Source organism: Saimiri boliviensis, chromosome 11, assembly GCF_048565385.1.
Source record: "Saimiri boliviensis isolate mSaiBol1 chromosome 11, mSaiBol1.pri, whole genome shotgun sequence".
NCBI classification, from domain to species: domain Eukaryota; kingdom Metazoa; phylum Chordata; class Mammalia; order Primates; family Cebidae; genus Saimiri; species Saimiri boliviensis.
The window spans coordinates 20,611,884-20,683,699 of record NC_133459.1 but is presented as its reverse complement, the minus strand read 5'-3'; the positions used below and the strand labels follow the sequence as shown (position 1 = coordinate 20,683,699).

The following is a 71,816-nucleotide window of genomic DNA, read 5'->3' as shown; positions in this document are numbered from 1 at the left end:
GCTTGGAGGCAGGAATCTGCCAGTTGATTAATGATCAGTAAAGAATCCAGTTGGCTAAGGATGTCAGAGCTGGACCAGTGCTGAGACCATAGGACCCAAGCCCTTCAGTGTCAAGAGGATTAGGCCAAAGGCCTCACAGCAACTTGTGGAAGAACCAGGGTCATATCTCAAGTATCTGATCTCCCACCTGCTTTTCCTGATGCTCCCTCCACCCCAGCTTTGCTCACACAGTGCCCAGGTATGTTTGAATTTCCATTCATGGGATTTCCTCAAGGAGGGACCCACAAGTGTCAGAATCCTATCTGCCTCACCTTGTGTTGCTTCATCCTGCATTATCCTCTCAAAAGTGAGTGGGTTAAAACAATAACTACTGGATGATCTCTTGCGAGTCTTCAGTAGACTGGGCTCAGCTGGTGGCTCTTCTGTTCCACATGGCACTCTCTGGGGCTGCAGTCATCTGTGAGGAGCTCACCTGGGCTGGAATATCCAAGACAGGATGCTCACATGGCCAGTGATTAATGCTGGCAGAAGGCTGAGGACTGAGCTGAAGTTGCCAGAGTGCCTCCTGTGGCCTGCCCATGTGGTGTGGGCTTCTCACAGCATGGCAGTTCAAGGCAGGGCATCCCAAGAATGAATATTCTAAGAGATTCAGGGGAAAGCTGCAAGGCCTCTTCTGACCTAGCCCCAGGTTTTACATAGCATCACCTCTACAGCATTCTGCTGGTCAAAAAGAGGTCATAAGCCAATCCAGATTCAAGAGAAGACTATACTAGGTGTGGACACTGGGAAGGATAGTCCACCTTTGGAGACAAGTTACTGCATTATCCTCCCAGACATCATATTCACTCTCCATCCTAGTTTCTCCCTTCCCTCCCTTCTCTTTCCCTCCCCTCCCCTCCCCTCTCCTTTTCTCCCCTCCCCTCCCCTCCCCTCCCCTTCCCTTTCCTTTCTCCTGGTTTCTTTACTTGACAGGGTCATATCCAGGCTGTAGCACAGTGGTGCAATCATAGCTCACTACAGCCTCAAATTCCTGAGCTCAAGAGATTCTCCCACATCAGTCTCCCTAGTAGCTGGGACTGCAGGTTAGCACCACCACACTGGGCCAATTTTTAAAATTCTTGTAGAGATAGGGTGTTGCTATGTTTCCCAGGCTCGTCTCAACCTGCTGGCCTTAAACAATCTTCCTCCCTTATCCACCTGAATTGCTGGGATTACAGGCACGAACCACCATACCCCACCTCCATCCTAGTTTCAAGAACTCTACTCTCTTCAGTTTACTCTCTGTTGGCCAGTGATTTGGTCCAGCTCATCCAGGTGTTTTTCAGGGCACTAGTCTAGTACAGTGCCTGACATATAGTGAGTAGATAATAAATAATTGCTGAAGGGAGGAAGGAAGAAAAGGAAGGAAGGAAGGAAGGGAGGGAGAGAGGGAGGGAGGGAAGAAAAGTTTCCTACTAAGGTTGGGGTCATAATCTAGCCTTTTCCCTGAATCAGCAACATATCTAACCCCTGCCCCCTTTAGGCCTTTGCTTTGCTGTTTCCTTTGCCTGGGGTCATCTTCCCCCTAAGTTTTCCTGGGCAAAGGTCCTTCTTGTAATCCAGGTGTATTAGTCTGTTATCATGTCGCTATAAGGACATACCTGAGACTGGGTAATTTATAAAGGGAAGAGGTTTAGTCGACTTACAGGGAGGCCTCAGGAAACATACAATCATGGCAGAAGGGAAGCAAACACGTCCTTCTTCACATGGGAAGCAAGGAGAAGAATGAGTGAAGGTGGGGAAAAGCCCCTATAAAACCATCAGATCTCCTGAGAACTCACTCATTATCACAAGAACAGCATGGAGGTAACCGCCCCCATAATTCAATTACTTCCCACTGGGTCGCTCCCATGACATGCGGGGATTAAGGGAACTGCAATTCAAGATGCAATTTGGGCAGGGACATAGCCAAACCATAATACCAGGTCTTAGCTCAAGAGTCCCCTCCTCAGAGAGGCCCTCTTACCACCATCATTAGCTACTCTCCTATGAGCTGAGTTATTTGCTTGAGAGCACTCACTACCACCTCATCACACATCACCTTATGCATTTATTTATGTAATTGTTCATTACCTCTCTGTGTCCCTCTCAGAGCAGCTTTCTCATCCTCAGCACTATTGACATTCTGGGCTGGATAATTCTTCGTTGTGGGCAAGTGAAGCGCATTCCGTGATTGTGGAATGATTAGCAACATCTCTTGTCTCTCCTGACAGGATGCCAGTAGCATCCTCCTGTGTTATGATAACCAAACCTATCTCTTGGGATTGCCGCATGTGCAGGGCTGAAGTGTGCATGCTCATGCCCCTGCAAAATTTGGCCCGGTTAAAATTTGGCCTGGTTTAGAACTACCATTTTAGACCATTGGTTCTAATACTCTGTCGGGGGACAGAGTCTTGCTCTGTTGCCCAGGCTGGAGTGCAGTGGCACGATCTCGGCTCACTGCAACACCCACCTCCCTGGTTCAAGCAATTCCCGTGCATCTGCCTTCCGACTTGGTGATATTAGAGGCATACACCATCCCACCTGACGAATTTTTGTATTTTTAGTAGAAACAGCGTTTCACCACGTTGGCCAGACTGGCCTCAAACTCCTGACCTCATGAGATCCACCCTTCTCGACCTCCCAAAATGCTGGGATTACAGGCATGGGCCACCATGCCATAATTTTTGTATTTTTAGTAGAGACAGGGATTTCGTCATGTTGGCCAGGCTGGTCTTGAACTCCTGGCCTCAAGTGATCCACTCACCTTGGCACCCCAACGTGCGGGGATCACAGGTGTAAGCCACCATGTCCAGCCCGGTTCTCATACTTTAGCATGCATCAGAGTCACCTGGAAGACTTGTTAAAGCCCAGACTGCTGGGCTCCACCCTAGAGTTTCTGATTCAGCGAGTCTGAGGTGGGACCAAGAATTTGCATTTCTACTGAGTCCCAGGTGATGATGCTGCCGGTCCAGGTACCACACTTTGAGAACTCCTGGTCTGAAAGCTCCAAGGAGGAGAGAGATTATGTATCTTGTACCGTAATACCTAGAACAGTGACTGTACATAGTTGGCACTCATCAATACTTGTCAAGTAAACCATCTTAAAATCCCAGCAGTCAGGAAGTTGCTCCTGAGCTTCAGTGCAAGGAGGAATTTTGACATGTTGCGGAGGAGCTGTGAGAAAGAATACTTAAATTCCTAGCAGCCCTGCTGTCTTAGAAGGCCGACCCTCACTGCCTGGAGTAGGGGCCGGGAAGCCTAGCAGGATTTCGGAAGACGTTTCTGCAAGTTTACATTGCAGTTGGCCTTGACCTGGGTGGGCTTTTTGGTTTGGCCATGCATCTTGGATTTCTCCTGTGATTCTAATTTATTTCTCCTTGTCATCGAGGGGTTATTTGCTGTGAGAAGAGCTGACAGCAGGTTCACCACGAGGAGCACCCTTCCCTCTGCGGCCCTGCGCATTGCAGAACCGACCTCTGTTCTTTGTTGCTTCAGAGCTGGGGGATTCGGCAGAGGGTGCTGTCACGGCCAGCATGTCTTCAGTGTGGAGTCTCCTGGGAAGGCAATGGGTCTGCTGGGGCTGAGACAGCCTCATGTAGCTGTAATCGTTTTTGTTTTTTTCAGACACAAGGTCTCGCTCTGCCACGACAGCTGGAGTGCAGTGGTGCAATCATAGCTTACTGCAGCCTTGACCTCCTGGGCTCAAGTGATCCTCCCACCTTGGCCTCCCAGAGTGCTGGGATTACAGGCATGACCCATTGCAGCTGGCCTTGATTCTTGTTTTTGTATTGTGTGTGTGTGTGTTTTGTGGTGTTTTTTGTTTTGGTTTGTTTTTTTTTTTGAGACAGGGTCTTTCTCTGTCATCCAGGCTAGAGTGCAATGGTAAGATCATAGCCCACTGCAGCCTCAAACTCCTAGGCTCAAACAATCCTCCTGCCTTGGCCTCCTGAGTACCTAGGGCTACACTTGCACATCACCATAGCTGGCCAATTTCTTTATTTTTTGTAGGGATAGGATCTTGCTATGTTGTCCAGGCTGGTCTTAAACTCCTGATCCTCCTGCTTTGGCCTCCCAAAGTGCTAGGATTACAGGCGTGAGCTTGTAATAAGCGCCCAGTTTGTAATATTGATAATGACAACCAGAGCTGCCATTTCTGGAGCGTACCTGGGCTAGGCAGAGTGGAGGCACGGCGCAAATGACTTCATTTGCACCTCACCAGGCCTCTAGGAAGGGGGTTCATGTTGTCATCCCTGTTTCACAGATAAGGAAACTGAGACTCTGAGAGGCGTCGTCACTTGCCTAAATTTGCATGGGCAAGAAGAAGAGGCAGAGCTGGGAAAACCCAGGGCTTTTTGACTAAGGAGGCCCAGACCATTTTGGTAGATGCTTCAAACCTGTCCTATGGGAGGGAGATGGGCTTGGTAGCCATGCTTGGCCTCCCGCTGCTCCTAAGTCCCATCATCACACTCGGGCCTCGGGGCCTTTGAACTTGTGGTCCCCTCTGCCTGGAATGCACTCCTCCCAAGCGGGTGTCTGCAGACTGGGCTTCCCAACCTCCTGAAGGTCTTGGATCAGACATCATCTTCTCCGTTAGGATGTTGTCACCTGCAGACAACTAGCTGCAAAGCACCCGGCTCTAGTGTCCTCCGTCCCCCTTGCCTGCCTCGTTCTCCTCCACAACACTGCCCTCATCTGACACACTCTATGCCAAGCGTGTCCAAGCCACAGCACAGCAGCCGCATGTGGCCCAGGACAGCTTAGAACGCGGCCCAACACAAATGCCTAAACTTTCTTAAAACATTATGAGATTTTTTTTTTTTTTGCAATTTTTTTTTGAGATGGAGTTCTGCTCTTGTTGCCCAGACTGGAGTGCCAACTACTCGATCTCAGCTTACTGCAGCCTCCGCCTCGCGGGCTCAAGTGATTCTTCTGTCTCAGCCTCCTGAGTAACTGGGATTACAGGTGCCCGCCACCACACCAGGCTAATTTTTAGTATTTTTAGTAGAGACAGGGTTTCACCATGTTGGCCAGGCTGGTCTTGAACTCTTGGCCTCAGGTGATCTGGCCGTCTTGGCCTCCCAAAGTGCTGGGATTACAGGTGTGAGGCTTTTGTAATTTTTTTAAGCTTATGAGCTAGTTAGTATATTTTATGTATGACCTAAGACAATTGTTCTCCTTCCGATGTGGCCCAGGAAAGCCAAAACATCAGACACCCCCGCATGCTTTACTTACTATGCTTGTGGCCTATTTCTCCCCACTGGAATGTCAGTCTCACGGGGGCAGGCAGCTTTGGATTACTTTGTTCAAGACTACATCCTTAACACCGGGGACAGCTCCTGCTGGATATTAGGAACTCACGGAGCACTTGTTGGGGAAAGAAGGAAGGAAGGAAGGATGAAAGAAGGAAGGAAGGAATGAGGAAGGAAGGAAGGGAGGGAGGGAAGAAGGAAGGAAGAAAGGAAGGAAGGAAATGGAAATTCTAAGAAGTCCCTTAATTTTTCTTACAGCAAAACTTCTCAGAGCCTTCATTATGCTCACATTATATGCCGTAAATTTTAAGAAAGAGACAGCTTTGATCATTCCTCACACTTAGTGGATGGCAGAGTGCCTCTTGGTAGAGCTCTGTTAACCCGACTGCCCCCAGGCATGCTCTACACCCCCCTGTGCTCTCAGGCTCTCCCTCCTCGCCCCTGCCCTGCCTCCTGCATGAAGCGCACAGGTAGACACTGAGGCGCACAGACACTTACCTGCACAGCGGCTGGTGGCTGTGCTGGAGATCTGCCTGTGTGACAGTGTCAGCCTGCTTGCGGAGATGCATGCCGCCTTTGAATGGACCGATTGTCAATGGCAGAGAAAGGCCAGCTCACCTTTGAAAGAGGCCACTCACCAGGCAAAAACAGGGTGGCCTGAACTTGGAACAAACAAATCAAGGCAGACAATGAATCCATTGGAAGCAGCTGGGAGCCGCAGGCGCTGCGAGAACTTGGCTTTGCGACACTAGAAGGACAACAGCGAACCAGGTCACACTGGGACAGAAGTTTCCATGTCTTTTTTATCTGCAATCGAGCCAACAGCCCCGGGGGCTGAGGGACTCCAGAAGTCAAGGATGGTCTTTTTCATCAGAACTTTGAACTCCCAAGGACCAAGCTGGACCAACCCGGGAGGCTTTGTGCTTTCCCTTTACCTGCAAAGACCCCACCATTTAAAGACAAATGGTGTCAAGAGGCTATAGTTTGGTATCACAGAGCTTGGTTCAAATCCTGATTCAGGTGTTGGCTACTGAGTGACCTCAGGCAGGTCGCTTCGCCACTCAGAGCCTTGGTCTCCTATAAAATGGAGCAGTCACACCTGACTCACTTTCTCCCTCCTGTTCTTCCTGCAGTCAGTCAGATTCACTCATTCATCTGTTCACTGGTGTGTTCATTCATGCACTCACTTCTACACTTACTGTTCTGTACTCCTTTTTCTTTGAGAGTTGAGGTCTTTTATGTTGCGTAGCCTGGTCTCAAACTCCCAGCTTCATGAAATCCTCCCACCTCTGGGCTCTTCTTTTTGTTGCTGTTGTTTTGTTTGTTTGTTTGTTTGTTTGTTTTGAGACAGGGCCTCACTCTGTTGCCCAGGCTGGAGTGCAGTGGTGCGATCTCGGCTCACTGCAACCTCCGTCTCCGGAGTTCAAGTGATTCTCCCACCTCAACCTCCCCAGTAGTTGGGATTACAGGCATGTGCCACCACGGCCAGCTAATTTCTTTGTAGTTTCAGTAGAGACGGGTTTCACCATATTGGCCAGGCTGGTCTTGAACTCCTGACCTCAAATGATCCACCCACCTAGGCCTCCCAAAGTGCTGGGATTACAGGCCTGAGCCACCACACCCGGCCAACCTCTGGGCCCTTCTGATCCGCAGTGATCATCCTTGGACTCCGACTCACTCAGCATCCACCCTCCCACACGTGGCCTGGAGGAAGGAGCCCTGGACGAGGCTGTGGGGACTGGCTCCCGTGCGGCCAGTATCCTGCCGTATCCCACACAATGGTCTTGCTGTAGTTTCCTTTCTAAATAATCTTTGTTTTTCCTGATTTCCAAAGAAAAAGGAAAACAAAATCCTCTAGAGGTGCACTTCTAATCCTTTGCATATCTCCTACCAGTTTACATGTGTGTCTGTATACACATTACACATATATATGTACCAATGCATTACAGCTTTTACCAATAGGCTGCGCTTTGCACTAAGCAAATTAAATGCATAATATCCTTTAATCCTTCCCATGGCTTTGTTATGTGTGTTCTATGATCATGCTCCTTTTCCAGATGGGACAACTGAGGTTCATAGTGGTTAAGAGCTTGCCTGGGGTCCCCACAGGTGGCGGGGGGCATGTGGGGCACTGTTACCTGGCTGGGCAGAGAAGGCAGGAAAAGCTGCAAAGAGGAGCAACTTTTAAAGCACGCAGAGAGGTAGCTGGGTGCGCACTGTCTTAAATAAACAATGTACACGTACTATACAAATTGAAGAAGAGCAGATCAACAGAAGAGGCTAAAAATGATCTCCGAAGCCACCGCCATCCAAAAATAATCAGCTAGATTGCTGGTAAATTTTTCACTCCAGTTCCATTTCATTCGAATGCCTCTCATCCCCACACGACAGTGCCTCTTCTGGAAATGCTCTAACACATTCTTTTCGCTTAATAAGATGCCATAGCCACTTCTGCATGCAATTAAGTATTCTTTAGGGGGAGAGTAATTGTAAAAAAAAATTGCATATTCTGACTGTGGGGATCACTGATCCCCAATAGATAGATTTATTCTGAGTTTTGTATATTTAAATTGGATTTATATTTTAACTATTGTCAGTGACACTGGGATGAATATTCTTGTAAATAAATCTGTTCTCCTATCCTCAGCTATTTCCAAAAAATTCTTTAGAGAGGAATTGTGTTGTCAAAGAGTGTGCAAAATACTAAGCACTTGATGCCTATTGCCAGGATAGGGTAGGAGGGCAGCTTTGTGTTCAGGTTTGGTTGACCCAAACCTCTCAACTCGGCCCACTTCAGTGGGCGCAACAGCCTGGCATTTGGAGTTAGAACTACTCAAGTAACTCTCCTGAGGTCTTTTCCTCCACAACCCCAGCAGAATGTGGATATTGTGTCTATAGTATTGAATTCATTAAGGGGAGTTGTGATATTAATAGGTGTAAAGATCTCAGAATGGTAACATTCAATCGCTCCCTGAACAGTGGAGTGAATGAGATCAGTCCTGCCCAGGCCAGGAGACCCAGATTCTAATTCTAATCTGCCATGGACTCTCTGAGGGACCTTATAAAAGTCACTTCACCTGTTTCCTACTTCTCAAAATGAGGGCCGGGCGTGGCGGCTCACGCCTGTAATCTCGCACTTCGGGAGGCCAAGTCAGCCGTATCACTTGAGGTCAGGAGTTCGAGACCAGCCTGGCCAACATGGTGAAACCCATCTTTACTAAAAATACAAAAATTAGCTAGGCGTGGTGCCGTGCACCTGTGATCCCAGCTACTCGGGAGACTGAGGCAGGAGAATCGCTTGAACCCAGGAGGCAGAGGTTGCAGTGAGCCAAGATCATGCCACTGCACTCCAGCCTGGGTGACAGAGCAAGACTCTGTCTCAAAAAACAAAACAAAACAAACAAACAAACAAAAAACGAGGGTTTGAATAAGACCACAGAGGAACCTTCCAGATCTAAAATGCAAAGGTTCATCCAGCCCCTTGAGTTTCAGGTGTTTACTCACGAAGTTAATTGGAAGTGACTATATCTAAACATTTGGGAACTGGAGGCCCATCGGGGAAAGTGTCTTGCTTGAGGTGATGCTGCAGATGAGCAGTAGCATCAGGGTCGGGTCGGAGCCCAGGTGTCTGGTTTCCCAGGCCTTGCAGTTTCCTTTCTGCAACACGAATGGCTACAGGAGTGTGCACACATCTCTCTGGAGGCCTGTGATGGTGCATGTGCAGCCACATGTCTGTGTGTGTACACCTGTCTGTGGGTGCCCGTTTCCGTGAGTGCTCACATATCTGCTGCACACAGTTCTCTGCATACTCTACGTCTTTGTGCACATGTATGTGTTTGTGTATGTCTGTGCACACACATTTTCTGCATGTATGTACACATCTATGTGTGCACATTTTCTGTGTGTACATGTCTGTTGTGTACACGTGACAGTGTGTACATACATGCCTGAGTATGTACATGGCCTTTAGGCGTCTATTTGTGTGTATGCACATCACCATGTTTATGCCCGTGCTGTGTGTGCTTCTGTCAGTGAGGATGTGTACACGTCTCTGTGTATATGTACTTTTGTGAAAGTCTTGTGCAGGGTGAGATGTTGACTCCAAGGCAAACTCTGGGCTTGGTTTTCCCCTCTGCAGGTGGAGCCTCCTGGCTGCTTGGGGTGCCAGTAAATACTACCTTTGAACACGTGGGGTGTCAGGTCATCCTTCAGTGGCAGCCAAATCAGACATTTTCATCTGGACAAGGCGTCTCCTGCTCTGGGAATGCTGCTTGGACAACCCTCAGCAAAGAACGAATGGGGACTCCTGCTTGGAGCTGGGCTTAGAACCACCTGTTCCCTCTTCCTTCAGCCGGGCAGTCACTCTGTGAGTCACTTCGAAAACACACACGGGGTGCTTGCCGCAGGCCACCCTTCATGCTGCGGCTCTGGAGAGACTGAGATGCGTATATTAGTCCATTCTTATGCTGCTATAAGGACCATAGCCGAGACTGGGTAATTTATTTTATTTTAATTTATTCCGAGACAGAGTCTCACTCTGTCACCCAGGCTGGAGTGCAGTGGCACGACCTCGGCTCACTGCAACCTCCACCACCTCCTGGGTTCAAGTGATTGTCATGCCTCAGCCTCCCGAGTAACTGGGACTACAGGCGCCCACCACCACATCCAGCTGATTTTTTTTTTGTATTTTTAGTAGAGACAAGGTTTCACCATGTTGACCAGGCTGGTCTCAAATGCCTGAACTCAAGTGATCCGCTCACCTCGGCCTCCCAAAGTGCTAGGATTACAGGTGTGTGCCACTGCACCTGGCTGAGACTGGGTAATTTATAAAGGAAAGAGGTTTAATAGAATCACAGTTTCACAGGGCTGGGGGGGGGGTCTCAGGAAACTTATAATCATGGCAGAAATAGAATAGAAGCAAACACATCCTTCACGTGGTCCAGCAAGGAGATGGGCAGAGGGAAGCAGGGGGAAGGTCCCTTAGAAAGCCATCATATCTCATGAGAATGTACCACCACGAGAACAGCATGGAGGAGGTGGTAACCACCCCCATGATTCAATTACCTCCCACGGGGTACCCCCCATGACATGTGGGAATGATGGGAATTACAGCTCAAGATGAGATTTGGGTGGGGACACAGCCAAACCATATCAGACGGGTAAGGCAGGCATGGGGAAGGGGGCTCTTTGAGAGAAACCGTAGTCCAATGCCATGGAAAGAGGCCACCAGCAGTGAGTGTCCTGAAGCATCACGGGGCTCTGATGGATGTGAGAACCCAGGTCTGCAGGAGGCACAGGTGGGTGAGGCACATGCGACAGAGCTACCTGGGTGGGCAGTGAGGGCGGGAAAAGTTGCATAAACTTGGGCCCGGTGTCTGTGTAGAGCAGGTGGTGGCGGTTGGTAAGGACTGTCTCCTCTTAGTGATGCCTGCTCACTGTGCGAGATGAGGAAAAGCAGACGAACAGAAAGAGGAGACTAAAACTGAACTCCGACCCCACCGCTGTTCAGAAATAGAGTTGAGAGGGTGACGTTTTTCTGCGTGTGTGGGCGTGCATTTTTGCTCATCAACTTGGGGTCACACAGCTATATTATTTGGCAACTTGCTTAGATGTTCACGCAATACAGTGTGCCATGAACACTTTCTGTGTCATAACCATAGCTTGGCGGCTTCGAGCAAAACAGTGAAGAAAATTGGTCCCACCACTTGGAGCAGGCAGCCACCATCCTCTCTGAGCCTCACCTTCTGCATCTGTATGAGGAGAGAAAAGTGGGGCCTCCATCAGAGGACAGGCCAGAGCCCCCCCGCAGGAAGCCCCCTGCTTCTCTCTCCAGCTCAGCCTTGCCTCTCCCCACCTCCACCGTTTTCCTAAGTGCCTGGCTGATTCTAGCTACTCCCTTAGCCTGAAATGCCCCTACCCACCTAGTTGGGGAGCACTCACTCTTCTTTCAATAATCAGAGCAACCTTGAGGATTAAACGAAATGGGATGATGTATACAGACATGGTATCTAGCACGATGCCCGGCACATATCAGTAGCTTACTTTTCCACAGTATCTTTGTTGATGGCTACATATTATTCCAATGCATGAATTTCCCTCATTTGCTCAATAAATCCCTATTGCTGGGCATTTAAGAAGTTCTCAGCTTTTTGCTTCTGTGAAACACAACTGCTTGCTTCAACCACTGAAAGAAGAGCAAATGCCCCCCAAGTAGGTGAGGCAAGGGCATTCTAGGCTAAGCGGGCAGTGAGGAGCAGCCAGGCACTTAGGGAAACGGCCGCTGGTGGGGGTAGGGGGTGAGTCAAGGCTGAGCTGGAGAGGAACTCACGAGGAAAGCAACCTCAAAGACAATGCTTCCCGCTGACCCCGTGCTTTCTGCCTCTGATGCCTCTTAACAGCCGGTCGCCTTTCACAGAAGAGGACAGCACAGACAGCAAACTCCGTGTGCCCCTGACTCCGTCCCTGAGTTAGCAACCATTCCCTGGGCTGCCTGGGCTGCAGACACGAGGGCCTGACCCCCTATCCAGCCCCACCTAGGCACCACTGGGTGTGGGGAGCTGAGATAGTGGGAGAAATGTTTTGAGAGCTCAGCTGATAGGGCCTTGGGGCAAGGTCAGCCCTGGGAGGCCCCGTGGAAGACGTTGAGTACTCCAGAGGCATTGTCAAAAGTGTAGCGGGTTCACTGCTGATGCTGGAAGCTGGGAGGAGGCCGGTGCCAGGGTCGATGATATAAATGTCCTGAACAGTAGGGAAACACTGGCCTGGATGTGGGAGGCAGGAGGGGCCTGTGATCTTAGGACAGATGGCATCATGTCTGCAGCAACAATAGCATTGGTGACAGTGACAACCTGCTGAGTGCCTGCATTGGACATGGAGTGTACATGGTTCTCATTCCGTTTTCCCCTCTTTCCTATGGGCAGATGTTCTTATCTGCATTTTTTGGATGAGAAAACAGGCTCAGAGAAGTGAAGTGATTTGCCCAAGGTTACACAGCTTGTATGTGGCAGAACCGGTTTCGGGTCTACTCCACCCCAAGCAAAGGTCTCATTGCAGGACTGCTTCAGGATCCAGGAAAATGTACACATTTCCAGCGGTTTCCAAATCTGCCAGCCTGAAGAGTCATCCTTCCAATACAGATTCCCAGGCCTACTCCAGAACTACTGAATCAGCCTATTCCAGGATGAGGGTGGGGCCCTGATATTGTTCACCTGAGCAGAGTCAGGATAGAAACCTTTGGACAGGAAAAACATCTGGATCCCTTCGAGCTGTGAGATTCCTTCACTACGAACAAGACCACGTTGGAAGTCAGCGCCTCGTCACAGGCAGCATGCTGAAAGCAGGTGCGGCTCCTCCGAGCGGGGTGAGGCAGGACAAGCCGACACTGAATGATGGTCACTGGCACACAGGAAAGCACATAGGCTTTGGACTGAGCAATCCTGGTATTTTTGTTTTTTGAGGCAAGGTTTCACTCTGCTGCCCAGGCTGGAGTGCTGTAGCGCAATCTCAGCTCACTTCAACCTCCTCCTCCTGGGCTTAAGGGATTCTCATACCTCAGCCTCCCAAAGAGCTGGGACTACAGGTGTGAGCCACCATGCCTATTTTTTTTTTTTTTTCCGGTGGAGACAGGGTTTCACCATGTTACCCAGGCTGGAATCCTGAGTTTTCATCTCACCCTCCCTGCTTCCTTCTCAGCAAACACAGGGAAAAGGTATCTGTATTGTAACATGAGGTTCTAGAGAGCATAGCTGGGAAGCCCAGATCACACTGGGGACCCAGTGATATCTCTCTGTTTTCTGAATTCCAGAGTCAAAGGCTAGGGCTTTATTTTCCTTCTCTTGGAATCTTTTATGACAGCATCTGGCATAAGTCTTAAACTATTGATTGGTGCTCAATACACAGTTATTGAATAAGTTTCCGAGTTTGTATTTAAATACAAACCCATCTTTTGTTATTTCTTAACACTTTAGTGTGAATTAGTATATAGAAATACTAAGTCAGGCAGCTAGGAGAAAAGTCAGGCTACACTGCATGGGAATCAAGTCAGGATTGGGGGAAAGAGGTTCTGAAGGCAAAGGTGGGTCTGGGGAAGACGTGAGATCCAGAAGAGCCCATTCAATTCTCACAGGTGGAAAAACTATAAGAATTTTAAGAAATTAAGAAAATTAAGCATTTTCTGCTTAAAGGCAGAAAATGAATTGTCTGAGGTTTCACAGTGAGGTGGAGGGACTAGAACCAAGTGTCCCAACACCCAGGCTGCCACCTGACATCTGTACAGCCCCTTCGTCATCCCACATGGTGGAGAGGGTGATGGCGACCCTTCTCAGAACTCATTCCTTCAGGGCTGAACATCTGGCAGAGTGTTTGGGTCCTTGGAGAACAGCTTCGTTTCTCTTCTCCTCCCTGTTGGTGATGTGCTGGGAGGAAGAGTCCATCTGAGTGCTCCTGTTCACCTCTCCACTAGCTCAGCGGTGGGAGTCAGCCTTCCCCAGCCTCCTGAGTCTTGTGAAAACAGGAGATGGAGAAACAGCCTCACAGAGGAGGGCAGGGATTGTTCTCATCCTCACTGCAATCAGTTTGGGCCAAGGGCAGAGCTCTCTCCCGTCAAGGCCAACACCTTTCTCTGCTCCGTTGTCTTTCTGCTCCTACTCTTTCCAAGCTCCCCACCCCCTCTCAGCAGCTCCTTGCCTTCCATCCTTCCAGTGATACCATGGGGTCAGCACTGATATAAACACAGCCCACTCACTTTTCCCTTCCAAATAGCTCTTGACGCCTTTCAGCAAGCCTCTCAAACTCTTAACATGTCCAAAAGTAAATTCTTCATTTTCTAGCTAAAACCTTCCTACCAAAATCTTCCCCATCTCAAACGACATCACCATCCACCCAGGTGGCAGGGTGCCCAGCAGCAAGGGAGATCTGCGGGGGCCTCCGCTAGCACCCACCACGTGAATCATTCCCTGCTCCATTCACATCCCACATCCAACCCATTGGAAACACTGTTTCCATCTGGCCTCCACCAGTCACCAGCCAGCCTACAACCACCACCAATCCGATCTTTATGTATGTACATATGTATGTATGTATTTTGAGAGAGTCTTGCTCTGTTGCCCAGGTTGGAGTGCAGTGGCACAATCTCAGCTCACTGCAACCTCCACCTTCCGGTTCAAGTGAATCTCCTGCCTCAGCCTCCCAAGTAGCTGGGATGACAGGTGCCCACCACTACACCGAGCTAATTTTTGTATTTTTAGTACAGATGGGGTTTCGCCATGTTGGCTGGTTTTAAACTCCCAACATCAGGTGATCCGCCCCCCTAGGCTTCTCAAAGGGCTGGGATTACAGCAGTGAGCCACCGCGTCCAGCCTAATCTTTTAAACACATAACTCACATTAGGTCACCATTCCTCTGAAATCCTTCTGGAGCTGCTTACTGCACTTGGAATAACACCCAAACCTGACCTCGGTCCGGGAGGTTCAGGGCGATCTGCCCTTTTCCTACCTTCTGTGCTTAATTTCTCATCATTCTCTTCCTCGCCTGCTAACTTCTGACTCCTTCACATTGACCCATTTCTATTGTTCCTTAAATTTACCAGCTGGTTCTACTCTCAGATCCTTGCCTTTGCTGTCCTCTTTTATTTGGACACTTTGCCCCAGCCTTGACTGGTTCCTTCTCATCTGGGGCAATCTCCGTTCACAAGTCCTCCACGCCCCTCTTTGTCACATCAGCCAGCTGAATGTCTTTGTAGCACCTTGCACAAAGGTTGGCAAGTATTCTGTTCATGTTTTCCACCTGCTTACTTCCTGTGTCCCCAGCTACAGACTCCGCACCTTGAGTGCAGGAGGCTTGCCTGTCTCCAGCCTAGGGACACTGTATATTCACCGCCTGGGACAGTGCCTGGTATATATGGGCTTACAATAAAGATTTGTCAAATGAGTAACTGAATTACTCTCCTCCCCTGGTATCTACCAGTATTCGTCCGTTTTTGTGTTGCTCTAAAGGAATACCCGAGACTGGGTAATTTATTTATTTTTATTTTATTTTATTTTTGGGATGGAGTCTTACTCTGCCACCAGGCTGGAGCGCAGTGGCTCATTGCAACCCCCCGCTCCCAAGTTCAAGCGATTTCCCTGCTTCAGCCTCCCAAGTAGCTGGGACTACACGTTCACCACCACGCTCGGATAATTTTTGTATTTTTAGTAGAGATGGGGTTTCACCATGCTGGCCAGGATGGTCTCGATCTCCTGACCTCAAACGATCCACCTGCCTCTGCCTCCCAAAGTGTTGGGATTACAGGTGTGAGCCACTGCACCTGGCTGAGCCTGGGTAATTTATAAATAAAAGAGATTTAATGGGCTCTGCAGGCTGTCCACGAAGCATGGTACCAGCATCTACCTGGCTTCTGATGAGGCCTCAGGGAGCTTCCAATCATGGTGGAAGGTAAAAGGGTGAATCGGTGTACCATGTGACAAGAGATGGAGCAAGAGTGTGGGAAGGTACCATGCTCCTTTAAACAACGAGATCTCCCGTGAACTCACCAGGCAAGAATTCACCCATCACCAAGAGGACGCTGCTAAGCCATGCATGAGGAATCCACTCCCATGATCCAGTCACCTCCCACCAGGCCCCACCTCCAACACTGGGGGTTCTTTTAAATCTGAGATTTGGAGAAGACCAGCATCCAAACTATGTCCCCTTCTTTAACTGCTTTCCTCTCCTGGGTTCGGCCAGAGGGCCCTGGCAATGCTGCCCTTTATCTGGACTGTGTTCTGGGGGGGTCTACCTCCCCCCATCCCCGGGAAGAACCCTGGCCCCATGAGCGTCTGTGACATTGACTCTTCTCTTGGGGTTCCGGAGGACTAAACACTAAGCCTGCCCTACCAGGGCGATCACAGTAGAAATGGCGTCAACAACCTTCTCTGCTTTCACGTGGGCTGGCTGAAACCTTTTTCTCTCTCGAAGAATTTTATTGAGGGCTACGAAAAGGAACCAGCACAGTCCAACATACTTCCCTTTTTCTGCAAAATTCCCTAAGGCTTTAGCCCTTGAGACTCAAAATCTGAGCCTCAGTGTACAACGAGTATAGTTTAGCCAAGTGCCTCCTATTACCTAACAAGGATATTCAATTCCCCAGCAAGGATTGGGGGGTCCCTCCCAGGCCCGCATCTCCCCTCAACTCAGCTCATTTCACATTTTAGGTTGTCATCTATAATGTATCATTTTGTGGTACCAATTTCTTTTTTTTTTTTTTGAGACGGAGTTTCGCTCTTGTTACCCAGGCTGGAGTGCAATGGCGCGATCTCGGCTCACCGCAACCTCCGCCTCCTGGGTTCAGGCAATTCTCCTGCCTCAGCCTCCCGAGTAGCTGGGATTACAGGCACGTGCCACCATGCCCAGCTAATTTTTTGTATTTTTAGTAGAGACGGGGTTTCACCAAGTTGACCAGGATGGTCTCGATCTCTTGACCTTGTGATCCACCCGCCTCGGCCTCCCAAAGTGCTGGGATTACAGGCTTGAGCCACCGCGCCCGGCTGTGGTACCAATTTCTAAATACATCAATATTGTTTTAGTTGCTAATGACTAGAAACATGACCTTAATGAGCTTAAGCAAAAAAAAAAAAAAAAAAAAAAGTCATTGGCTCATATAATTAGAATATTGCAGGTATGACAGCGGTGTCAGGCAGGGCTGGATCCAGGACTCAAGTGATGTTTCTGAGACTCTGGCCATCCAGCTCTGCTTCCTTCTGTGTGTTAGCTTACATCTCAGAAAACGTTTACCTCACAGGCTGAGAAAGAAACTGCCACGTCTCTGCCAAACTCTACATTGCTTACGATCCAATACGTTGTTTTCCCTGCAGTCCATACATCTGACCTCATGGAAGCAATCCATGACTGTGTTTGGATCAGCTGCCCACTCCTTGGGCCAAGAACTATGAGAGGTGAGACCGTGGCAAAGCAGTAGACACAGCAGGGAGCCTGCCATGGATAGAACCACCGAACCATGTGGGATGGCAACCTGAGGAAGAGATAGCAAGTGATGTCCCCTGAACCTGTGCCCCAAAAGTTGTCCTTGATTCAAATGGAAAACAAAACAGTAATGACTACAAAAACCCATCAAAACTCATAAGCCAGGTGTCCCCAAACTTTTTACACAGGGGGCCAGTTCACTGTCCCTCAGACCGTTGGAGGGCCGCCACATACTGTGCTCCTCTCACTGGCCACCAATGAAAGAGGTGCCCCTTCCTGAAGTGAGGCAGGGGGCTGGATAAATGGCCTCAGGGGGCCGCATGTGGCCCGTGGGCCGCAGTTTGGGGACACCTGCCATAAGCACTATAGTTGTTTCCATGCACGTCATGATACCAGTACTGTGTCCATGCTAAGGCACAGACAGGCTGTCAGTCCTGAGCAAAGCACAGGGCTAAAGCTGTAATTCCACAGCTTTCTCTTGCACCCAAGAAGCTGTTCAAAAGTAGGTGGGTGAGAACCATGGTAACTCAATTCCTTCTGAGTCTCAGTGACTTTTTGTAGAATTAGCTGGGATACACCTCCCACAGATTTTCACTTGCTAGGCGAACTCTTGAAAGCTGTTGTTCTAATGAACGAACACAGTGATTCCCACAGTATGTCCCAGAAGATACAGTTGTCATGGGAAGGAAAAAGAATTACACGGTCAAACAAATTCAGGCAAAAACTGGATGATATGGTTTGACTCTGTGTCCCCACCCAGATCTCAACTGGAATTGTAATCCCCACATGTCGAGGAAGGGTCCTGGTGGGAGGTGAGAGGTGACGGGCTCTTGGGAGTGGTTTCCCTCATGCTATTCTCCTGATAGTGAGTGAGTTCTCATAAGATCTGATGGTTTAAAAGTGGCAGTTTTGGCCTGGCGCAGTGGCTCACGCGTGTAATCCCAGCACTTTGGGAGGCCGAGGTGGGTGGATCACGAGGTCAGGAGGTTGAGACCATCCTGGCTAACATGGTGAAACCCCGTCTCTACGAAAAATAAAAAAAAATTAGCCAGACATGGTGGCATTTGCCTGTAGTCCCAGCTACTCGGGAGGCTGAGGCAGGAGAATCGCTTGAATCCCGGAGACAGAGGTTGCAGTGAGCTGAGATTGCGCCACTGCACTCCAGCCGGGGCGACAGAGCAACACTCTGTCTCAAAAAAAAAAAAAAAAAAAAAAAAAAAAAGTGGCACTTTCCCCTGCATGCTGTCTCTCTCCTGCCGCCTTGTGAAGACGGGACTTGCTTCTCCTTTGCCTTCCACCATGATTGTAAGTTTCCTGAGGCCTTCCCAGCCCTGTAGAACTATGAGTCAATTAAACCTCTTTCCTTTGTAAATTACCCAGTCTCAGGTGGTATCTTTATAGCAATGTAAGAACAGACTGATACACTAGATGAAACAATGTCAATCCAGCTTATTTCATGCAGGATTTCTCAGAGCTTTTAGGTGCTAATGAATATTATGACTTTCCAAGAGGAAGAAATAGTTTGCAGCATTTCCCAAAATGCTTCATCCAAGAAGCTCTCTTTTTTTTTTTTTTTTTTGAGATGAAGTCTCGCTCTGTCACCCAGCTGGAGTTCAATGGCATGATCTCTGTTCACTGCAACCTCCGTCTCCTGGATTCAAGCAATTCTCCTGCCTCAGCCTCCAGAGTAGCTGGGATTACAGGCCCCTGCCACTGTGCCTGGTTATTATTATTATTATTATTATTACTTGTATTTTTAGTAGAGATGGGGTTTCACCATATTAGGCAGGCTGGTCTTGAACTCCTGACCTCAGGTGATCTGCCCGCTTCTGCCTGCCAAAGTGCTGAGATTACAGGTATGAGCCACTACACCCGGCCAAGAAGTTCTTTTTTGGCATATTAGCTGGTGGCTCTCATGACCCATGGGAAACACTTGGCGAGTGGAAAGATGACAGGACTTGGAGGCAGAACTGCCAGAGCCCTGCTCTGCCATTCGGCAGCTGTGTGACCTTTGTATTTTGAGCCTCCATTTGCTCACTTGTAACATGGGATTATGATCATTATTGGCTTACCGTTTTTGCTTTTGTTTTGACTTGTTTTGAGGTTATGCGTATGACGTCATCCATTGAGAATGGGGCACAATGAGTGATCCTTCTCTGAACTAAATTCTGCTCTTGCACCAGAATCGGCAAAGGATATGAACAGTGTCCTTGGTGGTGACAGCCTAAGAGTGTCGCCCACACACTGAATCCCCCAGGTACAGAAATCTGGAAACCTTGGGAACTCAGTGACTTGCTTGCACCAGACACCCTGAAATTGCCCTCCAGCAAGCAAGCCTGCTTCCCTGGGAGCTTTAGGAATGGGAAATGTCAATGTTGAATGGCTCCAACGGAAAGTTTGAGATGCATGCACTTAAAGAGGGGAGATGTTGGTTCAGCCGAAGCAGAAACCTTCAGGAACCTCTGTCCAGTGGCTACTGCTGTCTAATTACCCCAGGAACTGTCTGACTCCTCATGTTAGAACACCTTAGGTTTACATTACTGAAACTTTAAATGTAACAAGCTTTGTAAGTCCTACCCTATGAGTGTAAGGCATGCAAAAAAATTTTATTATTTTTTTTTAGAGATAAAATTTCCTTTTGTCGCCAAGGCTGAAGTGGAGTGGAGCGATTCTCATGTCTCAGCTTCCGAGTAGCTAGTATTACAGGTACCTGCCACTACGCCCGGCTAATTTTTGTATTTTTAGTAGAGACGAGGCTTTACCATGTTGGCCAGGCTGGTCTTGAACTCTTGGCCACAAGTGATCTGCCCGCCTTGGCCTCCCAAAGGGCTGGGATTACAGGCGTGAGCCGCCATGCTCAGCCAAAAAATTCTGTTAAGGATGCTGTATTTGATGACACTTGAGTTTTGCATTCCATTAGTCATGGATACAGGGCTGACTAGAGGATTGGTGAGACTGGAGGGGCCTGTACCCAGAATCCATCCCTTTGGGATTCATCTGTCCCCGATTCCATGGCTTTGAAGAGGAGCTGGGAGGAGGTGGCTCAGGAGCTATTAGGCCTCTCTTCCCAGCTGAAACCAGGGGAGCCAAGCAGGAGTAAGGGATAGTTGCACATGGCCCTGATCCCCAAGATGGCCTTTTAAAGCTGTGAGTTTCACCCACAAGGCCACACATTCCCTTTTTCTTAGAAACTGAGTTCCGTTTCTGCCTCTTGCAGCCAAAAGAACGCTGATTAATCTAAGGAGTGTTTGAGCCATTTATTAATAAGCAGTTATTCAGCTGGGTGCGGTGGCTCATGCCTGTGATCCCAGTACTTTGGGGGGGTCCAAGGTGGGAGGATCGCTTGAAGCCAGGCATTCAAGACCAGTCTGGGCAGTAAAGTGAGACCCAGATCTACATAAAATTAAAAAGTTAGCCGGGCACAGTGGTGTGCACCTGTAGTCCCAGGTATTACTCTTGGGAGGCTGAGATGGGAGAATTTCTTGAACACAGGAGTTCAAAGCATAACAGTGAGCTATGATTGCACCATTGCACTCCAGGCTGGGCAACAGAGTGAAACCCTATTTTTTTTTTTTAGCAATTATTCAACAAATGTTTATTGAGCACCTACTATCTGCCAGGTCCTAGTATGAGGTCTGGAAATGCAACAGGGAACAAAGCAGGCATGTTTCCGATCTTCCTAGGCCTGTCTGAAGTATATAGACTCAAAGGGTGAACTAACTTAAAAACATTACCTTTAGGCCAGGCACAGTGGCTCTTACCCAGAATCCCAGCACTTTGGGAGGCCAAGGCAGGCAGATCACTTGAGATCAGGAGTTTGAGACCAGCCTGACCAACATATAATGAGACCCTGTCTCTACTAAAAAAATACAAAAATTAGCTGGGCATGGTGGTACATGCCTGTAATTCCAGCTACTTGGTAAACTGAGGAAGGAGAATCACTTGAATACAGGAGGCAGAGGGTGCAGTGAGCTGAGATCGTGCCACTCTACTCCAGCCTGGGCGAGAAAGCCAGACTCCATCTCTAAAACAAAAACAAACAAACAAAAAAAATCACCATTAATTCCTGGTTGTAAAACAAATAAAGGCCAGGCACAGTGGCTCACACCTATAATCCCAGCACCTTTGAGAGGCTGAGGCAGGAAGATTGCTTGAGGGGAGGAATTTGAGACCAGCCTGGGCAACATAGCAAGACCCTGTCTCTAAAACAAAAAACATAGGATGGGTGTGGTAGCTCATACCTGTAATTCCAGCACTTTGGGAGGCTGAGGCAGGCAGATTTGTCACTTGAGGTCAGGAGTTCAAGACCAGCCTGGCCAACACGGTGAAACCCCATTTTTACAAAAAAATACAAAAATTAGCTGCGTGTGGTGGCGGGCACCTACAATCCCAGCTACTTGGGAGGTGGAGACAAGAATTGCTTGAACCTGTGAGGTGGGGGTTACAGTGAGCCAAGATAGTGCCACTGCTCTCCAGTCTGGATGACAGAGCGAGACTCTGACTCAAAAAATAAATAAAAAATAAATAACAAAACCAAAAAAAAAAAACAAACCGTAAAAGAAAAAAAAAGAAAAACAAACATAAAGTCGTTGGAATATGAAAAACTGTAAAAAGGAGACATGCACCAAAAAGTAGATGATTTAAAAATTTACTCATAATCTCATCACCCAGGGACAATTATTATCAACATTTTTACATATTCAATTTTTCTCAAAACAAATATGTATTTTAAAATGAAAGAATGTGAAATGTATAGTTTTTATCTTGCCTTTCTATAAAAGGCATCAGGAATATTTTCCCACATTATTAAATAGTCTTCAAAAGCTTCATTCTGAAAAACCATGACTCAAAACAGCCGCATTTTATTTTTAGCACGTGGATAAACAGCGTTTTAAAAAAATGAATCTCCTATTGTGGGGTAGCCGGGTTATTTCCAACATCACGATGTGATAAATAACGCTGAAATCAACATCCTTGGACAAAAAACAAACTTTGTCCATATCAAGAGACTTCTTTAGATTACTCTCCAGAGGTGGCGTTGTAGTTGCCCATAGGAAATGAATATCTGAATGTTGTCAAGTGCGTATCAGCAGTCCGCCCTGCAGAGAAGCTATATCAGTTTGGACTCCAGCCAGGATAGGAGCAGGTCTGTTCACAACACCTTCCTCTTTTGGAATATAGCTGGGCTGGAATTGGGTGAGACCCATGAGACATTTGCTTAGGGCGCAAAATTTAAGAGGGTGCCAAAAAGCTCAGTAATTAAGATAAATACTATTTTAATGCAATAATTTGTTTAAAAATCAAAGTTAACTTTTTTTTTTTTTTTTTTTGGAGACAGAGTTTCGCTCTTGTTACCCAGGCTGGAGTGCAATGGCACGATCTCGGCTCACCGCAACCTCCGCCTCCTGGGTTCAAGCAATTCTCCTGCCTCAGCCTCCTGAGTAGCTGGGACTACAGGCACGCACCACCATGCCCAGCTAATTTTTTGTATTTTTAGTAGAGACGGGGTTTCACCACGTTGACCAGGATGGTCTCGATCTCTCGACCTCATGATCCACCGGCCTCGGCCTCCCAAAGTGCTGGGATTACAGGCTTGAGCCACCGGCGCTCAGCCCAAAGTTAACTTTTTTATCTTTTTTTTTTTTTTGAGACGGAGTTTCGCTCTTGTTATGCAGGCTGGAGTGCAATGGCATGATCTCAACCCACCGCAACCTCTGCCTCCTGGGTTCAAGCAATTCTCCTGCCTCAGCCTCCCGAGTAGCTGGGACTACAGGGGCGCGCCACCATGCCCAGCTAATTTTTGTATTTTTAGTAGAGACGGGGTTTCACCATGTTGACCAGGATGGTCTCGATCTCTTGACCTTGTGATCCACCTGCCTCGGACTCCCAAAGTGCTGGGATTATAGGCATGAGCCACCTCGCCCGGCCAATTATTTAATTTTTATTTAAAAATCTATGATGAATAAAATATCAAAATTTTAAATAAAAATAAGATTTGCTAGTGCCCCCCACACTGCTATGTTGAAGCCTGAGGAAAAATGTGTGCTCATACACATGGTGTTACATATTTTTCAAAAATACGCTTCCCAGAATGTTAAAGTAGCTGAAAAAAATAATAAAACATTAAAAAGTGGGTTATTAAAACTCACAATAATATTTTAAGTTCAGATATCTAGAGAGTATATTCATATCTTTTTCTAAAGTTTTACATTCATCAAACGTACTTCCAAAGTTTTCTCTCATTTGTTGTAACTTCCAACTCTCAATTGAAAAAAAGAAAAAAAAAAAAGTGTGGCCAGGTGTGGTGGCTCACACCTGTAATCCCAGCACTTTGGAAGACCGAGGCAGGAGGATCGCTTGAGCCCAGGAGTTCCAGATCAGCCTAGGCAACATGGTGAAACTCTGTCTCCACAAAAAATCTAAAAAAATTTAGCCAGGTGTGGTAGCATGTACCTGTAGTCCCAGCTACTCAGGAGGATCTCTTGAGCCTGGGAGGTCTCGGCTGTCGTGAGCCAAGATCATGCCACTGTACTCCAGCCTCAGTGACAAACAAACAAAAAGAAGCAAAGAGGTAGACTGACATAACGTTTTGCTTGCTGTTGATGGGTTTGTTTTCAGTAAGGGCAGGCAGGCAAAACTATAATACATTTTGATTTTGCTATAAGTAAAATATTTAAACTCAAAGTAATATTGTGAGTTTTAGTGCTCTTGCTTTTTATTTTTCAGTATTCCTTTCCTTAATGTTCTAGAAAAAAATTAAGTCTTGAAAAACCATCTAAAATACGTATATAGAGGCACACATTTTTCCTTTTGCTTAGGTTCCAATATGGCTTGGCAGGGTGGCCCTGGAATTCAGCTCATTCATCATTGATGTGAAAATGACAATGGCTACATATTCATTTATTCATTCACTCATTCAATCACTGGATTTTGTACACCTGTCGTGCTGGGTCCTGGGAGGAGGGGCGTGCAGAGCTGAGTGCCACACAGTCTGCCCTGGAAGGGAGAACTGATGCCAGTGAAAGAAAACAGCGTTTGGACCTGGCGCCTGTCCTTTCCCAGCTCTTCAGCCTTGAGCAAGCCTTCAACCTTTCCAGGCTCAGTTTTTCCTCTTGTAAGACAGTGATTTTTAAAACCTCCCTTGCAGGGTTGGTGTAACGATTAGGCAAGATGATGCAGGTGAGATGCTTCGTGCTCAGTGATGGATGACGGTGATGCTGTGATCATTTATACATCCAGTTACTTCAAGCCATTCATTCTGCTAACAACCACGGGGCAGCCCCCATATGCCAGGCACCGCGATTGACTCTAACAATTGTGCCAACACATCTTAAATCTAACCTCGAGGCGCTTATCATCCCGGGGGCAGCCGGCATGAATGGGTAAATTACAATATCATGCAATAACCCCTTGACAGAAGTTGCGTCCTGCAGGATGAGTAGGGGTTTGCGAGGTAGAGAAGGGCAGGAAGAGCCTGGCAAAGACTGTCAAGTCCAGGTGGCTCCAAGGAGGGCGAGAAGTGCAGGCCCAGCAGACTCCGCTTCACCCTTCTTCACCACCCCAGTGGCCGAGGCACAAGCTCGCCTCTCCCTGTCTGCCTGTGGTCAACGGCATCAGGTGCCGAGTGGCTAAAGGGTTTAATCAGGACACAGAACAATCGAAGGCCGAACTCTGTGTCCTTTGGGAAAGACGCAGAAGCCGTGGCATTTATATTTGTTTTTCCTTTTTAAAATCCCATCTTTCACCATTTGCCCTTCCTTCCGCTGTCCTGCATACGGACTGTCCCTGACATTTGGCTGTGAGCGGGTTCAGAAACAGCCACCTGTAAATCACATCTTGTCAACTTGGGGCCAGTGAGAATCAAATGAATGTGAATCTCTCTGCGCCCCACCTCCCCGTCCCCAAACACCCTGTACACTCCATGAGAGCCCGGGGATCCTGTCCGGCTGCTTCTCCCATGTTGGAGCCAGCATGTGGCTCATGCTGGATGAACGGTAGTACATGCTGGACGAACCCGTTTTGAATCGACACGATCCAGGTGATGGGAGGACCCGTTGAGGGATGTTTTAACCGCATGCTGGTTAAGTACGGAAGACTTCTCCCTTTTTCTCTGCCTCCTCCCAGTTTCCCTGGCTCTGTCCCTTGGGGCCTCCCGGCCTCTCCGTCTGGAAGTTACTGAGCTATAAACAGACACCTAAATGAACGAAGAGCTTAGCTTTTAAAGAATCCTTTGAAGAAGAATTGCAACGTGACTAATCACCCCCTAATTTATTGGTCTGTAAATTTGCATTTTCCTACAACACATTTTTCCTCGCAGAGGGGCCTCCCATCCCACAGACAAAGGCAATTTTATGCACATTGTGGCCGAGCTGCCCATTTAGAAGCTACAGATGCTTGTCTTTTCCAGCAGTGGAGTCATTATATTGTTTTAATGTCAACCATGTTTTAACGTCAAAAAAACGAGATTACAGGCAAGCAGGGATCAGGAGGGAGGGTGCGGGCGGGGCAGGGGCAGGAAGGAGGAGAAGCAGACGAGGGGGCGGGGCTGGGAGAGGGCTGGCTGGGGTAAGGAGCGTGGACAAGGGAGGGGTGGGCAGGGGCAGGCCGCCTGGGCCCATTGTTGCCCCCTGTCTCGGCCCCTGTGGCAGCCCCTGCTCAGCTCCATCCTTCTGTACCTGGAACTGCCCTGCTACACCTCTCCCCTCCCCCTTCTTGCCTCTCCTCCCCCATCCCTTGGCCAGGGGACAGGGTCGCGCAGGATTTATGAGGCTGGCCCCTGCGGAGAGGATCCGGGGATAAATCTCAGCTTATTTAGGAGCGTGATCTACATTTATTGCACTTAATGTGATCTTTAACGTGTCCAAAAGGGGCCCATAAATCCCAGCCTGGCCGGCGCTGCCAGCAGGGCCCCTGGGCCGGCCCCTCCCCTTGCTGGGGTGAGGAGTGTGAGTTCCTGGGTCTGTTGAACCCTCTTTCCCTGGGGCTCCCGCCCTGGCTTAGCCACTCAGAACTGGTGCCCTCCCTGGGCAGGCTGAAGCCACATGCAGAATGCCTGCCAGGCCCTGCTGAGACCTGGGTTACCCCTCAGGGACAGAAACAGCGCATGCCTCTTTGGCTGGGTGACTTCTGAGATCCTTCCCCAAGCTGGATCTGAAAGGGCCAAGATTTGTAATGAACATGCTGCAGGTCCAGATGACAGAAGGGAGCAGAGCAGAGCAAGGGAGGCCACGGGCACAGCAACCCAGCGCGGAAGGCACAGGCGGCGGAGGGAGAGGCTACCAGCACCGGTCCCTACGGTTTTTATAAATACGAGCCGTGGACATCTAACCACAGTGGTCTCTCTAATGTAAACAGCCGTTTATAATTTATAAAGCACGTCCACACCTGCCCTCCCACCGCCCAGAGGAAGAAACAACGGCTTCCAGAGGCCACAACGTGCTTAAATTAATAAGCAGTAAACTGGACACGGACCCAGATGTGTGGGCACATGTGTGAACCCCTCAAGAGCACATATGCACGTGAATGTCACACACACAGATGTTGTGTCCTTGGGAGCACGTCGTGTGTGTGTGTGTGTGTGTGTGTGTGTGTGTGTGTGTGTGCACGTGCTGGAGCACTCCCAGTGGAGACTGTGCAGACATGCTCAAGATCACCACATGTAATTGTAATCCTTTGATCTCTGTTTGTCTCCCAGCAAAGAGAAGCCATGCCTGGCTGTGAAGAATCTGTATATTCGCATGTGTGTCACTTGGGTGTGTGAGTGCGTGCTTGGAGTGGGGTGGGAAAATGATGTGGAGGGAATCCCAGTGAGCACTCTGGGAGGCCAAGGTGGGTGGATCGCGAGGTCAGGAGTTGGAGACCAGCCTGACCAATACGGTGAAACCCCGACTCTACTCAAAATACAAAAATGAGCCAGATGTGGTGGCCCGTGCTTGTAGTCCCTGCTACTTGGGAGACTGAGGCAGAAGAATTGTTTGAACCCAGGAGGTGGAGGTTGCAGTGAGCAGAGATCACACCACACACTCCAGCCTGGATGACAGAGTGAGACTTAATCTCACACACACACACACACAAAAGAACTAGCTTTCATATCGAAGATCATTCTTTTCTTTGAATTAGAGATTATTGTCCCAACCCCTATTTTGGCATCAGCTGGCAGCATGCCCAGCCTCAGGAAACACACTGTGACCACACCTGTCTGCACACACGTGTGCATGTACCTGTGAGACACAGAGTTGAAATCCAGGATCCAGCAAGGAGCATTAGGACGGCCACCTAGGGTGAAGGGTCATATGTTTTTCTTGGGTGAATTTCTGTCAGTAGTGTTGTCACTATTGACAGGTTACCCTTCTGTGTATTATTTTCTAATTATAACACTAATCCATATTCATTGCAGAAAATTTGGAAAAATCAGGAAAGCATACTTAAGAAAAAAGTTCACAAAATCATATTTAATTCTTCTGTACAGAGATACCTAATTTTCAACTTTTCCAGGGTATATTCTGTCAGACAATTTTCTGTGTGTATATGTTTCTTAAAACCTAGGATCAGCCAGGCACAGTGGCTCATGCCTGTAATTCCAGCACTTTGGGAGGTCGAGGCAGGAGGATTGCTTGAGCCCAGGAGTTTGAGACCAGCCTGAGCAACATGGCAAAACCCCGTCTCTCCAAAAAATACAAACATTAACTAGGCATGATGGTGCATGCCTGTAATCCCAGCTACTCAGGAGGCTGAGGTGGGAGGCTTACTTGAGCCTGGGAGGTTAAGCCAACGTTCACACCATTGCACTCCAGCTTGGGCCACACAGTGACACCTTGTCCCAAAAAACGTGGAACAAAACAGAAAAATCCCTCGGCTCATCCAATGAATCTATTTTAAAAGCTGTTTTTCCTTAATCTATCTGGAACTTTCCTGCCTGACGTTCCAGGTGGTGCTTCCCATTGTCGTGAAAGGGTGCCTTGCACTCCGGGCATGGATGAGCTGTGATATTCAGGTTCATTCTGCTACTTTTCATTTTGCCGAACAACCCTTGAGGCTAAACCTCAGCAGAATCCTGCACTGAGATTTTCCTTTGATTAAATTCCTAGAAGTAGAATGGCTACCTCAAAGGTTGCACACATTTGAGAGGTTTCTACTTTTTCTTTTTTTTTTCTTTTCTTTTTTCTTTTTTTTTTTTTTTTGAGACAGAGTCTCGCTCTGTCACCCAGGCTGGAGTACAGTGGTGTGACCTCGGCTCACTGCAACCTCTGCCTCCCAGGTTGAAGCAATTCTCATGCCTCAGCCTCCCAAGTAGCTGGGATTACAGATGAGCACCACCACTCCCTAGTAATTTTTGTAGTTTTAGTAGAGGGGGGGTTTCACTATGTTGGCCACGCTGGTCTCGAACTCCTGACCTCAAGTGATCTGCCCACCTTGGCCTCCCAAAGTGCAGGATTACAGGCCTGAGCCACCTCGCCTGGCCAGTTTCCACTAACTCTTGCTGAATTGCTCTCTGGAAAGCAGAATCTGGGACAGGAGGATCTGCTTGATAACAGGAAGGGTTTTGTTGATAAAGGAGGAGTTTGGGAGTCAGTCCCTTTGAGAGCAAAGGGCTGGGGCCATCCTGTCTCTTTTGCTGTGGTTTGAGGTGACAGAGGCAGGGAGGGAGATATTGAAGGCGTTCTGCCACCCTGAGTCCTTTGCCGAGGACCACCTGGCTTTATGCCACCCTGGGGCTCTGTTCCTAACACCACATCTGCAGTCCCTGTGCGCAGAGCAGGAGCTGAGTCAACACTGGTGAGAGAGCAAATATTTGTTGAATGGACCAATGTTTGTTGAATGTTCCAAAGTTTGCTGATGGAACCAATGTTTGTTAGGAGAACACTATTGTTCTTGGAAAAGCCACTGCTAATTCACAGGCTACGTCGCTTCTCTGAGGTTCCTGGTAAGCTCATGGCCCACCTTGGCAGAGGCACGCAGGAGACCGCCAGGGCCTCCTCCTGGCGGCTTCAGGAGGGTAGGCTGGGCTTCTGTCATCTCTGAGATTCCAGGATGCAACCCATTCCCCTCTTCCCGCTGTGTTCGAGAAATGTCAGTTAAAAGAACGAATGCCTTGGTTTGAGATTCCCTGCTTGCCCCACTGCTACCACTCAGTGAGGCAGAGGGTGGATTGTTGAACTTCTCCAAGCCTCCACTCTCAAATATGAAATGAGCCGGGCGCGGTGGCTCCAGCCTGTAATCCCAGCACTTTGGGAGGCCGAGGCGGGTGGATCACGAGGTTGACAGATCGAGACTATCCTGGTCAACATGGTGAAACCCCGTCTCTACTAAAAATACAAAAAAAATTAGCTGGGCATGGTGGCACGTGCCTGTAATCCCAGCTACTGAGGAGGCTGAGGCAGGAGAATTGCTTGAACCCAGGAGGCGGAGGTTGCGGTGAGCCGAGATCGTGCCATTGCACTCCAGCTTGGGTAACAAGAGCAAAAACTCCATCTCAAAAAAAAAAAAAAGAAATGAACAGACTTGCCTCTCTGTGGCTGTCTTTTTTCTTTAAAGTAGAATTTTTTTCTTCAAACAAATTCCACTCCAAAGTGCCGCTTCCCCTCCCTCCATGGATCCTCTAGGGTTCTGTGGCACCTAGCTTGAGGATCCCGGGAATTGTTTGTGTCTTGAGTCCACACTAACCCAAACGCATCATGGCCAGACTCAACACCAAGTATTTCCCCCAAATAGAGATCATCTATCCAAGAAATTATGAAGAAAGGGATATTTAAAGGAACGGGTCCTGTGATTCATGCCTATAATCCCAGCACTTTAGGAGGCGAAGGTGGGTGGATCACAAGGTCAGGAGTTCGAGACGAGTTTGGCCAATATGGTGAAACCTTGTTTCTACTAAAAATACAAAAAATTAGCCAGGAGTGGTGGTACATGCCTGTAATCCCAGCTTCCTGGGAGGCTGACGTGGGAGAATCACTGGAACTTGGGAGGCAGAGGTTGCAATGAGGTGAGGCTGCGCTACTGCAGGACGTTTAAATCACGGAGGAGAACTGTAAACTGTGAATTAGAAACATTGTATCGATATGAAATATCCTGGATTGTGAAATTATATGTTCTAGGTTATTTATTCTTAGAAAATATACACTGAAGGCCAGGCGCGGTGGCTCATGCCTGTGGTCCCAGCACTTTGGGAGGCCGAGGCGGGTGGATCACGAGGTCAAGAGATCGAGACCATCCTGGTCAACATGGTGAAACCCCGTCTCTAAAAAATGCAAATTAGCTGGGCATGGTGGCACGTGCCTGTAGTCCCAGCTACTCAGGAGGCTGAGGCAGGAGAATTGCCTGAACTCAGGAGGCGGAGGTTGTGGTGAGCCGAGATCGCGCCATTGCACTCCAGCCTGGGTAACAGGAGCGAAACTCCGACTCAAAAAAAAAAAATACACTGAAGTAGGGAGGTGAAGAGTAGCATCACAGGGTCTGCTTTCCAATGATGAGAAAAAGGGAATATATATATATATATAGAATGAGAAAGCAAATACAGCAAAATGTCCGAAATGCTGAATATGGACAAAAGAAACCCAGGAATTCTTTGTACTATTCTCTTGCAACTCTTCCATAGGTTCAAATGATCTCAAAATAAGAAGCTTTAAAAATATTTCATCTTTTTTGAACTACATGGCAAAAAGACTTAAAACTTCAAATATTTCTTGTTTTAAAATAATAGAAATGAAAGAAGAAACTCTAAGGCCGAGAAGCAGCTGTCTGAGTCCCTGCAGGCCTGCTCAGGTGAGTCCTTTCCGAAGGGAGCAGACGGCACGGGACCCTTCTTCCTCCTTCGGCTTTTTTTTTTTTTTTTTTTTTTTTTCTTAAGACAGGGCCTTGCTGTGTCTCCCAGGCTGGAGTGCAGTGGCATGATCACGGCTCACTGTAGACTTGACTTTCCCAGGCTCAAGTGACCCAGAACCCTCCTCTTCAGTAAACTCACTGGCCAGAATTTTGGCTGCACTAAAGCTGGGACTTGGATTCCTCTTTCAAAAGGTGAAGTGGCTCAGGTTTTCAATGTGCTACCACGTCCCACTGGGATAATTTTGCTGACGAATAGCTTTGTTTCCTGGGACAAAGGAGGAGGAGGAGGGAAAGGGAGGAGGAGGAGGGGGAGGAAGAAGAGGAAGAGGAGGGTGGTGAAGGTCTAGAAGGGATAGGAAGGAGATGCTTAGGGAGGAGAGGGGAAGGAGGAGGGGTCGTGGAGAAAGAGATCGGGGTTCAGGGCAGCTGCAGTGGGTAGCCACTGGGTGAGGCTGTTGTTGAGAAGATTCAAGAGATGCCTTTGAGGCTCCCTCCAGCCTTGAAAGAGGAAAACTCAAGGACTGAAAGAGGCAAGCATGTTTCTGCTATGTGCACATGTATGTAGGTGTGCACGCACACTCACACACACATACCACAAACACACACTCACACACACACCACGCACACTACTCTCACACACACCACACACTACTCATACACTCACACACACACCACACACTATTCACACACACACACACCCCACACACACCACACACACACGCACCACACACACATCACACACACTACTCACACACACACTCACATACACCCCCCCACACACACACACCACATATACTCTCTCACACACACACTCACACACACCCACAGCCCCCATCCCTCCTGCTCCCATGGTAAGAATATGGCTCTTGACATTTATTGCAAGTGAACAAATATGTGGGTGGGCATATGTCAGGACTGAACAGCCCACCTGGCTGAGGGACTCGTGAGAGGCACTCACCTGCGATCCTGAAATCCAAGAAGCTCCGAAAGCCGTGTTTTCTATTAACTCATGAGTCTGGTAAAACACAACTTGAAATGTCACAAGGCTATTTATGGCCTTTATTTTCCCCACTTACTATGAATATTCACACATTTCACTGCAGAAATAGTCATGTTTGCTTACTGAATGCACCAAATTCCCCTTCTAAAATCAGACACACTCTGAAGTTGGAAATGTATCTCACCCCAAGAGTTTTCGATAAGGGACTGTGGGCTTGTACTTGGGTAAAACTGTAGTTTCCAGAAGAGGGGGTGGGGAGAGCAATTTACAAGGTGCCTGTGTGTGATTGTGTGTGTGTGTGTGTGTGTGTGTGTGTGCATGTAAAGGCTTGACTTGGGTGCCAGTGTCTAATAATGCTGATCTCTACAACCAGGCATCAAGATGTTGGCTTTGGGTCTTACAGAGGAATGGGATTCATTCATCCATTCATTTTGGAGACATCAATATGGTCAGTTGAAAAGAGAAATCTCACCTTATATATACAGCAAATTATAGGTAAGAACAGAGAAAGTGGGGAGCAGGCAGAGGGCTGGGGTCAACCACCAATCCCCATTCACCAGGACACAGTGAGGCCAAGTTCTGTCTCCGGTCTTCTGCTTGCCCCGTCCTGGCTCTATGCCTCTGACTTGCCTTTTCTGCTTCTTCGTTCCCAGCTAGACTATGCTCCACCACACTCACCTGGCACATTTCAAGGCTCACAGTGGATGTAGTGAGGGTGGACGAAGCTGGTGCACCAGGGGTGGGGGAAGCTGATGCACCAGGGGTGGGTGGGGCTCGTGCACCAGGGGTGGGTGAAGCTGATGCACCAGGGGTGGGTGAAGCTGATGCACCAGGGGTGGGTGGAGCTGGTGCACCAGGGGTGGGCACAGGGGTAGATGGAGTTGATGCACTGACTGGTGCACATAGCTGTGGTTAAGGAAGATGTTAGCATAAGGAAGATGAAAGCGACATGAAGGGTGTGTAGGAACTCTCTGTAGTATCTTTGCAATTTTTCTAGAAATCTAAAATTATTCCAAAATTAAAAGGTTATTTTAAAAAAATCTTCTCCTGATTCCACACCTCTCCCATTTGCTTCTTGTTTTGCTCCTTATTTTTCAAAAGTCCCCCCCAGGAACTGTCTGCGCTCATGGTCTCTGGTTCCCTCCTCAGTCTTCTGCCAGCCCACGCTCCAGTCGTGTTTCCCCAGAACTGCTCCTGTCAAGGTCTCCAGTGACCTCCCTGCTGCGAAATCCAACGGCCCATTCTCCACGCTGCACTTTCTTGGCCTCTCAGCAGGCTTGTTATCAACCCCTTCAAACGCTTCCTCAACTTGGCTTGGAGGTGCTGTTGTCTCTTGGCTCTCCTCCTATCTCACGGAGTCTCCTTTTTCATCTTCCTGCATTTTCTTTCTCTCTCCAACCTCTGCCTGAGGCATAGGGCCCCCGTCTTTGGACGATCCGCACTCGCTCCCCAGCTGACCTTATCCAGCTCCATGACTTTGTATACCAAGTCCAAGTCCGCAGCCCCTGGATCACCCGGGAGCCACTGCCTACTCAGCGCCTCCACTTAGATGCGCAAGAGGCTTTTCACACCGGGCGCGTCCAAAACCTTGCGCTCAAATCCTCACCATCTTTCCCATGACAGTAAACGGCGACTCTCTCTTTCCAGTTGCTCTGGCCAGAAACCTTGAATTCATCTTCGACCTCTATTTCTCACACCTCCAGTCGATCAGCAAATCTAACACATCCAAGATCTGACCACATCTCCCTGCTCCACCGCAGCCGCCCCACCCAAGTGCCGTCGCCTCTCGCCTGAATGAATTCCCTTACCTCCTCCCGGGGATCCCTGCTCTGCCCTCCCCTCATCTCTACCTGCTTCAGTCTGTTCTCAAAACAGCAGCCAGAGGCCCCTTTGCAGAAACGTCAGCTAAAGTCATCCTCACCCCTTGTGACTTCCGCTGGCATTCACATGGAGAGTCGAAGCCCTGACAGTGGCCATCAAGGTCCCCTGGGACCTGGCCTTACCCCCCCACCCCACTTCCCCTCGCCCACTCTGCTGCAGCCACAGACGTGCCAAGCACATTCCCGTCTCGGGGCCTTTGCACATGCTGTTCCCCTACCCCATCACTTTCCTCGAGTTTCTGTTCACAGATCCCTCCCAGTGAGGGCTTCGCTGACCACCTTTCATAACAGAGTAAACCCTCATTCTCCCCCCGCCAGGCTTCTGCAGCGCTCATTCTGTGATGCGCTGTCTGCTTGCTCTGTAAGCTGACTGTCTGTCTCTCTGACCAGATGTGGAGTCCAGAAGACAGAAATTTGATTTTGTTTCCCTCTAGATCCTGACAGCCTATAATAGGGCTTGGTGTCGGAGAGATTTTTTGTTAAGTCAACTTTCATGACTTGAGCTGGGAGAAGAATCCCTTGCTGGGCTGAACGCTGCCTGAAACATTCTCTGCCCGTTCTGGAAGGCCTTCCTGTGGCAGCCAGGCCTGTGGCCACCTGGCCAGCAGGGCTTTGAGCGTCGTTGTCTCCATGTCACCCCTTGGGTGCCTGTGGCCAAGCGTGGGTGCCCACTGGGGGACATGAGAGTATGTGGAGCATGCTGGAGGCTGCAAGGCCCAGGTGTCCCCAGGGCTGCTGGCTAAGTGACTTGTCTTCCCTCAAAGGTTCACCGCGACCTCCCAGGGTGAAAGTGGGGCTGGGGTGGGGACCCCTGGAATGGGAGTCCAGGACGCTCCTGCCTTCTCCCTCCTCTCTCTCGCCCATGTGGCCCTCCTCCGGCTGGCTGCAAACTCTGAGTCAGGTGTGGAGGGAGGGGGGTCTGAGCACTGGGACGGGCCCAGCCCAGGCCAGGGGGAGCTGCAGGACCTGTCAGGTGAAGCAAGGCTGCTACCCCCCATCCCCTCCTCTAGCTGATGGGCCACCTGTCAGGTGTGTGTCCCTCTCTCTGTCCACTCCCTCTTGCTTCACTTCGTCTCTCCCTCTGCTTTTCCCCCGCTGGCTCCTTACCTTTCTTCTGGTCTCTGTTTCTGCTTTTCTCTGTGTCTCTGAGTCTGTCTCCCTTTCTCTGTCTCCTTGTCTGCGTCCCCTCTGTGGGACTCTTTCTCTCTTGTGCCTCCGTTTTCTGCCTTTTTTTCTCTCCTCCCTCTGCCGCTGTGTCTCACTCTCTCTCCCTTCCTCTCCTCCTTCAGCCTCGCTCGCTGCTCGTCTCTGCCTGCCCGGCCTGCCTCCGCTGCCTCCCTCTCTCCCCGCCGGCCTCCCCATCATCTCTTCCTCGCCGGCCTCGTCTGTCTCCTGTCACCCTGTCTGTCTCTCCCTCCGCTTTCCGGGAAGGCCGCGTGATTTACGAGCTGCGGACAGGGCCAGCTGCGGGTGCGGGAGGCCCTGATTACAGTTTCCCGGAGGAAGCTGCCTGCTCGGGGATGGCAGGGTGACAGCGTTTACACAGAGCAGCCCGGGCTTGGAGCGGGGCTGTCAGCCCGAGACAGATGGAGTGCCGGAGAAGGCCCATTACTTCATTCACACCTCTGCGGGCAAACAATAAAACACTTACACACGGCCTTGACACGGGGCGGGTGGGCCTCCCCCCAGAACATTCCCAGCCTGGCCCAGGGGCTGGGCCTCTCTGATGGGAAAGAGTGTGGGCAGGGGGGCAGGGGTGGTCCCGGGGGAGTCCTGCCAGGCTCAAGCCCCAGAGAAAGTTGCGGAGCTAACTCTGAGCCCAGGCTTTGGTGCTGCCAGCCACTTCTCGCAGGGCCTCAGTTTCCTCATCTGTGAAATGGGGTGTTAGGCTCACACTGAAGAAACAAGCAAAAAAAAGTGCTACGCAAAGCACAGTGTTATTATCAATATGAATTAACAGTCACAAGCAGATCACTGGCCGGGCGCGGTGGCTCACCTATAATCCCAGCACTCTGGGAGGCTGAGGCTGGTGGATCACAAGGTCGGGAGTTCAAGACCAGCCTGACCAACGTGGCGAAACCCCGTCTCTGCTGGATCACCATCCTGGGTGGAAAGGGAAGCACTCAGGATTCGAAACCTGGCCCTGTGAAAGAAGGTATCCAAGAGCTTGGGCTGCCACCCAAGGCTGCCACTGGACTGGCAGAAAACTGTGAGGTTGGCAAAGTCACCCCTTTCTAGCCTGTTTTCTGGGGACCCCTTCACCCAGGCACACAATGCTGGGATCTTTACTCGCAGGAGGTGAAAGTGACTGTGAACAGCTAGCCAGGTGAGATGGCTCAAACCTGTAATCCCAGCATTTTGAGAGGCCATGTCGGGCTGATCACTTGAGGTCAGGAGTTCGAGACTAGCCTGGCCAACATGGTGAAACCCCATCTCTACTAAAAATACAAAACATTACCTAGGTGTGGTGGCATGTTCCTGTCATCCCAGCTACTGAGGAGGCTGAGGCAGGAGAATCACTAGAACCAAAGAAGGGGGCAGTGAGCCGAGACCGCGCCACCGCGCTCCAGCCTGGGCAACGAGAGCAAAACTATGTCTCAGAAAACAAAAACAGCTATCACGTGCAGCATCACCTCCTGCCCCAGCCATGATAACACCTGTGGGAAGGTGCCTTTTACCCAGGAACCCAGCTTTTAATTCAGGGAATGCTGCGCCAGTGGCGGAATTTCAGGTACCATCAGGATACAGAGAAAGGACTGAGACTGGACTGAGGCCGGATTCACTGACTTGTAACTGACCCCACATTTCCAGAAAACGGAACTAGAGTGGAAACATCAGTCGTGGCACACTCACGGCCCGAGGGACATGAACCACAAGTGCTACCCCTATTTGCCTCACCCCTTCCATGTACCAGGCACAGGCCACACCCTTTCCACTCCTTGCCTCACTGGGACCCTGCGAAGTGTGTGTTGTGTCCACATTGCACAGCTGAGGAAGCTGAAGCTCAGAGAGATTAACCAGCTGGCTCAGGCAGCTTGTACACAATGCAACTCGGCCAGAATCCGGCTCTGAAGCTGCGTTCCTCCCGCAGGCATGAGAGAGCCAGGGCAGGGCTCTGGAGCCCCAGTGCCTGTGTCCAGTGCTGGCTTCTTGACTTTCCAGCTGTGTGACCTTGGGCAAGTAGCTCAGCCTCTCCTGGGCTCAGTCTCCCCATCCGGACGCTGGGCAGAATGACGCCGAGGATCTTCAAGGATGGTTGTGACGATGAACTGAGATGACGCATGCAAAGTGCTGGGAATAGCACCTGGTACACAGAGCATGCATCTAGTCAATTCCAGGCCACGAGTAGGGCCCAGTGCCTCTAACCACGTCCACAGGTCACAGGCCAGCCCTGCTTCCTGCCCCTCCCTGCCCACCCTGCCCATCCCTTGCCCCTTAGCTCCACTATTCACCGCTGGTGTCTGTTTATCACGGATCCTCTCGGGGGCAAGGCTGGAGGCTGAGGCTACACATGACAGCTGTTAACACAAGGGGCTGATCACAGATTACTTAACTCAGAATAAAATCCACCTGTACCCCAACTAAAGCCTGCACAACCCTCCTGGGGAGGGAGGCTGAGGGGTGCAAAAGCCAGCCAGCCAGTGTGTTCCTCTGTTTTTCTTTACGCGGTACCAACTAATTGCCTTCATCATGCACCCGGCTTGTGGTCAGGAGGTGAGAGGCCTGGGTTTGAATTAGGTTCCACTGGTTACTGGGTTTGTAGATTACCCAATTCCCCTCTTTTCTTGGAGCCTCAGTTTCCCCATCTGTAAACTAGAACTGATGCTGTCTACAGCGAAGGTGTGTGTAAGGATTAAATGAGTGTGGTCATTAATCTAATGAGTATCTATTGGGCACCCACCATGCGCCAGGCTTTGTTCCAGACACTGGGGACATGTGACAAACCAGAAAATGTTTGTTCCCCAAGAGCTCACACTGTGGTGGGGGGTTTCAAGTTGTGGGAAGGGCTAAGGAGAAGACAGAACAACGAGGTGTGACGTCGGGGGCTGCGGAGGACATCTGTGGCCAGGGTGAGTGGGTGGGGGGAGCCGGCTCTCTGCCAAGCCACTTCGCTTTTCCTACCTAGACTGTGAAGGCCGCGTTCCCCCAGGGTGAGCAGGCCCCCTCCCCCAATGCTGCTTTCTGGGGATCTCCTGTCTCCACGCTCACAGGGGTTCTCACCAGACCCCTGGGCAAAGAGGCCACGGGGAAAGCAGCCTCCGTCAGTGACTGCTGAGGATTAAAGCGCCCCGTTCCCAGTGCAGCTTGGCCCAGCTCCAATGTCTCGTTGCTCCCGCCCCAGCCCTGCCCTGCTGCCGGCTACCGATGGGAGGCTGCTGGAGAAGGTGTCCTCCAATCCAGCCGGGGTCATGGGGCAGAGCTGACACAGAGGGTGCCACAGATAGGATGGCCGTGAGCCCAAGGGCAGTGGATATTGCAGCGAACGTGGGGAGGCCTCAGCCCTGAGGGTGACGGGGCTGGGCAACCTGATGTCCCAGGTGAGGGTGTCAGGCACAGCCAGTGCCACTGCTGGTGAGGATGTCTCACCTTCAGCCTGAGGACTCCAGCTGTCGGGTAGCTGGCCATGGCACGCCCCATGTCCTGAGGAGCCTTCCTGGAGCCACTGGGGTGAGTTTACAGGACATGGTCCCCACCCTCTGGGATCCCCCATTTGAATGGAGCCTAGGCCCAGAAATGACCCTCTGACTTAAACTGCACAAACCAGACCTCTCTGCACTCCAGGGTTTGGGGCTGGAGCTGGAGTTGGGGCGAGGACCAGGGCCAGAGCGGCTTTGCTCTTCTATCCTGATCTGAGGGTTTACAGAGTATAAGTTGGGAGCTGCTGAACAGAGGCAAAAAGGAAGAGATTCTTACCTATGTTAGGCTCAGTCAGAGGAGGCTTCCTGGAGGAGGTAATCTTAGGATGCTAAATGATGGTCATGCTAATAACATTTCCTGAGAACACTGCAAAGCCCTGTGCACACTGCATCTCATTCATTTCACGGAAGCTCACCAGGGAAGGGTGAGTCCTTCAGAGTCCTTGATTAGAGATGGGGACCCTGAAGCTCAGGGAGGAGCAGGGACTGTTCCCAGCATTCGCAGTGAGATGGGAGGGAGCTGGGTTCCAGATTCAGGCTTGCCAGTCCCAAGGATCCGTGGACCAAACCACCAGACTGCAGGTGTCCTGAGTTTAGGCAGCAGTGTGAGAGACAGAGGGTATGGGATTCAAAGGCTGTCCCATGGTGAGGGTACTGGGAAAAAAAAAAAAAGAAAGAAAAAAACCAAGGCCGTCCTAGCTGGAAGAGACCTCCTATTTACCCACATCACAGATGAGAAAGTGGAAGGGGAAGTGTCCCCCCACTCACCTCTGTCCCCTGTGAGCTCTGAGGCAGCCTGGGTCCTGAGAGTCACATGAGTGAGAAGGGTGGTGGCCTGAAGCATCATCTCCTGAACACCTGCTACATTCTGAGAATTCACCATGCGTCGTCTTATCACACACACCTGCAGAGGTGGCAGCGACCCATCCATTCACCAAGGATTCTGCTAATTAATTTTTGTCTTTTTTAAATAGAGATGGTGTCACCCAGGCTGGAGTGTAGTGGCATGATCTCAGCTCAATGCAGCCTCGAACTCTTGGGCTCAAGTGATCCTCCCACCTCAATCTCCAGGGTAGCTGGGACTGCAGGTACACAAAACCACCCAGCTAATTTTTTTTTTCTTAGGTAGAGACGAGGCCTCACTATGCTGTCCAGGCTGGTCTCAAACTCCTGGCCCCAAGTGATCCTCCTACGTTGGCTTCCCAAAGCACTAGGATGACAAGCGTGAGCCACCATGCCCGGCCACTTTAATACACCTTTTTTGAACGTCACATATGCTTTCGTGCTTGTAATAAACACAGGGCCGGGGTAGGGGATGACAAATATCAGGAAAGAGAAGCCATGACTCTTGCCTTCAAAGGGCCTGTGATCCTCAGGGGGCGGAAACATGGGCTGGAAGCGTTACACCAGAAGGTGAGTTTTGTTCTTTTATGTGTCCTATATGTACAATCTGCAAATGCTACAGGAACCTGGGAAGGGTTAAAGACCAGTGACCAGCGCACTTTCCAGAAAGAGGGTGCTCAAAAAGCCCTGTGGAAGTTACCAGCCCCTTCCCACACATGGACACCTGGTCACTCCTGACTGCGGGTCACATGTGGAGCACCCAGGCTCATGGTCATGGTACCCGGTATGTGCCCGGAATGCTTTGTCCCTGGTTCACCTGACAACACCTACCTCTCCTTCAAGGACACCCTTGCTGGTCCCCTGTCTGTGGCTTTCCCACCCCTCTCCACTTGTTTCGGCAGAATTAGCAGCTCCAGCCTCCACTGTGGTCTGATCAATACAGCTAATGTGGACTCCCCAAACTTACTGACCACACAGAAATGTGATCCCCTGTTTCTGTCTTCCTTCATAGCCACCATGTAGATGAGGAGTCAGGAAGTCATGGCCTTCAGGTGCTTCCTTTGCACAGAGCCTGGCACCCACGCAGGTGGCTCTTGATGCAGCCGACGGCCCTCTGCTTGTTCAGTGCATGGGAGGAAGCGCACACGTGGGGCATGGCTGGCCAGGAAGGAGCAGACACGCAGGGGGCACATCCAGGAGGCTTGGAGCGCTCTGGAGATCTGTAGACGTGGAATGCCCAGTGGAAGAGCTGAGAGGAGGAGGGAGGAGGCAGGCCGTGTCATCCTTCACTGAGATGAATGGTTCCAGCAACAGCCCAGACAGGTAAACAGTGGGGCTGGGGCCAGACAGGGCCCCACTCCACCCCCACTGGCTCTGCACTGGTGACAACTCCTGTCAAGGCTTGATGGGAGGCTGCTGGCTGCTCCTGCCCCTCTTGCCCTGCTAGGGGGTGGGGTTTTACTCAAAGTTGGGGGACCAGCAGCTTCTCTGATGACTCCAGCTGTATGAGAGCGCCCAGGGGGAGAGAGAAGCGGGGGATCTCCTTTCCTCCACCTCCACGGAAATTCAGGGGGACGTTGGTCCTGACAGATGCTCCGTGTTGGTCAATGCCCCCTACCTCCAGGAAGTCCTCCCTGACCAGTCCTGTTTATCTGTCCTTCTATTCACCACCATTTCACACCCCGACAGAAACTGATCTCCCAAGCGAAGGCTCCTGCATCCCTATCTGTCTCATTCATTCGACACTTGCACTAGTGTTTGTGCAACTGAAGTCCAGTCTGCCCTCGCCGGCTGTGTGGTCTGGTCCGCTCTAACCTTCAGTTGCTTTATCTACTTCACGGGAATATGAGGTAGACATTCTTTAAGGCGAATTTTGTTCCTATATCTGCCACTTCCTCTTTTGAACCGGGGCTTTGCATCTGGCAGACGGATACCACAGTGCTGGTGTCTGGATGAAATGAGGCCCTCGTGGGAGGGGCTCGGCCCGGGGCAAAGATGGCACGTACTTCCTGAGCCTTAGTGATGGCCTCTTGTGGCTGGGTAAGCACAGGGCTCACGGGCTGTCCCTGGCCCAGAACTCAGGTGTGAAGGTTCTTGCTCCAGTCTTTCTGTGTTGGGATGAGGGATCCTGGAGAGAAAAATGGGGTATCTGCTACATTTCCTAAAACTCTGTTAACCCAGTGCTCTGTTTGCCTTTTGATGCCCCATTCAGTGTTTTGGCATCCACCAAAACAAAATCAAGATACTTCAAAATCAAGTATCTGATTTTGTTTGCTCCACTTTTTCTTTGTTGTTTAGCTAATCAGCTTAAACATTCATACTTGATTTGGGGGTGATTAAATAAGGATCTCTTAACTACATGGTGTTTTGGTAGGAGATGGGTGTCCTTTAAAATTAATTAATTTACTTTGGAACAGGTCAGCGCAATGTTTCTAATTGTTTTAGAGTTTAAGATCAAGTCACCAAAAGTAATTTTAGTTAATTAACCTTAAAGTGTATTATTATTTGAGGGAAATTTTCAGTTTCATTTTTAGTTTCAAGGCAACCAAAGAGATGTAAAACCACCCCCAAAGTGGGAGCCACTGTAACAGGCAAAAGGCTCAAACATTCAGGCATTTGTGCTGAAGACAGAAGCTGCCTCCTTCCCCCAAGGGGTTGATGTGTGGTCCTGAGGGGGGCTCTCAGGACACCCCAAGGAGAATTGAAATTTGGGAGCAAAGATAAGGGTTACTGTGGCCTCCCAGTTGTTTCCTCAACCTTCAACCTTTGCAGGGCAGGACAAATTAAAGTTGGGGATGAACACTATAGGTGCAAGTCACTTAGGTGGGGACAGAGAAGACCAAAATCTGAGCAGAGCTGTAGCAGCATCCTTGCCTTTTATTCCTTCATCCACCCCTCCATCCATTCATCTATGTAGTCAAATCTGCTCACCCACAACCTTTCATCCCTCCAATCTAACCATCCACTCAACCACCCGCCCACCCACTTACCCATCCACCCATCCACCCACCCATCCACCCATCCATCCACGCACCCATCCATCCATCCATTCATCCATCCATCCATCCATCCAGTCAAGTTTGTTCACCCACCACCTTTCATCCCTCCGATTTATATAACCACTCAACTACCCAACTATCCATCCATCCATCCATCCATCCATCCATCCATCCATCCACCCACCAGTCCATCCATCCACCCACTCATCCATCCATCCACCCACCCACCCATCCATCCATCCATCCATCCATCCACCCATCCACCCATCCATCCACCCATCCACCCATCCATCCATCCATCCATCCACCCATCCACCCATCCATCCATCCACCCATCCACCCATCCACCCATCCATTCATCATTCCAGTCAAGTTTGTTCACCCACCACCCTTCATCCCTCCAGTCTATACATCCACCCACCCACCCACCCACCCATCCATCCATCCATCCATCCATCCATTCATCCATCTATCCTTCCATCCATCCAGCCAGCCAGTGAAGTTTGTTCACTCACCACCCTTCATCCCTCCAGTCTGTCCTTCCACTTAACCACCCACCCATCTATTCATCCATCTATCCACTCAATCACCCACCCATTCAATCACCTACCCATTTATCCATCCATCCACTCAATCACCCATTCATCCATCAATCTATCCATCCATCCATCCATCCACTCAATCATCCATCTATCCACTCAACCATCCATCCATCCATGTATCCAATCACTCATCTGTCCATCCAGTGGATACATTTTTTAAAGAGTAAAATACAAGTAACAGTAAGATCCCTGGGGTAAGTAAAAACAGAGAGTTTGAGGATTTGAAAGAGGAACCGTGTGACTGAGTATTGAGTAAAAAGCAAAGGGAGAGAGAGCTGTTTGAGAACCCAGGCAGGGGCCAGGCAGTGCTGGGTCTTATGGGGCCTGAAGTCTGGATTTGGGGCCTGAGGCCGGGCTGGTAGCAAGGTGGAGGTGACAAGGAAGGCAGAAGCCCCCGGAATCCCAGACCCTCAGGTCTCTGCAGTAGCCTTGGTGCCACCACCAGTGACCCAGCAGCTGTGGGTGACTTGCTCAAGTGGTACAGCAGGCAGAGTGGCATGTGCCAGACTCTTGGCCCGCCCGGGGGCTCTAGCTGTGGGGTTGGAGCAAAAGATGGGAGCAGAGATGGGCAGGCAATTGCATTTAACAGGAAAACCCTAATCCACTGGCTCAGGGAAATGAGTGGGGAGTTTCAGAACAGAACACTTCAAGAAAGGTTTCCATCTGCCCCTCCGCCCCTGCAGGTGGGAGCCACCACCTTTAGCTGCGCTATTTGGATCCAACTAGGAACCTCATCACAAAGTGAGGACGATTGGGTGGCCACGGGTCAAGTAGAAAACGTCCTTCTCTCCCCCCACCCTTGATCTGTTCCAGAAAAGTATTTAAGGCTGATGTCAAGTACCTGGCACACAGCGAGGGTTCATTCATCCAACATTCTCCAGAGGCCCTGAGTGGTCAGCCCTGCGCCCTCCCACCCGCCTTGGCCTGGCAGAGGCCCCGTTGCTCCTTTCCCCTGGGACTCAGTGGGCTTCGAGGAAAGTAGGAGCAGTGACTTGGGTGGAGGAGGCTGGGGTGCCATACCCTGGCAGCTGCCCCAGGATAATCTCTCAGAGATCTGAGCTGGGCTGTGAGGCACTGAAGTGTGTGCTGGATTTGGGAGCATCCTGGAATCTGAGATGACTGTTTCTTTCCATCTACTCATGGCCTTTGCAAGCATTTGCTGAGCACAGGTTCTGGCTTTCCTAAGTGTGGGGGCCTGGCTGGGGGCCCCCGGGCCTCTGATTGGCCTGAACACTTGACTCACTGAGCTCAGGGCTGGGGAGAGAGGAGAGGGTGAGGGTAGGAGGTGTTGTCCCAGACAGACAGACAGACAGACAGACAGACAGACAGACAGACAGAGCTAAGATAGCCCCCAAGCTTAGTCACCATTTCAACTTTTCACATCTGAACCTAAGACAGCACATGTCAAACTCAGGCCCTGCCCAGACTCCCACACCCCACTCCCCTCTCTGGGCCTCTCTCCATCCCCTACCCCTGCCTGGAGTTTATGGATGACTCCCAACCTTACCCTGACACTGTGGGATCCTCACTTCCTGTGTTTATCTTGGAAAGGGACGAGGCTCTCTCCTCTCACCCACCCAGTTGGCTGACAGAGCCACCCCACACAGGTTACAGTGTGTGCTCCTGTGCGCATCATGTGTGCGTGTGTGTGTGCGTGCGTGTGTGTGTGCACGTGCGAACGGGCATGAGGGTGAACCAGGGCACCTATGTGGAGCCAGGAAGCCTTGCTCTTTGTCATTCCGGGGTCTGTGGTGTGTGAGGGCTCTCCCTTGTGTGGGTGCCTGAGTGCGTGTGGGGGGCAGCACACAGGCATTGGGGTCCTACCAGGTGCACCCTCAGCACCGCCCCTTTCTGTCCTCACTGCATCCCCATTAGTGATGGCCCCATTTTGCTGGGGAGAGAGATGAAGCTCAGAGTGACGAGGTCACTGAAGCAGAGACAGAGAGCTGCTGAGTGGGTGGAGGAGAGTCTAGAACACAAGACATTCTTTTTTTTTTTTTTTTTTTTGAGACAGGGTTTCACTCCAACACTCAGGCTGGAATGCAGTGGCATGATCTCAGCTCACTGCAACATCTGCCTCCCGTGTTCAAGCGATCCTTCCACCTCATCCCCCCGAGTAGCTGGGACTACAGGCGCGAGCCACCACGCCTGGCTAATGTTTGTATTTTTTGTAGAGATGCAGTTTCGCCACATTGCCCAGGCCGGTCTCAAACTCCCTGACTGAAGCAATCCGCCTGTCTTGGCCTCCCAAAGTGCTGGGATTATAGGCATGAGCCACTGCGCCCAGACTCCCCTCCTTTTTGGTCTTAATCGTTGTGTTATTTTTTTCCCAATTAGGAAAATTAAAAGTGCAAAGAAGAAAATGAAAATCACCCATAACCCCACTAGAGATGGCAGTTGTTCACATCTGTGTACCTATGCGCCCAGACTTTCCTCACGCATGCAAACACACACACATAACTCATTTACTTAAAAAAATGGACTTGTATATAGAATTCTTCTTTTCTTCCCTCCCTCCCTTCCTCCCTCCCTGCTCCCTCCTTCCTTCTTCCCTCCCTCCTTTCTCTCTTCCTTCTTTCCTTTCTTCTTTACTTCCCTCCCTCCCTCCTTCCTTTTTTTACTTTTTATTATAGAAAAACTCAGCATACACAAACATTTAAAGAATAGCATAAAGAACCCTCAACACACATTTTTAAAACCTTTTCTCTCCTCTCATTCACGTAAACAAATGAAGACTTGTGCCGTGACTCCTGCCCACATGTGAAGTCCTGACCATCAGCCACGTAGCTGGTGGGAGTCGTGAGGCACCGCTCTGTGATTTGTCTGGTTAAGGGCATGAAGGCTGCACAGCTGTTCCTTCGCTTTCCATCCCAGCTCCCCCCGACTCCACCAGCTGGTTACAAACACTCATTTCTGGTCTCCTGAGCCCAGGCAGGGGCTGGCGCAGGGTTTGGGGTGGTCAGTCTGGGTGCACTGCCTGTCAGAAGTCGCTGACCTTGCCCCTGATTAATTCCTCAGGAGGCATCCCTTGAAGGAGAATGATCTTGACCAATGTGGCCCTTCCCAGAGCAGAATTTATAGTTCACTGTCCCATCCGCCTGCCCACCTTCCGCCTGCAACACAGGAGAGGGTCCAAGTCCCGCCCCCCGGAAACACTGGTGGTCCCTCTGCAGAACAAGAGAGGGCCAGAGGGGTCTGCGGGTGGGAGCTGTTGCAGAGAAAGCCCCTCCCAATGCCTCTCCCGTGGTGGTATCTTAGTCCCCACAGTGGTTCCCCGTGGGGCGCTCTGGCTTTCTTCCCTCTGGGATGAATCGCTATTTTCCCCACCTGGAAAGAAATCTGCCCAGGGAGTGAACAGATGAATCCACCCTTAAGTGTCACTGCCTGTTGTCTATGTCCTCCCCCGTGGCCCTCACATGTGACATTCGGGAGAGTCCCAAAGGTGAGCAAGGCTCCTGGGTGCTCAGGCAGTCGGGGGGCTGTGGTGTACAAGCAGACTGTGTCCAGGCCTCAGCGTCCTCATCTGCCTTACTGGGTGGCTGTAAGGATTAAATAAAGTCTCAGGTGGAAAATGCTTTGTTCCTGGGAAGAGCTAAAACATCATTTGCTGTTATCATCAGAAGGGCTAATGCCTGGGCCCAGGGCAGTGAGTTGGTGGCACAGCTGGCCCCATTCACCCAGAGGACGAAAGGAACACATCCTCATGGAGCCTTCAGATAATCATTAAATCTTTCAATAAGCTATAAGTGATCATAATTATAATGTCATCAACAATCTCATTGATATCATGAAAATGTTAATTCATTACGTCATCTATAATCCCTACAACGCATGATTATAAAGCGTGCCAAGTACATTAGGAAGACAGGAGTGGACTGGGTTACCAGTCGGAGGCTCCTGGAGGAGGTGTCATTCAATCCGAAACCTGAAGGTTGGAAAGGTCTTTCCAGGGCTGCGGAGGAGAGCGTTCCGGCGGCGTGGGCAGTGTACGCAGAGGCCCTGGGTGGAGGGAGATGAGCTTGCTGAGTTTTAAGGAACAGAAGGAAGCCTGAGTGGCCGGAGCACAGTGAGCAAGGAAGGCAGAGTCCCCACGGCAGTGCTGGAGGGGCCCGGGGCCATTTGGCATCACCTTTCCTTACGTTAGGCTCTGCCAAGGCCCCTTTCCTAGCATGCCAGTCCCTCGCCCCCAGAAACAGGGCTCTCTGTTTCCTTTTGCCTCCGGGTGGGCAGGAGCCTTCTGGACTTCTCCAGACGTCCAGCCCTGACTTTGACTTGACCACAGTGTGCAGTGGGTCTGTGACAGGCCAGGGCCGGGGGAGGCCGGCTTCCTTCTTGCTTTCATCTACAGGCAAGATCTCTCTCATCGTATCTGTTGTTTTTAAGCCTTGTGTTGGGCTGTGGACAGTGAATGAGAGTTCAGGAACTCACACCTATAAATCTGTGCAGAACAAAAGAAAGGTACAAGCATCAGGGCGTGTGATGCCCTAATGCTTCCCCCATCCATGTGAAGACTCCTTGAGGTCTGGCATCAGTGGACAAGCTAAGAAAACTAAGCAACAGGGGTGGGTGGCAGACAGATGAGGCCTAGAAGGGAGCCCAGAAATATCAAACCCAGCACAAAATGGACGGAGACTCTCTCGGCACATTCGGCCAGAGCCAGACTAGAACAAGGGTCTCTGACTCCGTTCCATGAAGGACCTGAGCACGGACTGGATGCTAGACCCTGGAAGGAACGAGCGATCGCCGTGAGAAATGCCCTGGCTGAGCAGAGCCAGGAACTCTGGGCCAGTTGGGTGACCTTGGGCAAGCCTAGACCTCTTTAAGCGTTCTATCTTTCTCCTCTGCAAAGTGTTTCTGCCAGTGATGTTGGGAGGCTCTGAAATCCCATGAAGCCACCTGTGTTGAGGGGCACTTTGAGCTGCTGTGTCTGTGCAAGTCTCTGAATCCTGTGTTTAAATTATTTGTTATTGTTCGGACTCCATGTTTGGGTCCCCTTCCCCGAACACTCCCTTCGTGGAAGCCATCTTTCTCTCTCCTGGATCTCCCTCTGGGGTCCCCTTCCACACTCTCTCGTGGGAGCCTGTCTTCCCCTCCTAAACTCCATCTCTCTCTATTCCCTTCCATGCAGTGTGGACGCTGCTTTCCTCCCCTGGATTCCATCTTTCTGGATTTCCTCACTCAGGGTGAGAGTTAGCTGCTTCTTTCTCTCTCCTTCTCCTTTCTCTCTCTTTAAATAAATCACTTTCTGCAAACAAACAAAAACAAACATTATTTGTTATCGTTTAACCAGTCAGGCATGGGGCTTCATCCTTGCAGGTACATCCCATTTCTGTCTAGCTTGAGTTAAAGGTGGAGGACTGGGAAACAGACTAACTCACGCGACCCATGAGCAAACAGTTCAGCATTAATGCTGCATCTGCTATCTCCTCCTATTCCTCCAGTGACGGGCAGCTCACTACCACACGAGGCTATTTTTCCATGGCAAAATAGCGCTGATGGGTTGTAAAGCGCCTCCTACACCAAGCTACGGTCGGCTCTTGCTCCTGCCACCATGGAGCTGCAGTGATCCTAGTGACTCACCCACTTTCATGGTGATTCTTCTAGAATCCTCTGGCCTTGAGTATGCTGCCCTGCCTGCTCCCAGAACCCAGGCTGACTCTAGTTTCTTTCTGAAGGCTTTCTCCTCTCTTGAGTTTTCTACAATGATCATGTGCTGCTTTTTCTGTTTTTCTTTTTTCTGAGACGGAGTTTCGCTCTTGTTACCCAGGTTGGAGTGCAATGGCACGATCTCGGCTCACCGCAACCTCCGCCTCCTGGGTTCAGGCAGTTCTCCTGCCTCAGCCTCCTGAGTAGCTGGGATTACAGGCACGCGCCACCATGCCCAGCTAACTTTTTGTATTTTTAGTAGAGACGGGGTTTCACCATGTTGACCAGGATGGTCTCGATCTCTTGACCTCGTGATCCACCCGCCTTGGCCTCCTAAAGTGCTGGGATTACAGGCTTGAGCCACCGCGCCCAGCGCTTTTTCTATTTTTCAAATAGATTATATTATTTGTGATAACCAATCAATACAGAATGTAAGAAGAGGAAGTGAAAATCTCCTCCTGGGAGCATCACACACTGGGGTCTGTCGGGGGGGAAATAGGGGAGGGACAGGGTGGGATGAGGAGCTGGGGAGAGAGAGCATGGGGAGAAATGCCAGATATAGGTGATGGGGGGGAAGGCAGCAAATCACACTGCCACGTGTGTACCTATGCAACAATCTTGCATGTTCTTCACATGTACCCCCAAATCTAAAATGCAATAAAATAAATTAAAAAAAAAAAAAAAAGGAAAGAAAGTCTCCTCCTATTTTTCTCTCTCCAAACCTGGCTTCCTGCAAGACCCAGGGCCACCTTCCTGCCGGCTCTTCTGTCTCTTTGGTTATGTACTGTACGGAACCGTCGAATAGCACCGAGCACGCAGCAGGCAGCACAGGGGAGGCTTGAGAGCACTGGCGCCCGAGCCTGCCTGTGGCCTGGACTTGAATCCTACCCTTATCCTCAGTCTGCTCATCGGTAACATGGGGTCATTAGCGTTCAGGGTCATTAGGAGGATCATTAGGAGGTCGCACGAGTCCATGCACACAGAGTGCTCAGACCCAGGCTGGGTGCACGTGAGCTGTCACAGGTGTTTTGCTTTGTTTGTTTGATTAAAAACGAATGGGACCACATGTGCGTTTCGTTCTGTAGCTTGGATGTTCATCACGGATGGCTCTCCGTGTGAGCTCAGGTAGGCCTGTCTCATCTTGTGAACACCTGCAGAGCTGCTGTGTGCCACACTCATGCTATATCCGTATTTAAGACCAGGAAAAGTCACTTTTTTTTTTTTTTTTTTTTTTTTTTTTGAGACGGAGTTTTGCTCTTGTTACCCAGGCTGGAGTGCAATGGCGCGATCTCGGCTCACCGCAACCTCCGCCTCCTGGGTTCAGGCAATTCTCCTGCCTCAGCCTCCTGAGTAGCTGGGATTACAGGCACGCGCCACCATGCCCAGCTAATTTTTTGTATTTTTAGTAGAGGCGGGGTTTCACCATGTTGACCAGGATGGTCTTGATCTCCTGACCTCGTGATCCACCCACCTCGGCCTCCCAAACTGCTGGGATTACAGGCTTGAGCCACCGCGCCCGGCCAAGAAAAGTCACTTTTAAGAAAGGTCCCAAGGGGAGGCTCTCAGGCCGCCTTCTGCCGCCGTTGGTATCACTTCGTCCCAAGGAAATCCTTTCCTTCTCTCCTTGGTGGCCGACGACAGCCCTGAGCAGGCCAGGCCAGCTCCAAGAAGTGGGAACCAGGCTCTGACCCAGAAGACAGCTGCGGTGAGAGGGTGGGAGATAAGAAGTGACCAGGCACCTCCCAGTGTGGCCAGAACTCCTCAGAGAGGATCATGCAGGCAGGGTTAGTCAGAGAAGGCTTCCTGGAGGAGGCAAGGTCTGAGTGGGGTCTTGGAGTAGGAGAGAGCCAAACAGACAGAAATGGGTTGGGGGAAAGACACTTGAGGCAAAGACAAGCTGTTTGGGCTGGGGAGGCGTTGGGGTGTCTAGAGCTGAAGGGCCACAAAAGGGAAGAGGGGGAGGGCCTTCGGCACCAGGATGCGTGTAGGTTTGCCCTGCCAGCAGCGGGGAGCCACAGAAAGTTCTGGATGATGACAGATGATCATGTTCTGTGTGACTCTGAGAAGGCTCTAAACCTCTCCAGGCCTCAGCTGCCTGCGGATGCTGGCATCGACCCGAGGGAGGACTACTCAGGGGCATCAGGCTCTGCTTCCTCTAACGAAGGGGACCCAGAAGTGTGGGGGCAGTCCCAGAGGTCAGTCTCCGCCTGCAGATCCCCACTCCACAGCATTCAGCATTTCCTTTCCTTTTAACCTGCCGGCTTTCCAGAGAAATCTGATTTTGTGAACATGTTTTCTTAGCCAGGGAAAGTGAGCACCATGCAAACAGCAAAGATGGCTGCGTGTGATAAGGGGCTCAGCTGCTGCAGTGCGGCCCGGGGGGAAGAGGGGCTGGTTGCTGCTGGCTGCCTTCGGTGCAGAGAAGACACATGGGCTCAGAATGTCTGAGCTGGAGGGGGCTTGGGAAGTATCTAACTCACAGATGGGGAAGCAGGGGCCCAGCCAGGGAAAGGCTTTCCCAGCCAGCACCGAGGACCTGACTCCGCTGGGGCTCATGCCCACACTCCAGTTGGAGGGGCTGCGGTGGGACTCTCATTCTCTCTGTAGCAGGCTGGGCTGGCTGAACCCATGCTGGGATTCGGAGTCCAGCTGGTGGTGGTCCTGCTGGCTCCTCTCTGGTGGATCTCACTTGAGGTTGAGAACAGGGAAGATAAGGGTGATCAGGTATGTCCTCCACCCCACCTTGGTTTTGAGTTGTGATGAGAAAGGGACAGGGAAAGATGTGCCCGAGCCGTTGTCATGGAGACTATGTTAAGACCCAGGGCCCTGGAAGGGCTGCCTTAGGGCCCAGGTGACAGTCAGCAAGCTGGAGTTGCGCTAAGCCCACTCCTTGACCACCTCCATGACAACATGGCAAACGTGGCAGCTGGAAGCTCAGGGTGACCAGGGTGGAGGTTGGCCACATGTGGTGCAGCATTTTTGCAGGAGCGCCTGTGGCTGATGCAGTCACAAGGCATCTCACCAAGACTTGAAGAAAACTCCTGGCCGTGGGTTGGGTACCACCGTGGAGGATGCTGGGAGTAACTGGCCTTCCGGCTGGGGCTGGGGAGGGGTGTTTGGAGCGGATGACGTCTAAGAAGCTTCTTCATCTGGATATTAACATAAGTGTGACGTGGGTACCTACAGGCTGGCAAGGCTGGCGCACAGCGGAGTTCCAGTGAGTGGTCATCCTCTGCACTCTCCAGCAGGCCCAGAGACTCCAGGTCTGCTTTCAGGAAGAGCACACCTCCTCTGCCCTCTGGAACTGTGTTGGGAGTTTTCACAACCCGGGGGGGTTGGTGTTTTGTTCCATTTTCGAGATAAGGAAACCGAACCTCCTAGGCTGCTGCGCGGGTGACCACACGCGTGACTTTCCTTTCCTGTCAACAAGGTTGAGCTTTCTCTGGAAGCTGTTAGTGGTGGAATTTCTGATGTTGCAACAGACTCACAGCAAAGGACATTGCTGGGCTATTTGTGCTCCTGGGGGCACCCACGGCTACAGCCGAGCACCAGGAAAGGGCGCCAACTTCCTTTGCTGACCCCATTCTACCCCCTTCTGTGACTGTGGGAACCAGGGATGTGGGGTGTTTTCCTACATGATTTCATCTTCCTGAGGACCATTCTGCAGAGAACGGGCTGCCCCCAGGGAGGCCCAGTCACTTCCCATCCCCACTATTTCTTGGGCAGTAAGATGCCAAGGTCTGTTCAGTCAACATCCCGCACACCAGACTGGCACCGTCATAACATTCTGACCCAACTTAACCTTGGACAATGAGCCTGGCACTTTCCTCTTCCCAGCCGTTATTCTTTCGAATCCCCTTTGGGCAACCTCTCTGAGCCTCAGTTTTCCCAACTATAAAATAGGAATTCATAGCGGCGACACCTCATAGGCCTGTTCTCTTTCTCCAAGGCCTGACATTGTCACTGAACAAACTCAGAGACAGAGGCTCAGCCGGGTGCCGTGGCTCACTCCTATAATCCCAGCACTTTGGGAGGCTGAGGCGGGTGGATTGTTTGAGGTCAGGAGTTCGAGACCAGCCTGGCTAACATGGCAAGATTTCATGTCTACTAAAACTACAAAAAATTAGCTGAATATGGTGGCAGATGGCTGTAATCCCAGCTAATCAGGAGGCTGAGGCAGGAGAATCACTTGAACCCAGGAGGCGGAGGTTGCAGTGAGCAAAGGTCGTGCCATTGCACTCCAGCCTAGCAACAGAGCGAGACTCCGTCTCAAAAAAAAGGAAAAAAGAGATGGAGGTTCACTTGCTTCCCATCCTATGAGCTCTCACTCAGGTTCCCTGTGTGCCTCCCATCCAAGCTAGGGCCACCAGCCAGCCCCTGAGAGACCATGAAGCACTCTGGACCTGAATCCTGATACCTTTACTTACCTGCTTACTTACTGTGATCTTAGATAAGTCCCGTAGCCTCTCAGTGCCTCAGTTTCCACAATGTGTAGAATGGGGACGATAACAGCATCCACCTAGTAGAATGAAATGAACCTCAGCCCAGGGCTTAGTGCTCGACTGCTACACAGTACACGCCAGCCGTGAGTGCAGCTGGGAAGCGCAGTGAATACGGGGAATGGAGTGTTTCATCCCCGGAGAGGCCACATCAATCTCACTTTATTAGATCATAAGTGCTTTTAACAAGGCAAACAGCAGAAGGCAGGCAGCCCGCCAGCCAGGGCCAAGAACCCAAGTCCAGTGCTCCAAGACCCTGGACATCAAAACAACAACGCGAAAGGCTGAACATCAAAGAGTGAACAGCGAGTCCAAACATTTCCCTGTGCTCTTATCTTAATTAAAGCAAGTCATACACAGAGTTTTGGATGACACAAGTTGAAAAGCCAGGGTCTCGTTTTATTAGCTTTCACTGACACCCACAGAGAAGACTGTGACTCGCCCAAGGTCACCCAGCACGCTGGGGCCAGAGTTGGGGTCCAAAATCAGGCCTCAGCTGCTGGAGCCAGTGGGCCTTTCATAACCTCTCTGCCTCCGCCCTCACCTGAGCTAAGGAGACCCAGGGTTGTCGTTTCAGGGGAGAGGTCTCAGTTCATTCATCCAGCTATACATTGAATGAATCATGTCTATTGAAGGCCTCTGCCTTGCAGGCACTGTGCTAGGCTCGGGAGATACAGCAATGAACAAGACGATCTAAATGGGTGGGGAAAGCAGACATCAGTAAACAGTTATGTAGATAACCATAGTCACATGTTACATGACGATGTTTTGATCAGCACTGGGTTACATATATGACAGTGGTCCCGTAAGATTATAATGGTGCAGCCGCTTTGCCAACGCCACCACCGGGAGCCCCATACCATCGGCCACAGCCAACCCATCATGTTCTCTGACATGATCATTGATGGCGAGCCCTTAGCCCCCTTCTCCTTCAAGGTGTTCGCAGACAAGTTTCCAAAGACAGCCAAAAACGTTCATGCTCTGAGCACTGGAGAGACAGGATTTGGTTATAAGGGTTCCTGCTTTCACAGAATTATTCCGGGGTATATGTGTCAGGGTGGTGACTTCACATGCCATAATAGCACTGGTGGCAAGTGCATCCATGGGGAGAAATTTGATGATGAGAACTTCATCCTAAAGCAGGCGTCCCCAAACTTTTTACACAGGGGGCCAGTTCATTGTCTCTCAGACCGTTGGAGGGCCGCCACATACTGTGCTCCTCTCACTGACCACCAATGAAAGAGGTGCCCCTTCCTGAAGTGCGGCGGGGGGCGGGATAAATGGCCTCAGGGGGCCGCATGCGGCCCGAGGGCCGTAGTTTGGGGACACCTGTCCTGAAGCATACAGGTCCTGGCATCTTGTCCACGGCAAATGCTGGACCCAACACAAAGGATTCCCAGTTTTTCATCTGCACAGCCAGGACTGAGAGGTTGGATGGCAGGCAGGTGGCCTCTGGCAAGGTGAAAGAGGCATGAATGTAGTGGAGGCCACGGGGCGCTTTGGGTCCAGGAATGGCAAGACCGGCAGAAAGGTCACCACTGCTGACTGTGGACAACTCGGGTAAGTTTGCCTCGTGTTTATCTTCACCACCCGACCACCCCTTCCGTAGCTCAGGAGAGCACCCCTCCATGCCATTTGTCTGCAGTGTCCTAGAATCTCTGTGCTCTCGCTCAGTCCCCTTTGGATTCTGTTTTCCTTGTTTCCTTCCACGCCCAGCTGCATTGCAGAGTTAAGTTTATGATTATGAAACAAAAACTAAATAACAGGCAAAAAAGGTTGTAATGGTGCTGAAAAATTCCTGTCACCCAGTGATGCCCCAGCAGTACAGCTCATTACCTTCTCCATGCTTAGATAACAGATACGTACCCTTGTGTTACGACTGCCTGCAGTATTCTGTACAATAACACGCGACACAGGTTTGTAGCCTGGGAGCAGTGGGCTAAGCAACAGAGACCAGGCGTGAGGTAGGCTCTGCCATCTAGGTTTGTGTAAATGCGCTCTATGACGTTTACGCAACGACCAAATGGCCTAGGGCTGCGTTTCTCAGAATGTATCCCCATCTCTACACAAGGCATGGCTGTGTTCTGTTGCTATTGTAAATGCCATTTCTTCTGTCCCTTTTCTCTGAGTCTGGGCTTGACCGACAGACTTCAATGAAAGTGTTGCTGTAATGCTTTCCAGTCCCAAAGCAACTTCCCCTTCTCCCGGGATGCTCACATCTGAAACCCGGCTGCCATGGTGTAAGGAAGCCCAAGTTGCCCTGTCAAGGGAACCAGGTGGGGAGAAACGAGTCAAGCCAGTCACTACTGCAGAGAGGAATCCCCCAGGCCCCGTCAGCGAGCCCTGGCAGCCACCTACACCACCACGTGGAGCGGAGCAAGATCCGCTGGCTCTGCCCGCCCTGCCCAGATTGCAAATTCATAAGCCAAACAAAGGCTTGTTGTTTTGAAGCCGCTGAGTTGCAGAGTGGTTTGTTATGTAGCAATAAACAACAAGAGCACCACTTTTTACCCTCACAGGGCAGCATAGGCCCAATTATGAGCCCCATTTTATAGGCAAAGAAACTGAGGCTCAGAGGTGTAACATGGTGGGCTCAAGGTCACACAGGTAACGTGTGGCAGAGCAAGATTAAGCGACGTCAACTTCTGTATTTTTTCCATGCTACACCCTACTGTCAGCGGGACAGCATGGCCACTGGGAGGTTTCCATTAACGCCATTCTCACTCGAAAGCAGGCAATGCCGAAGGGGGATTCTTGGGCAAGGCGAGGTGACCGGGGAGACGGTGGCTGAGCAGGGGAGCTTATAGCGGTCTTAGGGTCCTCCCAAGTGTACCAGGTAGATGGCAGTCGCTCGTTGTTTTGTAAGGAGAGGCCACGGGGGCCTTTTGAGATGAGCAAATACAGGCTTGTTTGCCTGATGGGGGACCTCTGTTTCCCCATCTGTGACGGGGGATGGAAAAACCACCCCTGTCCTGTTCCAGCCAGTGTTGGATATGAGCAGCCGCCTTGTCAGCTGCTAGCAATCCGTTTTTAAAGAAATGAATAATAGCAGAGACTCCCACAATGAGAATTTTTAATGCAAGAACGTCTGTGGAGGGCAAGCTTTGTAAGCAGAGCCCCTGCCCAACCGTGCTGCTTCTGAGGCCGGCAGCAGCATGACAGATCCAACCTGGGAGGGAAGCAGGGCTCTGACTCTGGTCCCAGCTCTAATCCTGACCTACTGTGTGACCTTGGGCACGTCACTATCCCTCTTTGGTCCTTATATGTACAATGAGAGGTTGGGCCAGCTGATCTGGAAGATCCTGACCGTGTCCGACAGGCAGGAACGGATCAACTCAAAGAAACCGAGAAGCTCCTCTACCCCGCGGCCCCGAGAGTGAGCAGAATTTAGCAGTCAGTGAGGAACCAATCAGTCCCTTGGGCTGTTCTAGAGGTGGTGATGTAGGGGAGCTCCACCAGGCAAATTCTTCTCCTCCCCCTCCTCCCCTTCCTTCTCCATTGTCATCATTATTATTTATTTGCCTTTCAAATGGGCCACCCAGAGCTCTTTATAAAGATAAAAATATCATAATTCAAAGCCTCTACCAGCAACCCAATCCCATCTGTGTGACAGAGGGTTGCACACGATCACTTTGTTCTTCCCAACTCTGACTCCTTCAGGGTCTTATAAAATGAGAGCAAACCCTTTCAACCTTCAACTGAAGATGGTGCTGACACCCTTGCTGAGGGTGGTGGCTGTCAGGTGCCCACATGGGTCCTGTGCCGCCGGGCACCGTGTATAGGTGTAGCATGGTCTCATGTGCTCTTCTCAATAACCCTACAATGTAGCCAGCTGCCAGCTAACATTACTGTTTTTTTTTGTTTGTTTGTTTTGTTTTTTGAGACAGGGTTTCACTCTGTCACTCAGGCTGGAGTGCAGTGGCATGATCATGGCTCACTACAGCCTCATCCTCCAAGGCTCAAGTGATCCTCCTGCCTCGGCCTCCCGAGGAGCTGAAACTACAGGAACGCACCATCACGCCTGGCTAACTTTTTAATTTTTGTAGAGACAAGATCTCCTTAACTTGCCCAGGCTGGTCTTGAACTCCTAAACTCAGGGGATCCGCTCACCTCAGCCTCCCAAAGGGCTTGGGATCACAGGCATGTGCTGCCACCTCCAGCCTCATTTTACACAGATGAAGAAACTGAGGCCTACAGAGGGAAAGTAACTTGTCCGGGGTTGCAGAATTAGTGACTGGGATTGAGACCCAGGTGGCCGAACTCCAGAGCCTCGATTCTGAATTACTAGGCTATTTGCTTCCCAGTAGCAGTAACAACAACAACTGCTACTACTATTACTATTACTCACTACTTCGCTGAGCACTTATTATGTGCCAGGTATGGAGCTCAGGGTTTTAATTCTGTTCTAGCAAATCCATGCTGCAGAACAAATCAGTCCCAAGTTGATGAGAACAATGAGTGATGTTTTTGTGTTCATGCATCTGTAATTTGGATGGGGCTCAGTGGAGACTACTCGTCTCTGCCTAGGGTAGGATGATTCCAAAGGCCTGGATAAGCTGGGATCTGGCTGGGTATCTCCCTCTCTCTCTTCCTTCGGGTCAGGGCCCTCCAGCATGGAGTCCCCAGGGTCATCAGTTTCTTACATGGTGGCTGGGGGCTCCTAGAGACGAACACAGAAGCAGCAGGATCCTTCTGCCCTAGCCTTGGAGGGTGGCAATGTCACTCCTGCTGCGTTCTCTTGGCTACAGACAAGCATAATGTGGGTCCAGATCCCAGGGGAAGGGGCAGTGAACCCTTTCTTTATCTGTGTAAAAGTAGTAATGGGGCTGGAGGTGGCAGCTCATGCCTGTGATCCCAGCACTTTGGGAGGCTGAGGTAGGTGGATCCCCTGAGTTTAGGAGTTCAAGACTAGCCTGGGCAAGATAGGAAGACCCTGTCTCTGTAAAAAATGTAAAAGTTACCAGGTGTGATGGTGCATGCCTGTAGTTTCAGCTCCTCGGGAGGCCTAGGCAGGAGGATCACTTGAGTCTGGGAGGATGAGACTGCAGTGAGCCATGATCAGGCCACTGCACTCCAGTCTGAGTGACAGTGAGACCCTGCCCTCAAAAAAAAGTAATGATAGCTGGCTACATTGTAGGGTTATTGAGAAGAGCACATGAGACCATGCTATACACGGTACCTGGCACAGGGCCCGTGCTGGCACCTGACAGCCACCATCTCCATAAGAAGCTTGCCAAAGGACCAATGGCTATCTTCAACTCACTGTGCTTATGCTCTCACTGAAGAAACTTCACAGTAATCTATGGGATTCATTCATCCACTCACATCCGCTGAGCACCTACTGTGTGTCCCACACTGCTGCAGGCCCTGGGAGACAGCCGTGAATGTCAATGTCATTACACCCACTTTTCAGATGAGGCGATGGAGATCTGCAGGGGTCTGAGGGACGAGCCCTTTCACCATAGACCCTCACGGGTTCTTCACAGTGAGCTCATGAGGCTGGAACTGTGATGGCCAGCCCGGAAGTGGAGGAGCGGGATCGCATGCTGGCCAGGCACTCGCTCAGCACCCGGTCCTGCCTTGCCTTAGCGAGTTCCAAGTCTGCACTTCGCTGTGACACAGATGCATGGGCCTCGCTAGACTTGGATGGTGGCCAAGGGGTGGTAGGGGCGGTCCTGCAGAGGAGCTGGGCTGATGGAGAAGAAGCCCTTGGTGCTGTTCAAATGCCAGCCCTGACTCGAGCGAGGGAGGGAGGGGTGCCTGAGGGCGGGAAGCGGTGAGGGAGATGGGATAATGGCCCAGCCTGAACCTGTCGCCACGGCAACCGCAGGGGCCGTCTGGAGCCAGCAGCCTGCCAGGCCTTGGCCCCACAAAGCCAGAGAGGGAGGCAGAGGGGGCGGGCCCGGCGGGGCATAAATCAGGGAGTTCTATGCCCCTGACTCCGGGCAGACGATTTATGGGACTACTCCAAGCCCGCGAGATGCACAGGGAGAGCTGAGAGGGTCTCCCTGTTCCCACCGCCCCTGGGGCCCCTGTTTGGACTCGGGTGAGGGGCGGGCAGGAAGAGGCCCCTCTAGGCCACCCTCCGTGCTGCTGGAGGCCCCTGCCCCCACCAGTCCCGTAAGACACCTCTGTGCCCACCGTACCAGGATGCGGCCCCCACACCGACCACAGACGTCTCCAGAAAGAGTTACCCCTAAATTACTGAAATGCACGCTGATATTGTCTATCTTATTCTGTTCTATTCCTTTTTAAAAATGCTGGTCACAACCCACTCAATTAATATCATGACTCATTCATGGTAGATGATCTGCAGTTCGGTCAACACTGATCCAAAGGAAGCCAGAGCGGGAAACTGAGGCTCACCGACTCCCTTCCCTCACACACAACTGGAGCAGACTTACATGCATCAATCAGCTCCTCCAATCTCCCCCAACCTGGCTCCCTCTCAGGGCCCAGGCTTGTTCCCCACCACCCATTATAGCCATTCAAGATGGAACCAGCTTCCTTGGAAGGTAACGAGCTACCCATCTCTGAAGTCACCCAAGCAAAAGTTGAATGACCACCCGCTGGGTGCTTCAGGGGATCCCAGCATCCCTTAAAGAGAGGGAAGACTAATGCCTCTGGGCCTATATGGGGTGGGAGGCAGGCAATGCTGACTATTTTGCCCACGTGGGGGCTGAGCCATGGACAGGATGGGAGAGAGGCTGCAGGTCAGCCAGCCCCACTGGAGGGGGCTCAGAGTTCAGGCTGGCTCAGACAGACAAGGGGCAAAGATGGTAGCAGGAAGGTGAGTGGCCAGGGATAGTGGCTCACACCTGCAATCTACCTCAGTACTTTGGGAGGCCGAGAACAGAGGATCATTGGAGCCCAGGAATTCGAGGCTGCAGTGAGCTATGATTGCATCACACACTCCAGCCTGGGTGACAGGCGAGACCCTGTCTCAAAAAAAGAAGGTGAGCCTACCTGGGGGAAGCCTGGGAGAGATAACAGGAGCCACTTAAGAGGCCCCAGCACCCAGCCCCCTTCCTCCCTGCCCCTTTGCACCACCCACCCGGACCTACAGCGGGCTGTGTCTCCCCTGGCTGGACCCCTAGTCCTGGAACAAAGTTCCTAGCCCCAGAATCACCCGCTTTCCTCCCTATCTTCTGCCTCTCTCAGCTGTCCGGCTCCAGAAACAAGCTCCTCTTACCAGGTGGTGCTGAGACGCTAAGAATGGCCGATGGCATTGCTTCTGCACAGCACAGAGGCCTGCTGGCCCAGATTCACACAGACCGGTCCCAGGCCCAGCTCTGCCACTCACCTGTGTGTGACCTTGAGCAAAAGCCTTGACCTCTCGCAGCTATTTCAGTCAATAGCATGAGGCTATCATATCTACCTTGTGATCACTGATAAGGGCAGCCATCTAGGGTATATTAAGTTAAAAGGGCATGTTTGTTAAAAACAAAAGCAACCCCCTTTATTTATAGGTTCAATATACATGCAAAAGCTTGGAAGGAAACTCCTCAAACAGGTGGTAGAAGGGTGGTGGAAGGGGCATGGGTGGGTGGTTTTCATTTCCGACTCTATACACCCCTAAACGATTTGAAAATTTTTAAGCCAATAAGCAGGTACTAATTTTGTAACCAAAAAATTGAAATTTAAAACAATCTAGCCCCAGCCCCCAGTCTTGCTGTGAGAATTACCTAAAGGGTAAATGCATACAGAAGGCTGGGAGTGGGGGGCAGTCCCCACCTTCTCATTCATTTTTTTCTCTTCTAGGGTTTTGTTCATTCTGTTTGTGTGTTTTATAAACTGGTGAATTAAAGATGTATAAAGATGTCTTGGTGTCATTTCAGTGACTCTCCTTCTCCCGGAAAAGCACTTCTTGACCGTTGTCCAGCTTCTCGCAGGAGTGAACAGTGGAAATATAAGAACAGAGGGCCTTGCACTTCCCTTTAGGGACCCCCCCACTCCCTTTAGGGACACCCTGGGAAAAGGGGTCCTTTATGTTTCACACCAGTCTCAAGAAGTGCATGCAGTTAGGATGGCCATCTTCCAGCGTGAGAAAGTGAGGTTCGGTGCTAACGCCTTGTCCAAGGTCAGAGGCTTGTGAGGGGTGGGGATGGGGATGTCCAGGCCCTTCCCCCTGTGAATCCTGTGCCCAGGGCTTCGAAAGGCTTCCCTCAGACCAAGAAGTGGAGTTACTGCTCTGGGTGGCTGGAGAGCAGTGCCAAGGACAGAAGCCTGGCATGGGGGAAGTGGGGCCAGCTCCTGCCAGCCTCCTCCACGGCATGCCCACGCCGGGTCCGCTTGCTCCTCTCATCTTCCCAGTAGCCATCCATGCCCTCAGGGCCTCCACACTGGCTGTTCCCTAGCCTGGAACGCTGTTCCACCAGAGGTCTGAATTTTTCATTTTCTCAACATGCAGGTTTCAGTCTCAGAAGCCACTTCCTCAGAGAAGCCTGTTCTGGCCATCCGGACGGAATGCATACCATCCCCGTGTCCCCCAGGGACCCGCTGTGTGTTCCCTGCCTGCTCTGTTGGGCATTATATGCCGCTCAGGGCTTGCTAGGACACCATCTGTCTCCCTCTCTGAGTGTCAGCTGGGGAGCTGCATTCCACGTGTTCAGAGTGGCATCTGGGCCACACAGTAGGTCCTCAGTAAAGACCTGACAGACACTGTGGGTGTCCACCCACATCCCCTCAGCACCCTCTTCCTGCGCACCCTGATTCCCAACACTTCCAACTGGCAGCAGCTGCAACCTGCAATTCTCACCTGGGGACTTTTCTGGAGGCCTGAGCCTGCCCTGTCCACACATGGGTCGGGCCAGAAGCGTCAGGGACGGGTGTTCCCCAGGAGCACTCTTCAGGTAAGGACAGATGGAAGCTGGTGAAAAAGACCCCAGCTCCTTCCCCTGAGCTGGGCTAACTCTGAGGCACATTCCCACCGTCTCCCTGAGCACCCTTGAGGGACCGAGCCTCAGTTTCCCACATTGGAAACTGCTGAACACACATACTGCCTAATGTTGACTCTCTCCCCTTCTAGTATCCTGGGGCTGCCGGAGCAAATGTCTACAAACGAGGTGGCTTAAAGCAACAGAAATGGACTGTCTCATAGCTCAGGAGGGTGGCAGTCTGAAATCAAGGTGTTAGCAGGATTGGTCCCTTCTGGGAGCCTCAGAGGGAGAATGTGGTCCCTGCCTCTCAACTTCTAGTGTTTGCTGGCAGCCCTGGGCTCTCCTTGGCTCATGTCACCGTCACGCTGTCTCCCTCCATCATCAAGAAAGGCGTCCTGCATGTGTGTCTCTATGCCTTCACGTATCCCCCTTCCCTCCCTGTGTGGTGGTGAGACCCAACTCCCAAGCGTGGCAGTGCACGCCTGTAGTCCCAGCTACTTGGGAGGCTGAGGCAGGAGAACTGCTTGAACCTGCGGGTGGAGGTTGCAGTGAGTAGGCTGTACTCCAGCCTGGGTGACAGAGTGAGACTCCATCTCAAAAAAAGAAAAGAAAATTAAAAAGAGAAGAGAAGAGAAGAGAAGAAGTGAGTTCCCCATCCCTGGGAGGCTGCAACCAGAGACTGCTCAGGGGATTCCTGCTCAGGGCTGAGAGTCAGCTTTGATGACTTCAAAGGCTTGACTGGCCTTGACATCCGAGCCTACATTTTCAAAGCATGTGGTGAAACATCCAGGCCTCAGGGTCAGCGAGCAGAATAACCTTCCCCTGACCTCTCCAGAGCCTCTCAGCAAAGCCAAGTTTGTCCAGAATCAGCTTTAATTTGATGTCTCTTCTTCTCGTTTATTAAAGGGACACAAAAGAGAGAAAACCACTTGAATGCTCCCCCAGGCCGGCTGGCTATAAATGTCTTCATAGAAGGGCCCAGCCTGGGCTTTGGTGCCCAGCAATTACGGCCGCCGTGCGCCCCGCCCAGACGACCAGCCCCAGCACCTCTTTGGTTCTCTCCCCAGCAAGAGTCCCTCTAGGAGAGCAGGCGATAGACCCCAAGGGGCCGGCCACCTAGAAACTCAAAAAGCACCCCCAGCTACTCTTGTCCAGTGCAGGGAGAGCATGGGCGTGGCTGTGGGGGGCATGACCACCCCCCAGTTCCCACAAGGGCACAGCAGGCTCAGCTGGGAGGGTGTGGAAGAGTGAGGGTCATGGGTGAATTCTCATACACAAAGCACCCCTCACTCTTCAGTTTCCACATGGGACTCCAGCGTTCAACAGAAGAGGGGAAGAAAGGGTTGGCTCCCCATTTTCCTCCTCAAGAGCTGAGCACAACTCTCTGCAGCCTCATGAGCAAAGCCCCAGTCCCCAGTCTGGGAGAGGAAAAGACAGAGTTAGAGAGACCTAACGGAACAGAATAGAGGCAGGAAGCACAGACTGTGGCTCAAATCCCGGCTTTTGCGATTCCAAGCTGTGCACTGTCAGGCAAGTCGGTGAACCCCTCCGACCTTCTGGGTCATCATTTGTTGAATGCGTCGATATTACTGGTACCTACTTCATAAGGCTGTTGTAACTCTTAAACTGAGAGTTAATTCATGAAAACCCCCAGCGCAGTGCCTGCCATCAGGCGCTACTCAATCAAAACAGGGTTAATACCTGTTGAGTACTTGCTACCTGTCCAGCACCACGCAAGGCACTCCGCACTGTCACGTTTTATCTTCACGAGCACCTTGTGAAATGGATGTTATCATTGTCCCTATTTTGCTGAAGACAACACTGAGATTTGAAGCAGTGAAGTAGCCTCCCCATAGTCTCGCGGGAAAAGGGGTGGGGCTGGGATTCCGATCCTGGTTTCTCTGATTCTAGGAGCTGGAGCCTTGCAGGGATCCAGGCAGCTCCCTGGATCTGGAAGGGAAGGTCTGGCCAGGTGCAGCACTTTGCGGGGCTGAGGTGGGTGAATTGCTCGAGGTCAGGAGTTCGAGACCAGCCTGGCCAAAATGGTGAAACCCCATCTCTAATAAAAATACAAAAATTAGCTGGGCATGGTGGCACTTGCCTGTAATCTCAGCTACTCAGGAGGCTGAGGCATGAGAATCGCTTGAACCTGGGAGGCAGAGGTTGCAGTGAGCCTTGAACCCAGGAGGTGAAGTTTGCAGTGAGCCAAGATCATGCCACTGCACTCCGGCCTGGGTGATGGAGAGAGACTTTATCTCAAATAAAGAAAAAAGAAAAGGAAGGTCTGTGACCGGCTCTGCCTCAGACACATTTATTCATTTGTTCCTTCCTTCTGTCATATATTCATTCAACAAACATGTAGATGTTGTGTCAGGCCCTGCAGATGGAGGCTGACAAACGACACAGGAACCATGCTCTCAGCGAACCCACCGCCTGCTGTTCCCTCTGGCTTTCTATAGATACCACCATTTTCAACTATAAAGGTTCTAGAATATACTAATAATCCTTCCAACCCTAGCTCAAATGCCTCTCCCTGAAAAGCCTGTCTCAATCTTTTCCCTCAACCTGATAATCGCAGGTGACATTTTGTGACGCCAATTGTGTGCCAGACATGGTGCTGGGGCCCATTCTGGTGTCAGCCCCCAGCCAGCTCCTGGCTTTCTGACTTCCGAGGCAGAAGGCACATGGCAGATTCACGGAAATGCTGACTGGCTTTCTGTCCGTCTTCCTAGGAGCAGGACCCATTGCAGTTTGTAAAAGACCAAATGGGTGAACTTGACCTGCCCCAGCCCTGACCTCATCTTCTACTACTCACCCCCTCCCTCACTCTGCTCCAGCCACACCCAGCTCCTTGCTGTTTCTAGGTTCTCCAAGCATACGTCCACCTCAGGATCTTTGCACATGTCCTTCCATCAAAAAGTCTCTTCTCCAAGACTCCAACACAGCTGGGTTCTTCAGCTTCTTTACGTTGATGCTCAAATGCACATTATCATTTAGGCCTTCCCTGACCACTCTGCTTAAAACGACAGCTCCACCCCGCCCCACACCCCCATCCCCAACCCTGCTTTTTCTTTCCCATCATAGTACCTATCATTATCTGATATACTAGATATTTATTTATTTATTTTTGAGATGGAATCTTGCTCTGTTGCCCAGACTGGAGTGCAGTGGCATGATCTCGGCTCATAGCAACCTCTGCCTCCTGGGTTCTAGCAATTCTCCTGCCTCAGTCTCCCAAGTAGCTGGGATTACAGGCTTGCACCGCCACGCCCAGCTAATTTCTGTATTTTTAGTAGAGACGGGGTTTCAGTTGGCCAGACTGGTTTCTAACTCCTGACCTCAGGTGATCCACCCGTCTCGGCCTCCCAAAGTGCTGGGATTATAGGCATGAGCTGCTGTGCCCGGCCAGATTCTTATTTGCTACCATTTATCTCTCCACTCTCCACTTTTCCCTCCCAAGAATGTGAACTCTAAGATTCCAAAAATATTATATGTATTTTGTTGATTGAAGTATTCCCAGACCTTATTACAGCATCTGACACATAGTAGATGCTCAAAAAATGCTTTTGAGTGAACAAATGAACGTATCTCTGTGGTTCCGAAAAAGGTTTTATGAATAATAAGTAATCCTCTGTGAATAACAAGTAGCCAATAAGTGTTCGTGGCCTTTACAAACCTCTGCTGGCTCATGTCTGTAATCTCAGAACTTTGGGAAGCTTAAGAGGGAGGATCAGTTGAGGCCAGGAATTTGAGACCAGCCTGAGCAACAGAGACCCTGTCTCTACAAAAATCATTTTTTAAAAGATCAAGCACAGTGGCTCACGCCTGTAATCCCAGCACTTTGGAAGGCCGAGGCAGGCAGATCGCATGAGGTCAGGAGCTCGAGACCAGCCCAGCCAACATGGCAGAACCCCGTCTTCACTGAAAACACAAAAATTAGCTAGGCTTGGTGGCGTGTGCCCGTAATCCCAGCTACTCAGGAGACTGAAGCGGGAGAATCGCTTGAATCCAGCAGGTGGAGGTTGCTGTGAGCTGAGATAGCACCACCGCACTCCAGCCTAGGCAACAGAGTGAGACTCCATCTCAAAAAAAAAAAATTTTTTTAAGATAAAAACAAAAGCAGCTTTATGGAGCTACAATAGGCTCGTACAGTTTGATGCATTTTGACGTGTGGATGCACCTGTGAAACCAGCACTGCAAGCGAAAGAACCTCTTTGTAATTTTTCCTCCCTCCAGCCCACCCTCTTCTCCAGGCAACCACTGACCTGCTTTCTGTTACTGAAGATCAGTTTGCGTTGTGTAACATACAGTATTTGCCGCTGGCCTCTTCACTCAGCCTAACTGTATCGCTATGCATCCATACGTCAGAGTGTGTTCCTTTTTATTGCTCCATTGCATGGAGGTACCATAATTTGTTCATCAATCATCAGCTGAAGGACATTTGGTGTTTCCAGTTTGGGGCTAATGCAAATCAGGCTGCTATGAACATTTGTGTACAAGTCTTTGTATGAATAGCTGGGACACATGCCTTTTTTTTCTTGGGTTATATGACACATGTATGTTTGACTTTGTTGCAAATTGCTAAACTGTTTTCCAAAATTTTTGTACCAGCTCCCATTCCCACCAGCAGCATATAAGAGACCCAGCCATTCCCCACACTCAGCAACACCTGCTATGAGCAGTCTTTCAGAGTCCAGCCTTTCTGATGGATGTGTAGTGACAGATATCTCCTTGTGCTTTAATTTGCATTTTTCTAATGACATGTTTTCCCTTTTTTTTTTTTTTTTTGAGACAGGGTCTCGCTCTGTCACCCCGGGGTGGGAGTGCAGTGGCACGGTCATGGCTCACGGCAGCCTCGACTTCCTGGACTCAAGTAATCCTCTTGCCTCAGCTTCCCAAGTAGCTGGGACTACCAGTATATGCCACCACACCCGCCTAGTTTTTTAATTTTCTGTAGAGAAGAGTTCTCACTATGTTGCCGAGGGTAATGTGTTTACTTTTCTTTACTTTTCCCTTCAACTTTTATTTTGTTCTGGGCTAAGGAGCAGGATGTGCAGGTTTATTACACAGGTTAACGTGTGCCATGGTGGTTTGCTGCACAGATCAACCCATCACCTAGGTGTTAAGCTCAGCATGACTTCAAATCTTGCCCATTTAAAAAATTAAGTTGGATGTTCTCTTATTTGTGTTTTTGAGAGTTCCTTATATATGCTGGACATAAGTCCTTTATCAGATACATGATTTGAAAAAATTTCCTCCTACCATGTGGCTTGTGTTTTCATTCTCTTAACATTGTGTTTTAAATAGTAAAGGTGGTTTTTTAAAAAAAAATTTTAATGGCCGGGCACGGTGGCTCAAGCCTGTAATCCCAGCACTTTGAGAGGCCGAGGTGGGTGGATCACAAGGTCGAGAGATCGAGACCAACCTGGTCAACATGGTGAAACCCCGTCTCTACTAAAAATACAAAAAATTAGCTGGGCATAGTGGCGCGTGCCTGTAATCCGAACTACTCAGGAAGCTGAGGCAGGAGAATTGCCTGAACCCAGGAGGCAGCGGTTGCGGTGAGCCGAGATTGTGCCATTGCACTCCAGCCTGGGTAACGAGCGAAACTCCACCTCAAAAAAAACAAAAAAAAAACATTTTAATGAAGTCCAATTTATCCACCTCTTTTATGGGCCATGCTTTTGGTGTTGCATCTAATAAATATTTGCTTAACCCAAGGTCATGAGGATTTTCTCCAACGTTTTCTTCTAGAAATTTCATATATTTTGATTTTATGCTTACATCTATGATCCATTTTGAGTTAATTTTTAAAATATAGCATAAAGTATAGATAGAAGTTCCTTCTTTGTTTTTGCAAGTGGATATTCAATTGTTTCCGCACCATTCCATAAAAAAAACTTTTCTTTCTCCACTGAATTGCTTTTGCATCTTTATCAAAAGCCAGTTATTCATACACAGGTGGATCTATTTCTGGATTTCCTTTTGTATTCCATTGATCTATGTGTCTATCATGATTCCCATACCACGAGGCGTTGATTACTGCCACTTTACACTAAGCCTTGGCATCAGGTAGCGTTTAGTCCTCACACTTCATGGTTTTTCAGGGCTGCTTTGACTATTCTAAGTTCTTTGCATTTCATGTGACTCTTAGAATCAGTTTATCGATCTCTACACAAAAGACTGAGATTTTGATTGGATAACAGTGACTGTATGGATTAATTTGGGGAGAACTGACATCTTAACCATGTTGAGTCTTCTAATTCATGAACATAGTACATATCTCTACTTGTTTTAGGTTTTCCTGAACTGCAGTAATGTTCCATAGTTTTCAGTGTACACATTTTGTACATTGCTTTTCAGTATTTGCCCCATGTTCCAGTGTTTTCATTTCTTTTAATGCTGACGTGAATGTTGTTTTAAAATTGTTCAGTTTCTGGATTGTTCATTGCTAATATGCAGACATAGAATTGAATTTTGAATGTTAATCTTATATCCTGCAATCTTGCTAAACTCAGCAATAAATTCTAGTGCCCATTAGTTTTTCTACACACAAGATTATGTCATCTGCAACAGCTTAACTTCTTCCATTCTAATTGGAATGCCTTTTATTTATTTATTTATTTTCCCTCATTGCTCTCACGAGGACTTCCAGTACAGTGTTGCATAAAAGTGGTGAGAGTAGACATCCTTGTCTTATTCCTGACCTTACTTTGCTAATAGAGTGAATTACATTGATTAATTTTCAATGTTAAGCCAAATTTGCATTCCTGGAATAAATCCTACTTGGTTATGGTGTATTATCCTTTTTATATGTTATTGGATGCAATTTGATAAAATTTTGTTCTGTATTTTTACATCTATGTTTATGAGGGATATTAGTTATAATGTTCTTTTCTTGTAATGCAATTTTCTGATTTTGATATAAGGACGATGTTGGCTTCATAGTGTGAGTAGGGGAGCATTCCCTTCTCTTTAACTTTCTGAAAAAGATTGTGCAGAGTCGATATTACTCTTTCTTGAATATTTGGTAGAATTCACCGGTGAAGCCTAAAGTTTTCTTTGAGAGAAGTTTTCTAGCTATAATTCGATTTCTTTAATAGATATAGGTTTACATCTATTTCTTCATCTATTTCTCTTTGACTGACCTTTGGTAGCTTAGATCTTTCAAGGAATTTGTCCATTTCTTTTAAGTCATGGAATTATTGGCCCAAAGTTATTCACATTGTTCTTTTATTGTCTCTTTAGTATCCATAGAATTTGTAGTAATGTCACCTCTCATTCTTGGTATTGGAAATTTGTATCTTCTGCATATTTTGACTAGTGTGAATAGAGATTTATCAATTTAATTGGTCTTCTCAATAACCAGCTTTTGGGTTTATTGATTTTTCTCAGGTTTTTCTGTTTTCTATTTCATTTATTTCCTCTCTGAATCTTATTATTTCCTTTCTTCTGCTTACTTTGGTTTTAATCTGCTCCTGTTTTTCTAGTTTCTTTAGGTGGAAGCTGAGGTCCAGGATTTGGGACTTTTTTCTTTTCTATTAAGATATTATTGCTGCAAATTTCCACCTAAGAACTGCTTTATCAGCATCCCACAAATTTTGACATGTTATAAGTTTCATTCAGTTCATTATTCTGTATAATTCCATATCCCACACGATAACCATTTTTTCTTCTGCCTAAAGAACTTCCTTGAACACTTCTTACTGTGTGAGTCTGCTGGTAGTGAATTATTTTGGCTTTTGTATGTCTGAAAAAGTCTTTATAATATATTTATTTCGAGACAGGGTCTTCTTCTGTTGCCCAGGCTGGAGTGCAGTGGTACAATCATGGCTCACTGCAGCCTCAACCTCCCTGGCTCAAGCAATCCTCCCATCTCAGCCTCCTGAATAGCTGGGACCACAGGTACAAGCCACTGTGCCTAGCTAATTCTTTTGTAGAGGCAGAGTTTCACTGTGTTGCACAGGCTGGTCTTGAACTCTTGGACTTAGGCAATCCACATGCTTCAGCCTCCCAAAATACTGGGATTATAGGCAAGAGCCACCGCATCCAGCCTTGAAAAATCCTGGGATTATAGACAAGAGCCACTGCATCTGGCCTTGTTTATTTTACTTTCTCTTTTAAATATATATTTTTTCTGGGTGTAGAATTCTAGCTCAATCGATTTTTATTTTTCTAATATTTTAAAGATGTTGCTCCACTGTCTTCTCACTTGCATTGTTTCCACTTGGAAATCTGCCATCATCTTTATCTTTTTTCCTTTATACCTTGTATCTTTTGTCCTCTCACTGTTTTTAAGATTTTCTCTTTTCCATTGGTTTTGAGCAATCTGATTATGGTGTAACTTGGTGTAGTTTTCCTCATGTTACTGTGCTTGGAGTTTAGTGAAAGTCTTGGCTCAAATTTTAAAAAATACAGTCATTATTTCTTTGAGTATTTTTCTTTCTAATGATTTTTTGCTTGCCCTTACTCCCTTTCTCTCTTCTCCTTTCAGAACTCCATTTATCTATGTATTAGGCTGCTTGAAGTTTTCCCACAGATCAATAATGCTTTGTTCATTTTTTAAATATTGAATATATTTTTCCTCTGTGGCTCATTTTGGTGTTTTGTTTTGTTGTTTTGTTTTGTTTGAGACAGGCTCATACTCTGTCAACTGGGCTGGAGTGCAGTGGCATGATCTTGTCTCACTGTAACCTCTGTCTCCTGAGTTCAAGTGATTCTCGTGCCTCAGCCTCCCAAGTAGCTGGGACCACAGGCATACACCACCACACCCAGCTAATTTTTGTATTTTTAGTAGAGACAGGGTTTCACCATGTCGGCCAGGCTAGTCTTGAACTGCTGGCCTCAAGTGATCCACCCACCTCAGCCTCCCAAAGTGCTGGGATTACAGGCATGAGCCACCTCACCTGGCATTTGTGGTTTGTTTTGGATAATTTTTACTGAGATATCTTCAAGTTCACTGATCCTTTCTTCTGCAATATCTACTCAGCTATTATTCCCATCCAGTTTATTTTTCATCTCAGATATCATTTTAATAGCTTTTTTATTTAGGTCCTTTTGAGATCTTCTCTGACTCCACTTGACCTGTTCAATATTTCCTCTTATTTTTCTTTAACAAATAGAATACAGTTATAATAACTTTTTGAACATTTTTTGTCTGCTAATTTGAACCTCTCTGTCAGTTCTGGTTAGTTTTGATTGACTTTTCTCCTCATTTTAAGATTGCATTTTTCTTCTTCTTTGAATCCTTGGTAATTTTTGATCAAATGCCAGACATTGTGAATTTGGCCTTATTAGGTGCTGCCTATTTATATATTTTTATATTTTTATAAAAATGTTTGATCTTTGTTCTGGGACACAATTAAATTGCTGGAAAATAGTTTAATATTTTCAAGTATTGCTTCTTAGATCTGTTAGGAGTGACAAGAGTAGCATTTTGTAAAGCGATAATTATTCCCACTGTTGAAGCAAGACTCTTTTAAGTACTCTACCCAGTGCCCCATGAGTGATGAGGTTTTCAGTTGTCAGATGGGAATGGGTGCTGTTGCATACTCTGTGTGAGTGTCGGGTACTGTTTCCTCTCATGCTTTGGGGCAGTTCTTCTCATCTTGAGCAATTTTTTCAAATGCATATATGCTCATGGGATTTAGGGAATCTTCAAAAGCCCTGAAACTATACACAGAAAGACCTCTGCCTATTCACTTATCATCTATAGCCTCCACTCCATTTTCTTTAAAAAAAAAAAAAAAAAAAAAAAAAACCTTTTAAGTTCAGGGGTACAT

The 71,816-nt window shown here is 49.6% G+C and overlaps 1 pseudogene; it reads left to right on the top strand.

Annotated features, from left to right (window-relative positions):
* Positions 1-53,971: 53,971 nt before the first annotated feature.
* On the top strand, positions 53,972-57,514 carry LOC101035606 (peptidyl-prolyl cis-trans isomerase A pseudogene; annotated as a pseudogene).
* The last annotated feature ends 14,302 nt before the right edge of the window (positions 57,515-71,816 follow it).